This window comes from Carex rostrata, chromosome 21, assembly GCF_964058835.1.
Source record: "Carex rostrata chromosome 21, lpCarRost1.2, whole genome shotgun sequence".
In the NCBI taxonomy this organism is placed as follows: domain Eukaryota; kingdom Viridiplantae; phylum Streptophyta; class Magnoliopsida; order Poales; family Cyperaceae; genus Carex; species Carex rostrata.
Genome location: NC_135938.1, coordinates 4,516,587 through 4,588,675, shown reverse-complemented (window position 1 = coordinate 4,588,675; position 72,089 = coordinate 4,516,587). Strand labels below are relative to the sequence as shown.

Below are 72,089 nucleotides of genomic sequence, written 5' to 3'. Positions count from 1 at the left end.
AGCATAGTCTAAAGAGTAGTAAAACTTGTAAAAGAGAAATTTAACATGCAAAGTATGTTGCGGTTAAAATGGAAATAACTCCAATCACTGATATTAAAACTGTGTTTAACCGTACAAATTATTTTTACGTTAATTAAAATTACATGAATATTATGAAGTAGTTAATCAAATAATCGAATTTGAGTAGAATTAGGGTGTTCTTAAGCTCACCAAAGTGTTTGGTGAGCTTAACTCTAAAATCTATCAAATCGGTTTCAAATGACGAATCCGAACCGTTGGAACCCGCCTACCTTACGAGTGATGAGCCTGCATGTGAAAATTTTAAACATTCGAATTAATTTAGTATAAAGTCAAGCAGTCAAAAAACGTTCAAAAATGAATACACTAAAATTAATTTATTAACCTTCTAATTTTGACCGATTGACTTTATACTAAACTAATTCGAATATTTAAAAATTTCACATGTAGCCGCATCACACGTAAGATATGCGGGTTCCAACGGTTCGGATTCGTCATTTGAAACCGATTTGATAGATTTTGGAGTTAAGCTCACCAAACACTTTGGTGAGCTTAAGAACACCCTAGTTCTACTCATCGAATTTATCTAACTATAGTACACCAAACAACTTATTTGATAATAATAATTTTGAAAAGAAAAAAATTCAATGCAAATATAGGATTTATTTGAATTAGTGAAGAACGCTATGAGCTCTCTCATCATATTGTGCTTACCAGATTTTAAACCTTCTAGGTCATCCTAGAAACTATTGAATTACGAGATAAATAATATATATATAGTTTGAAAATTTTCAAACATTTTTCAAGTCAAAACTATGAAATTACTCGGAAAAGTACGAAATCATTTGCTTCGAATGAGTTGATGACTACATGTAAATTTAGACACAAAATATGTAGAAATTTTGTTCTTTAATTTTCTCGATTTGCTTCTAATTGAGTGACATCATAAAATTTATCAAATAAAACAACAACTTTAGTAGAGTATCGTGAGGGATTAATTTATTAGAATATTTTTATAATAAATAGCAAAGGGAAATTTTTTATTATCATTTTTTTTAATAAATGATTTGTAATATTGGAGAGTAAAATATAAACTGCAAAGTCAATTTTATAGTTGTGAACTTCTGATCCACCGTAAGAGACCTTGATCGATCATTATAATATAATTTAGACTCATGAAACTCGTAGATTATTATAAAGTCAATTTAATAAGATTCAGACTTAGAAAATACGAAAGTGATGGTGTTGCAGTTTTGTTCCATGATAAATAACCCTTGTTATATTTGTCTCCTCCGTCATCCTAATTTTTAAGAAGCCGTAAATGTACAATTTAATATTGATTTTCTCAAATATCATACTTGATTATTACATATATTTTTATTATACATTCTATATATGATCACATAATTGTTAGTAACTAATTAACTTAAAAGCAAAAATATATGAGTTTATTTGTTGAACAATATCGTTCTATATTGATGAAAGAATCATTGGCTTTGGAAAAATTATATAAATAAATTAGCATAACATATTCATCCAATCATTAGAACATTTATATTGTTCCCCAAAATATGTATAGCATAATGATTTCATGACTACAAAATACTTTCACAATGCTTTCATGTAATCATTGCATTACCTCAACTCAAAAGTCATGATCACCTCACAAGATATTTGTTTAAACTTTGAAGTTTATTTTACTTTTTTTTTTTTTTTTTTTTTTGCAGAAATCGGGTTTGAACTCGACAAATATCTCGAACTATTAAGAGTTTGGACAATATATTCCAGAATTAGATAGGGACAAATATACCGAACTATTTAGAGTTTGGACAAAATATTCCAGAATTACAGAGGCTCAAAGAAGATATTTTTTATGGCATTGCAGATCGAGTGCAATACCTGACCGTGTAGAATGTGATCCGAGTCGTTAGGGGTGAAAAAAAATATCGAACCGGATTTAAATAACTAATCGGATTTAAATTCATTAACTGATTAGATACTCAACAAAAAACATTGCTTTAACTTGTACTTTTCAATACTCTGACTTGTAATTTCAAGAAATTTATTTTAATTTTATTTCTAATACAATTTAAATATTAATAGGGGGAGCAAAAAAAATTTCAGAGAGAGCCAAAGTCGATCAGAACATTCCGAATTTCAGTAAAACTCAAAATCTAAAAAGAAAAGCTGCTCCTGGAACACTGTAGATCTGCCCCTGCGAGTCGTCCGTTTTATTCTAACATAAATCACAAAACGATCTCCAGTATTTCAGTTTTCAAATTGATATCAAATTATTTTTAATTCAGTATGAAATGGTGCATTGGTGCAGAAAATAATTTTTACGTAATAAATATGAAATGACGTGCGTGATCGCGGCTGATTTTAGGCCATTTTTTTGGATAACAGCGCTTGAAGGGTAAAGATTTTAACAGAGAAGTTTTGGCTTCATGCAGAGCACAAACCATGTGCAGCCCTGTTTTGATTTTATAGTCAGTGCGCTGCATGGAGCTAAACCTAGTCTGTTAAAATCTTTACCCCGCTTTTAAGATATTGGCAGATATATCTAAATTTAATAATTGATCTGCCAACTCAAAATAATTAGTTCGATCAGGAGGCAAATACAATGAATTCCAACGGTGCATGTTATATATATAAACACGTTACGTAAACTTTAATTAATGCGCGCAGCACATCATGCTATTGACTCGTCCATAAACAATAGCAAGTTATCATTTATCAACGCATAAAATTGGGAAAAAAAATAAAATAAATTGGTTATTGTAATAAAGAGGAAAATAACATGGGGCCCGGTGACAGTAGGAAAATGTGCCTTTTTGTTTGCAATAAATCTATTTTATAAATTATCCATCCAATCCCAACCCGACATCTACATGCTATCACCTTTTCAAGGAAATTGCCATTGAACTCTGCCTAAGGGCCTGTTCGGATATAATCCCGAAAATACTGTTCACGTGGGAAAAAAAAAATCACTCAGACTGAATTTTTTCCCACGTGAACAGTAAATTTCAGTTCAAACTTTTTTTATTCCCGTTCCTATTCCTATTCCCACTGTGCAGCCGAACAGAGCCTAAACAACAATTCCAATTGTGTATGACCACAAGTCAAGTTGACAATGACGCAACGTAACTAAGCTTTGAGATGTCTCGCAATAATTGAAGTTTTCTATGGTTATTTTCCTACTGTTTATGTATTTGGATACTAAGGCTTATGTGTTTAAATTATTTTCTCGAGTGAGGCTATGGTATAATATATATGCATATTAGAGATATCTTTATTTTTAAAGTTTAAATAGTCGATTCAAACTGTTAAACACAATTTTTATATGAAAATATACTTGCATACCAAATTTTATATTTTTTTTAGATAAGTAAAAGATCACTATTGATTGTGGTCGAGAATTTTCAAATCAAGTAATTTTTAATCTATATAAAGAATTGTAAAAGAATTTAAAAAATACAAAATTTTGTTTGTAAGTACATTTTCATATTAAAATGATGTTCGACAGTTCATGTTTATTGTTTTGAATTCTAAAAATATAAATATAAATCTATAACAGACCGTTATACAATATGCATATTACCATAGCATTACTCTATTTTATTTATGTGTAAATAATAAATCTTGAGATTAATAAATTTTTTATATTCATTTTCAAGAGAATAAGAAAGCACCATATACAATTTCTTTAGAGAGATTGGTTTTTACAAACATCTTGAAACGAATTGAATTTGAATTATCTTTTAAAATGGAAAAGGAAATTTATGTACAACAATTTTGCTTCTCGTCTAAGTTTTAGATAAATATTATTCTTCTCTTTTATTGGGAGAGACACGTGGAAATTGGAGAGGTGCAGTGGCGGATGCACAAAAAATATAAATAAAACTTTAAAAAATGTTCTCTTAATTAGACATATCACTAGTTTATTTTAGAAGTTTCCAAACTAAAAGGCTGTAATATACATTGTTTTCCGTAATAATTAATTTGTTTCGAAAAAATAAAATACACCTAAAATTAAATTATGTGTGTAACACTGTAACTAATTGATTTATAAAAAAATATTTTAATTTTCAAGATTCTACATAAATTTAAGAGCTTAAACCTCTATCCAGAAAATTTTCTTAGAGCATCTACATCTCTGGTATTATGAGAGTTTTTAATATAATGTGACAGTTTTTAATTGGGGGGAATTTCTTATTTAGAAATTATGCAGGAAAGTTTCTTATAAAGAAACTGTTTATAAACTTTACGCTGACCAAATAATTGGCTGACATAGCTTAATAGAAACTTTAAAATTAATTTTAGAGTTATGAGAGTTAAAAACTTTAGAGACCTTAAATTATAAAAAGTAATTAACAGTTATTTAGAAACTCATTTGAGTTGCTGGAATGTAGATGCTCTTAATTAATTTTAATTTTGATGGGTGCCATCTTATCATCAAAAATTGCTACAAGCGAAGAGCCATAGAAGATCTCATCTCCATATCATAGCATAGGCAAGGCGTGGAGTTTATGATAATAGTACACTAACAAGTGATCCTTTCCCTCACGGGGTATAGCATGTCTAATTTGGCTATGGAATTTTCCTTTCGGTTTTTGCATCAATACAATACAAGGGTGAGCTTTCTTTGTGTGCAATTCAAGATATGTAAAGAGAATGTTATTGTTATGTATAGGGATAGGTCTGTGATCTATAGGGCCTACATAGTACATAGATAGCTACTACATTAATTCAATATTCTCTGGCTAAATTCTTATTATTTGTCTCTAATCAAATATCAGATCATTTTGGCTACGCAACATAGGTGATGGTGTGCTACTATTATGCACGGGACCACATCGCCTTGTTTTATACCTTTGGGATAATATATGTTTTAAGGGCCTATTCGGCTACCAGGGGGAAACAGGAATGAACTTGAGTTCGGCTCCAATTTAAATGGCTGAAATACTGTACGCATGGGAAAAGAAAAATTCATTTTTCTTTCCCACATGCACAGTAGTAGCCAAACAACCCGTAGTTCAATAAATTATTATTATTATTATTAATGAGCTTTATCACGAACTAACTACAGTTTTGATGGGTTTTGACACGATATATTTTTCTTAATTTTTCAAATTCTCCTAGTAACAAAATCCTTACCTCTTTGTACAAAACAGCGAGGTGAATTACTACAAAGCCTGAATACAGGGGCAGATTCAGAATTTTCATCAGGGGCAAACAAATATCGAATCAGGTTTAAATAGCTAATCAGATTTAAACCCATGAACTAATTTGATACTCGATAAAAAAATAATGCTTTGACTTATATTTTCCAATGCTCTGATTTGTGATTTTTTATGCTTTAACTTATAATTCTAATTATCAATCATAATTCAAGAAATTAATTTTGATTTTAAGTTTTTAACACTAATTTAACCCGAATTACAAATCAAATATTCAGAGGGGGATAAAAAAAATTTCAGAGAGGGGAAAAGTCGATCAGTACCGATAGATCACCACTAAAACTCAAAATCCAGAAGACCTGTTTGAATATATTCACTTATCTACATATTTGAAGAAAAAAAATCTGCAAATATTAATTTTGCTTTGCATCAAATAGAATTATGCACAACCAAAAATTATATTTAACACAGGCTTGAATGATATTTAAAAGAATATGAGTCCCAGCCCACTCATTGATGAGCGAACCAGAGATTCAGAAGTCGACCGTTGACAATATTATCGAGTCTCTATTTATTTTAGCTTTTGAAATATAATTATATTAGATGAGATAACATAAAAGTTGCAGAGTAAAGCTAGCGTGTGACATGCTTACCAAGAAAGTTTGGTGAGCATAACTCCAAAAGTATATCGGATCGACGTCAAATGCCAAATCCAAACCGTTGAAATCCAAGTACTTCATGAGTGATGCATATATATGTAAAATTTTGAAAGTTTCGAGTTTATTTGCTACACGGTCAAGTGGTCAAAGAAATGAACATTTTATTATAAGTTATTTTATATATTCAATTTTTATTATTTCTTTGACCACTTGACCGTGTAGCAAATAAACTCGAAACTTTCAAAATTTTGCATGTATATGCATCACTCATGAAGTACATGGATTTCAACGGTTTGGATTTGACATTTGACGTCGATCCGATATACTTTTGGAGTTATGCTCACCAAACTTTCTTGGTGAGCATGTCACACGCTAGCTTTACTCAAAGTTGCATGTGTTATATGTTAGTTTTCATATATTACAATTTACAACAAATAATTTGATATCGATCCTTATGTAAATTCAAATCGGTTATCAAAATACATCCATATCGATCCTTAATTAATTGGACGATAAGAATTTTTTTTTTTAATATTTATTCTGAAATTTTCTGTCTCGACTTCCTCTATTTCGAATTCTTCTAATCATTTTCTTAAAATTTAAGCAAAGCCCCCAAAAATGATTGCTTAATTTTCTTTGCACCGCTTGAACATTCCTTGAATATATAGGAGACAACAGTGCATTTAATTCTGAAAATTCTAGAAAATTAGCTGGAGCGAGTTTGTTATAAATTTATAGAATAATCATTTTAGTATCCACACCTCCGTCCTCGCACCGTACCCGCATATTTTCCAACTCAGTCAACCTTCTAATTTGACTATCCTAACTAACGACTTTCTAAAATAGACTCTCTCTCTCTCTTCCCCCACCTCCATTAGCGATATATATCGGCTCCCAATCTGATCCGATTGCAGAGAAAATAAAAAATTCTCAGATCGTGTCGACGACCTCTGCAACCCGAATCACCTCTACCTCACTAGCCTCCGTCTGCGCGCCCCCTGCATGCTTCCTCTACTCGCCACCTCTTTTTGGCATTATAGGCATTAATACTTTGTTACATTTATGTTAATACTTGATTGGATATATATCTACATTACTTATAACAGATATTAATACTTTCCATCTGTAATATATAAAATGTTGAACTGATAAATAATTTTCATTTTATTGTTCAATATCAGAATGGATATTGATCTAAATGTGTATTTTTGAGATGATTTATGCATACAAGATAAATAATTTTCATTTTATGATAACTGTATAATTATAAAAAAAAGTGCGGGTACGATTTTTTAAAAATAATTAATTTATCATTTGCATTGTTTACTATATAGATATAAATACTTGTGTTCTTTCGACTACATACTTCAAGATTTGACTATTAATATTAAAAAAAGGTACAGATCTGAAACGGTTGCAGTCCTCACAAGTAATTATGGCAGTTTAGGTGCGGGTACGGCGTCAGAAATTTCAAAAAAAGGTGTGGGTACGATTATTTAAAAATAATTAATTTATCGTTTACATTGTTTACTATATAGATATAAATACTTGTGTTCTTTGGACTACATACTTCAAGATTTAATTATTAATATTAAAAAAAAAGTTACAGATCTAAAACAGTTACAGTTATGACAGTTTAGATGCGGGTACTGTACGGATACTTATATCAGCTTCCAAATTTATAATGCATAAAACGATGACAAAAATTGGCGTCAATCCAAACTTTGTACAGGGTTTCCAACTCATCAAATCTTATCACTTTATGAGTGTGTTGCTGAGTTGGAATAAAAAAAGGTCAATAAAGAGAAAGAAGCAAGGTGAGAGAGAGAAACTTCTCTCTCCTTGAGAGTTACAAGAAGATAACAACGGGAGGTGAATAGGAAGAATCTCTGTAGTTTTTTTTTTAGTATCTTCTTGACTTTGTTATGCTCGTCTTCGTTTAATATCTCTTTTATTGTTTTTTTTTATATTCTCTATTGATGTATAATTGTATAGGTTGGAACAATGATTCAGTTGTGACTGAAAGGAGATATTAGGTGTGTGGTGTGTGGCAAATTGACTAAAAGATGTCTTAAGCGTTTTTTTTATAGTCTTTTCATGTCTTTATTTTTTTAAATCTTTAGAATTTTTTTTTTATAAAAGTCAAAATGCCCAAATACTAGAGTTATTATTAAGTATGATTTATGTTACCTTTTGCTTGCAAACAAACAATTATGAGTTATGACATTTGTTTTCAAAGAAATTAAGAGATTGCAAAAATCAATGAAAAAAAAATGTATTTTGATAAATTTTTAAAAGTCTTGACGTCTATCAACATTAGAGACTAAGTCATAGTGTATGAATGGGTCAATTGACCCCTATTTTTAATTTTTTATTTATTTGGATCTTATTTTTCTATATGATTTATGGTAAAATGTTACGAGTAGTGTAAAATGGTCCTCACTCACAACACAAAAATTTTATATAATAACTCTTATTTAGATTTGATCCTCATAACTTGAAAGTACTCTGAGCCTGATCAAAATAATCAAATTGTGAAAGTTTTTTCCTTTTACGATCAGCATAGAAAATTGATATGGATTAATATTATGATTTTATTTTGAGGTTGGGATCATTCGCAATGGATCAACTATATAAGTTGGCAATTTTAACGGTTATTAAAGATAGTGAAATCACAACAAATAGAGATGTTTGAACCATCTTATGAATAAAATTATTGTAGTTGAAAATAAATATTTATTGAACCTTACAAAGTGAATAAAAATAAATTGCTGATAAATTTATTTACCTCTCTACTCTAGCCCAAAACTACGAAACACCCTTAATAAAAGGCGTACTTATTTCGGCGCAATTAATCCGAATTAAAAAAAAAAAATAGTTATGCCCTTTAAAATCCAAATCCAAAATCAGACATTACCAATTTTAAATACTATTCAATAAGTGGGCCTACTTACTGTTGGGCTTAAATATCGGTTGGTTGGGCCTTCAAATTTTTTAAGTTGCTTACTAAATCCATTGAAAAATCGTGTTATTTGTTCAGCTAAAATAACAGCTGATATAGGTTCAATAACCTTTTTTCTTTTTTTTTTCTTTCGTTTCAAATACTGTCCAAATGCAGATTCAATCATATAGAAGAGTTGTTGTAATTGTACTAATTATTATCTTTCACTATAAGCTCCACGTCTGTATGCTACTGTTGGAATATAGGCAGCCTGTTGTAACCCTTTTTATTTTAATGAAATTCACCTAGCCGCCTCTGCTAGGCCTTCAAAAAAAAAAAAAAAATCATATAGAAGAGGTGATCAGATAAAATTTAGGCTCTATCAGATTGCATTGAATTGGCTATTAGACGAAGGGCAGAAATTGCTCAATATGCCTTATATTTATAAACTCTAATTGACAGATTACATGTTTCATTGCATTGCATCCGTCTTATTGAATCTAGGCAAAGTATTCAAGTGTACAAATTTGGTTAATAAGACTAAATAAAATTAGGTTGAAACAAAAAAGAATAATGTGAGGAGTTGAGTCATCACCAGCTATTGAATCTTTAATAATGACAAGATTTAAGTCGTCGCCACATTTTGTAAATAAGAAAAATGATCAAGATTTAAGTCGTCACCACTTGCTGAATATTTAATATTGACCTTAACTTAGGTTTGTGATTTCTTCTTTTTGTTTCAAAAAAAATGGTTGATAACATATCTTGCCTAATTACTTGAGGTAGCAACCTAGTAAATTAGAAGTGTTTTTTTTTTTTTGATGGAAGTAAATTAGAAGTTAGAAATTAAAATTGTTACCAACTGGATGAATTAAAATTCTTTGCTACCTATAGCTGGGTTTTGTAAAAGAAAATTAAGAAGTCGTCTGTTATCTTTTTCTTCCGGCAGCTGAAGTAACTTATAATAATAAATTTGTAATAAAATAACAAAATAATTTATAAATAAATTTCTGAAAGTGACAAGATGCAAAATTAAATTGCATGCATGATCTAATAGAAAATAGAACCAAGAAATCTTGATAAAGAAATAAAGTCTTTACTCACTAAACTAAAAATTTTAATTGCAGTGAATTTGGCAGATTTGAGATAGCAACAGAAGCGGATGAGAACAATTGCAAGTGCGGTTCCAACTGCAGCTGCACCTCATGCGGATGCAATTAACAAATGATACCTTCATTATATGTATCCAAGATTATTTATCTTCTGTGTGGGTATTGTGCTCTGATGAATTTATGTGTGTTAATTACTTAAATTAAGAGCGTGCCAAAATAAAACAAGGCTAAGATGGATGTATTGAAATGGCGTGTAGTGATGGAGAAAACGATCTTAGCCCAACTGTTTTCCATGTATTGATTGCTACAAGCAAGCTATACTATTAGTTTGTTTGTACATTTATTTGTGTGTCATAATGAATGAATGAATTAATCAATATTTTACTATTATTGTATAATTAAGTTTCATGCCACCTCCAGTTTATTAAAAATTTATTTCTGAATAATACCTCTATATATATTCTCATTTTTATTTCAGCACCTCAACAAATTATTCTATATATGATGAAGTGTATGAATAACGCGCTATTCCTCCCATATTATTTGTGAAACTACTATTACACTAATTTATTTTTTGAATTATGAAAAAAAACATATATCATATCTGAACCACGAACAAACAAGTCCAGTATCTTGTTCGTTATTTTCAAATAATAAAATAATAGATAGAAAACAGAAAGAGGGGTTAGATTTTAACATTTTTTTAAAAATAAAAAATTCGGAATCAACGGTCCGATCCAATATATATATATAATTTTATTCATTCGAAACAAACTGTTTGCACAGTGTATCACTGTGCATGAAAATATCTAACCCTACACTCTGTGCATGAAAATATCTAACCCGTTTACTTGCAACGCTAAGAAAGAGGCTGAAACTTTCAACAACAAAAAAAAGAAAAGTAAAAAAAAAAACAGAGAGGCTGAACCACATGATTACTCAGATATTTTATTTAAGGCACGTATTTAATTGGCATTTAACTTCAGTAGAGAAACAAAATATATCATTAAAGCTTGATGTCAATGTTTCTTAGTATTTTTTTTTTACGCAGTTAGTTTGCTTACTACCGAATTTTGTTATTCTTCAAAATGTTGAATTTTGATTGTTAGTAATGAAACTATAGTTTAGATGAAGAAAAAACAAAGAATGAATGAAATTCTTTTGCCTTTTTTTTTTAAATATGGAAGAAATTTTTGAGTTAATTTGACATAAAATATAAAAGTCCTTGAGAAAAATCATCTCAAATTAACATACTTAGCACAAACAGGAGCAAAATTAGAAAATTTGAATAAATCATCTCAAATTTGAGTCATCACCAGCTATTGAATCTTTAATAATGGCTGCGACTTAATTTAGATTCGTGATTTATGTTTTTGTAAATCAGAAAAATAATCAAGATTTAAGTCGTCACCACTTGTTGAATATTTAATATTTGACCTAGCTTAGGTTTGTGATTTTGAAACAACCTAGTAACTTGCAATAATAAATTTAAGTCATCCCTTTGTTATCTTTTCTTCCTCTTGAAGTAACTTGTAATAATAAATTTGCAATAAAATAACAAAATAATTTATAAATAAATTTCTAAAAGTGATAAGATGCAAATCTAATAGAAAATAGAACCAATAAATCTTCATAAAGAAATAGTCTTCAAAAAATGAAAAGAAGACAATTTTCATTATATCATTCATTTATCTTATATGTATTTTAATTGCTACAATAATTTAATTTTGGTCGTTGGATGAGCAGTTGAGTGCATATATACTCCAACTCATAAAAAGTCGTTTCAGCACCACAAACGAGATAACGACACGTGGACGGTGATGTCCCAGGTACCTCTTCCTTTCTGCCTATAAATACATGCATAATTTCCTAGCTTTTTACACAAACCAAACAATCAAGCAATTTCCTCTTAATTAATTCTAAATCAACCTAATTAAACATGTCTTGCTCTTGTGGAAGCAACTGCTCTTGCGGCAACTGCAAATGCGGGTCTGTTAATTTTATTTTATTTTATTTTAACACTCCACTTTTTCCTTAATTTTCTTGGTAAAAACAAATAAATGAAAAAATTATGATTTAGTTGAGCAAGAAATTAGGAAAATCATGAGTTGTTTTTTTTTGGTTCCCGTGAAATTAAGATAAATTAATTGCATATATGCTTGTCCCTTATATTAATTACATCTGCAAGTGAATAAGGCATTAAGTTAGAATTTGGGTTGATTTGATATGCAGGAAGAGGTCCATGGACTTGGATGAGAAGATCACCACCACAGAAACTATGATCATTGGTTTCGGTCCTGCTCAGAGGTAATCAATATTCTTTTTTTTTTAATCTTTTGTTTTAATTAATTTGAAAAAAATAACCCTTATTTTATCTTATTTTTCTTTGCTCACTAAACTAAATTTTTTAATTGAAGTGAATTTGGAGGATTTGAGATGGCAACAGAAGCGGGCGAGAACAATTGCAAGTGCGGCTCCAACTGCAGCTGCACCTCATGCGGATGCAATTAACAAATGATACCTTCATTATAAGCATCCAAATTCAGATATGATTGAGAGCTTCAATTAATTATCTGTCTTCTGTGTGGGTATTGTGATCTGATGAATTTATGTGTGTTAATTACTTAAATTAAGAGCGTGCCAAAATAAAACAAGGCTAAGATGGATGTATTGAAATGGTGTGTAGTGATGGAGAAAACGATCTTAGCCCAACTGTTTTCCATGTATTGATTGCTACAAGCAAGCTATACTATTAGTTTGTTTGTACATATATTTGTGTGTCATAATGAATGAATGAAGTAATGAATATTTTACTATTATTGTTTAATTAAGTTTCATGCCACCCCCAGTTTATTAAAAATTTATTCCTGAATAATACCTCTATATTCTCATTTTTATTTCAGCACCTCATCAAATTATTCTATATATGATGAAGTGTACGAATAACGCGCTATTCCTCTCATATTATTTGTGAAACTACTATTACACTAATTTATTATTTTAATTATGAAAAAAAAAATATTCTATCTGAACCACGAATTAGTCCTTGGTTGAATTATTTGAAAATGACGAACAAGTTACTGGGCTTGTTTGTCATTCGTTCATAGAAAATAATAAAATGATAGATATGAAAACAGAAAGAGGGGTTAGATTGTAACATTTAAAAAAAATCAAAATCAACAGTCCGATTCAATATATATGTATTACTTTATTCATTCGGCACAAACTGTTTGCACAGGGTGTCACCTGTGCATGAAAATATCAACCCGTTGACTTTCAATGCTAAGAAAGAGGCTTGAACCTTTCAACAAAAAAATAAAAGAAAAGAAAAAAACAGAGAGGTTGAACCACATGATTACTCATATGTTTTATTTAAGGCTTGTATTTAATTAGCATTTAACTGCAGTAGAGAAACAAAATATATCATGAAAGGTTGATTGTCACACCCTCGATGCAGAGGTGCAATGATCCTACCGCGTCTGTTTACCATTCAATATACGTAACACATGACATGGATCTTTTTATGCATTGTCAATAGCATCCATTATATTTTTGCCACATCCCAAATAATTAACAATAATTACCTGACATTTATTGTGGATGATACTAGAGAAATATTATATGCATCATATCAGATAAAATAACCTCAAATCTCATATCTTTAAGTGGCCCTACTGTTAATTATAACCCGGAAGCGTTTCTCTGACTTTGCATAATGAACCTATAACCCATAAGGGAAAACGAGTAAGAAATAATAAATTATTTCTCAGTGCTGATTGCCACTCAGATTATTGGATTCGAAGGAAATCCATATTTAGAATAAAATCACTATCGGAGAAACAATTAGTTTATTTTATAATGACGAATTTAAATGCTCAATAATAGTATCCAATTGGATAACAAATATTTTATAATTAAATCATAACTTTAAAAATCTTATCAGAATAAATGGTTTGGATCAAAATCTTCTAAACCATAAAGTGAGGTAACGTTTGGGACCTAATCTTTAGAACCACTAAGTCTGATAACATTTGGTTTCTTAACTTTACAATTTCTAGTCTGAAAATACTGAAAGATACTATAACATATATCTGTCATGTCATGGCTTATACCATTCTAACTATTCTGACATGTTGTTAACAGAACCAATACAAAAACAATATTACAATACTGTTGTAGGTGGCAGAAAGTTGCACGGCGTCAGGTTAGCTAATGGTGCGGGATTTTATGTGGGTATGAGTTGAAATGCTCCCGGCTGGGTTCAGTACTCTGCTGCTTTGAATGTGGGCAGGTCACCGAACTCAGGGGAAGGCATTCACTCGGGATTTGCTTTCTGCTTTCCTCCTGGTTCACCCCTTGTGACGACCTACGTTCATGATCAGTTGTCGGAGGTTTTATTATTTGCGGTTGCAGGGACGTTTTACTCCCGACGGGCGCAAGCCCCCGCCGTTAATTACATCAAAAAGACTTTTCGAGTCTATCTGAATACCTCATGCATTCCGGGATGTGTGCCTATTTGGATTGAACCGGATAATGGGGCTAAAAGAGGCTCATGTATGGTCTGTTTTGGTCGTATGGTTGGTTCTCATTTGATTTATGGGTGCGTTTTGGTAAATTGTCATGATGTGTGCGTGAAAACATGGATTTTTTTTAATGTGTTTGAAGTGTGAGAAATATTCATGAGAAATATCATTTATGTGTTTTTAATTTGAATGGAGTATTTAAATATTTTTTTTTTATATAAAAAAAATATGCCGAGAGAGGGGTATTTTGGTCATTTCAGGTTATGGCTGAGACCTGAATGTGTTCAAATATTATTTAAAATTATAGAGAATTGAATTTGGGTTCATTTGGGACTGATTTGAGTCGATTTGGACTTAGTATGAAGAAGTTATGGCCAAAAAGGACTTGAAAGGACCTATTTGTGAACTTTTTATATTTCAGGGACTTGTTTGTAAATTTCCAGGGACCTGAGGCTGTGACTTGAGCTTTTGACAGGGTCTGGAATGTAATTTGGGCCTTTAAGGGCTTGTCTGAGAAGGTTTTATGCTGGCAGGGACATTTGTGTAAATTTGTAGGGACTTCTCTGCAAGTTTTGAGTAAACAGAGGGGCTTATATGTAAAAGGACATCTTTTGACCACATGTGGACTTTAAGATAGGTGCAGAGCTTTGTGATTCGGGCTTTTGGGCCTTTGAGATGAGCACTGGGCTATTAATTAATGTGCAGGGCTTAGGATTAGTCCATTTGGGCTTTGAGATTGGTGTCAGATCGTTTTAATTCATTTGAATCACTGACAGAGGGGTCCCATGCTGTCAGGAGCCGTTTGATTTAATGGTTTGAATGTGGGCCTTTAGATCTGGGACATGCTTCAGGATTCGTGCAGATGAGATCTCCGGCTAGGGTTCTTCTCTGACAAACTCGTTCCGGCCGGTATGGGCCACGGCGACGCCGGCCAAGGGCATGGTTGTGATCGCCTCGACGTCAGGAGTTGATTGGTACCATTGTCGGTCACCGGCGGCCATCAGAAGTGGCGGAGCAGGCATCTACAGTACCAATTGGTACTGATTGGTTCTCAGATCGATTTCCATCGATTTCCTTGTGATTTCTCTCAATCAATTGGTTATTTGAGATCGTATGAGGCTATGGAAGGCTTTGGAGGCATCAATTTCACGTTTAAACAGGTCTTGGACATGATTTGAGCTTCATGGTTTCGGTTTCAATACCAAGTTGGTACCAGAAGTTGGTACAGGGGATTTCAAGTTAAATTGAGTATTCAGGGGGGGTTTATTCAGGCCATTTAGGAGTTGTTAAAGCATACCAGGGGCATTGGGTTGGATTGAGATGGATTCTAGATCAACTTGTCATGAAGAACATATTAAACTTATTATTTCAGTTCTTTTTAATCAATTTTCTCATGATTTATGTATATGATGAACTTGTTTTATTTCATAAACTCAAAGATACATGTATTAAGAATGTTTGTTTCAAATTTGGGACTTTTCTGAGTTTATTTACTCAATCAAATGACCTGATCAAGTGCCAGGGGTATATATGGTAATTTTACCATTTTAAATACAGAATTTCCATTTTTTTTTAAAAGATGAACTTTGGAAGCTCATAACTTTCTGTAGGAAAGTCCAAATTATACGAACTTTATATCAATTTTGTGTGTTTTGATGTGTTCTATCTGACTGTGAAGTCTGTTTTCCAATTTGGTCCCTGGTTTAATCAGTATTGACAGATCTGTCAGCATAGGTCAATTTCACTGCTTTTGAGTGCTTATGCTGTACCAGTGGCACTTCTAATGCAATTTAGTGCTGAGGCTGGGTATGTCATGGTACCAGGGATTGGTACAAGCCCTGTCAAGGTCTGGTCTGGTTCAATACAGGTTTTCAAGGGGATTTAGCCACTGTTTTCATACCAGAAAAGTGTAAAATAGAGATCAAAGAATTCAAAGTTCATCAAATCATCATTTTAATACATTTTAAACATGTCAGAACTTGGAAATATGCAGGGAGACCCCAGATTATTTTGAAAATTATGTTTTGAGCATATCCACTTGATTTTATAGAGCAATATCATTAAAACTTCATTAGACAAAGAGTGTAAATGGCACATGGCAGTATAACTGCTGCATATTTACATCTTAGTCCTCAGTTTTTCACTATTTGCACTTAGATCCTCCAAAATAGTGAAAATTAGCCATTTAAAGGGCATAATCTCACCATTTCTTTGGATCTAGTTGCATCTAGACTCTCTCAAGTGGACTTAGGGTTGAGAACTGCAAAGGATGCTTACTTGCTCACTTTAAACAGTCCTTGTGTATTTATCTTTTGATTTAAGTCATTTTTTTCCTTTTATTAATCACTTTTAATCAAAGAAATTAAGGGATTGGATAAGCAAGGATGCAAGCTTGCTCACTACACTTATCTTAGCCCTCAATTAATTTGCAAAAGTGATCAAAGGAGGCAGAAAAGAAAAAGAATGGAAGAAAATAGAGAAAATGTGCTAAAATGTAATTTTTATAAAAGATTTATATCAAAATAGTGGATCTTTGCACTTTTAATGTTTATATACATTGTTTAAATACTTTTGAGAGAGATTATCAGATAAAAAAAAACAGAAAAGAAGCCAAGATGTAACAAAAGAAGGTCAAAGAGCAAGAAACAAACTTTATTAATGGAAATTAATACATGAAATGGCCCCCTAGGGGCCTTACATTGAATCCAAACCCTAATTACCTATGAATTAGGCTTGCTTATCACAGAGGAAGCCTATGGTGTGTGTGTGTACCACTGTATGTGTGTGAATGTGTGTGTAATGTGTCTAGAGCTTGATGTGTGTGTATCTTTCTCTAGCTTTCTCTTTTTTCCTCTCTGTCTCCTTTTTTGAGCTTCATTTGAGGTGCCTTTTTATAGGCTAGGAGCTTGGCTCCAGATTTGGTAGGGCTGAGGTGGTCTCATCTTGGCCCTAGGTGTTTGATCAAACGTCTGTGCTTGATTTATGCTTATTTGAATGCCATCAAGGCAGGGGATCACCCAATTGTGTTTTGACATGTCACTTGAATGTGTTGGATGTATTTGAGCCCCTTGGATTGACCTGTAGGGCAAGGCATGGCATCATAGCCCTTGATTTCATGGCTTCAGGGGTGCAATTTGATTTGCATGACTCCCATTGCACAGAAGGAATATTCCTCTATTTTGGAATGTTCTCAGGTGTCTAGGACACGTGTCCAGGGGACCAGAGTGAGCTGTTGGTGGCTAACAAGCCATGTTGTGTTGGACCCGAGCCCCTTCAAGGCTTAACATGGGCCTTCCTCGATTATTGAGCTTCATAGCACGCAAAGATGACAGAGAGCATCGTTTTAACCTCCTTATGATGTTCCGGAGCCCAATTTACCATTTGGATAGCGAATCAGACCCCCTCTAGCCATGTCACCTCGGAGAGCATGCTCCATTCACATGCTAGCTCAATCGTCCCTTTTCTCATCAAATTGACAAGCCAGACTGAGTCGCCTACTCATATTAAGCTAGCTGGTCAAGTTTCAGGTCTCAATTGGTATAAAACCCAAGTTCACAATTTTATTCTTCTTCCTTTCTCGGCTAAAATCAAAGCTTGTGAGAGAGAGAAATTGTTCAATTCTCGGGTACAGAGAGGAGATCACCAATATCTTTCGATTTGAGGTGAGAGCCATCGATAAACTCCTTTAACTTTCATGAATTTCGGCTTTGAAATTCATCCATGGCGCGAGAGAGGAGAGGGAGACGATGTCAGGGACTCGGGGCCCGCATGTCAGTCTCTCAGCGCACAGCACCCTTTTTGACTTAAACACGCATAGGCTTGGTGTGTTATGAGCCGCGCAAGGAGGCAGTGTTATGGTTCACAGTGCTCCAAGAGCACGTAAAGTGAAGGGGCCAAAGGCGCTGAGTTTAAACTCAGCGCTTCCCTTGTTTGCTCGGCTGGTCTGGGTGTATGATACACTATTGCACTGTCAGTCTGGTGTATGGAGTTCATTTGCCATGCGCTGAGTCTATCTATCCCCAGAGATCAGCGAAATTTCACTTCTTTCACTGGATAACGGGTCCCACTTGTAGGATGGGGGTTTGCGGCTCCCAATTTGCACCCAGGATGCTTAGGGTTATTGCTATGGGTACCCGAGCTGAGGTGGCACCACTCAGAAGCTGCCAAATCAGCATAAACTTTGAAAATTCATAACTCCTTAACCATTTGGAGTTAGAATCTGAATCTTATATCAAAATTCATGGTTTTAAATGTAGAATATTACCATGAATTTTAATATGTCATTTCCCTTTGTCTTGGGAGGGTTTTAAATCATTTGGCGTCTTTCCAAGTGCTTTAAATTATTACCAATTTTCTGTTTATTTAATTGGCAATATTTTAGGGTACAACAAATGTCATTATTGGAAAAAAAAAATAAATGATAAAACAGTTACCACAGTTCATTAGTTTCACAATCACAATTCACATTTATTCATTATCCCCTATCCAACCGGTACTGGATTCAGTTGGGGCCATTCACTATATGCGCATAAGGGTCCTGGAGTTAAGTCTAGTAGCTAGCTAGACTTTACGATATATTAATCCTTATTCTCCACTATATGAAGGTTCAAGGAATACAGTATTCAATATTCAATCAATTCAATCACTGTGATTTCAATCAATCATTTGCAATAAGAATCAACCAATAGATAAACAATATCAACATGACTGCCAACAGACTTACCTGTAATTCAGTTTCAATTGTATTGGGCTATACATATGATGCAACAGTTCAATCAATGCGGTCAATCAAATATTTCAAAATACACGGTGAGTTACGATTTAATTTCTAGTCATGAATCTCAGACTAATCCAATAACCTCGCACCTGATATCTTAGAGCACATGCGAGATCACCATCAGTATGTTCTTCCTGAACCCTCTGTCCCATCAGCCTCTTTCTCAATTATGCCTATATTATAATTTAAGTTTGTTTAGTTCATATAAAATTTGATGCTATACCATGTTTAGTAGTTTCATTTAAATCATCCATATGTTTATGTACTCTTATATTCTATCTCCAATCAATGTTCAAGTACTAAAAATAACTATTGGAATTATTACATCTTTTAATTAATTACTTTCATATAACTTCCATTTCGGTTCAGATTAATATGCAAGTGTCCAACAATCCAATAGTCTAATAAATCAAGATTCAAGTATAAGTCCGATATTTTTATTTTTACCCAATTATTAAAATATTTTAATAAAAAAAACCAAGGTCTGATTAAAATTTTAAAAATGGCCAAAATGCGGAAAAAAATCTACGACCCGGCGTTTTTTTTTTTTTTTTTTTTTTTGCACTATAAAAGGCTGATGATTTTTGTTTAATTAAACGACCTTTCAAATTTTTGTCTGATTAATTTTAAAGTGAAACTAAAATTTCGAGATATAATCAAACTATAAATTTAATGTGTTAAGAATTTGAATCTAAAATATAAATTCTATAAATTAATGGTAATTATTCCGAGTAGTTCGTGAATTTAAAAATTCGTTACAAGTTCTGTTGAACCATTTGGAAAAGAAATTAAAATTTGATTTGTATGAATAAATAAATAATTGAATTATAAACAAGAATATAATTATACGAAGTTATTCGTATGAATAAAATATGAAATTTATAAAACTAGTTCTTTCCGGTACTAGTATTTGACAATTAAAAAGGTATCCAATACTAACTCGGTGTAGCACCATAAATACATCGGGTAGAAAAATAAGCCAACCATGGCTAACGGGTTCAAACCCAATAAGGAAAAAAAAAGGAAAAAGAAGAAGATATTCTAATCAATCAACTCGTTTAACTCAATTCACAATACCATAGTGCTCGCTTTATCATTTATCATGATTTACCAAAGCCCTAATCAGATCAGAGAGTAAACAGAGAAGAGGGAAGAGAATAAACCATAGCCGCACAACACGACTGAGGGAGCAAGAACCCAAATTAATCCATGAGATTGATCAAGGAGCAAGAGATATAATCCCTTCTTTTTTCCTTTTCAATTTCTCTGTTTCTTTCTCTTTTTCTTTTGCGCAAGCAACAGACGAAGGGGAGGAGAAGGTCCTAGAAGGGACTCCATGTATTGGTCAGAGAGAGAACAAAAGGGATAAAGGATGGGAAAATAAAGGCGTGGTCCCACATGTATATCTTCTATTTCAACCTTAGGTTTTCATATTTTACAGATCAATCCCACTAGCTATAAGTCTCCAATAAAATAAAGAGTATGGCTAGTATAACATTAGTGTCATTTCAGCCTATATAACACTAACTCCAAAACCTATTGAATCAATTTCAAACGGTAAATTCAAACCACTCAAACCGATCTACTTCATTAGTTATGCGTTTATATCAAAATTTATAATTTTTTGAATTTATTTAGTATCAAGTCAAGCTGTCAAATGTGTGAGTTTTTAAGTTAATTTTAATACATTCATTGTCCAACATTTTTATCGCTTGATTTGATACTAAAATAACTCGAAAATATAAAAAAAATTGTATGTAAACGCATCACTAATAAAGTAAATCGGTTTGAACAGTTTGGATTAGTCGTTTGAAGTCTATTTAATTGATTTTGAAGTTAGTGTCACATGACACCAATGTTATACTTGTCGGACTCTAAAATAAACCCTCAAGTTTCCAATTTCACATTTAAGTTCAAAATAATTTCAAGAAAATAAAATATGACATTTACCGGGTGTTATATTGATGTTAATGTTTCTTAGTAACTATTTTTTTTTTTACGCAGTTAGTTCGCTTACTGTCGAATTTGGTTATTTTTCAAAATGTTGAATTTTGATTGTTAAATAATGAAACTATAGTTTAGATGAAGAAAAAACAAAGCATGAATCAAAATTCTTTTGCCTGTTATTTTTTTTTAAATATGGAAGAAATTTTCGGTTAATTTGACATAAAATATGAAAGTCTCTAAGAAAAAATCGTCTCAAATTAACATGCTTAACACAAACAGAAGTGAAACTATAAAATTTGAATAAGAAGAACTAAACTATAAAATACATAATATGCGAAAAGGCAAAAAAAAAAAAAAACAATATATAGTCACTTAAAAATTGAACCCAAGACCTAACAAACACTGAATAAAACTCTAACCAGTAGACTACAAGCACATCTTTATCATTTTATGAGAAGGACTAAACTATATAAAAAAATTTAACAAACAAAAAATTAAATTAAATTTCAATATACATAATTATAATTTTAAAATTGTACAGATGATTTAGTCTTAAATCCGCTCTTAAGCACACTTAGTGCAAATCGACTTAGTACAGTACAAAACAGACTAGTAAAATTGATTTGTAACAAACGATTAGAGACATGAAAAAATACAAGTGAAATAATAATCTAACAAAATGGATAGATGAATTAACACGAAGGGAAAAATATTCTTGGAAGGTGGGGAATTCCAATACAAATCTAGTGAGCTGTCGCTTCTAACAATAATAGATTCCTTCTTTGCCCTTTCCAATGGTTGAAAAAAAAAGATCAAGAAGCACCATTGAAAATTTGAAATGCTTAAGTATTTATACCTATTCTAAAAAAAATTATAATTTTCAGGAAGTAAACAAATTGATAAGCTTTCCCTCAAGTATGATAAATATGATAAATTAGTGAAAATACTAATGAACTATACAAGATGTGTTTAAAATCACAAAATATGATAAAAAATTATAATATAATAATGTTGCATATTCATTGCGTATTTAGACGATGAAATGTTATTCACATGATTTTACGCTTGTCAATATTTCTGAAAATAGCAACTATGAACTGATTTTACATGTATTCTTATCCAAAGTTGCATGCTAATATTTATTTGCTACATATATATACCTATACGGTTGTTCCTAATTATAAACTAATGAAAAAAAAGAAGAAGTCACGTGTATCCATCTTATTAAATATAGATCTAAGCAAAGTATTCAAGTATACAAATTTGATCAATAAGACTAAATAAAATTAGGTTGAAACAAAAAAGAATAATGTGAGGAGTTGAGTCATCACCAGCTATTGAATCTTTAATAATGATCAAGATTTAAGTCGTCACCACTTGGTGAATATTTAATATTGACCTAGCTTAGGTTTGTGATTTCTTCTTTTTGTTTCAAAAAAATGGTTGATAATAGATCTTACTTAGGGGTGGCAAAAAAACTCGTAGCTCGTGGATCAATCATGACTCGCTCGCTAACAATTCGTTTGTTAGTGGACCGAGCTATTAACGAATTAGCTCGATCCAAAATTAACAAGTTTGAGCTGGGGCCTAGCTCGCTCGCGAGCTGGCGAGCCAGCTCTGTCCAAGTATGAATTTGTGTGAATTTAGTATTAATGAATTTATTTTGTAAACTATGTTTGTATGAATTTGGAGATTTAGTATTTTAATATAAATGAATTTAGTTATAAACTTAATTTATGGTAGTATAATACATCATCTAATATATTTGGGCTTTTGGCCCGCGAGCTGGCTCAGCTTGCTAGTTACCAAAACAAGTGAGCCACGAGCCACTTTTTCAACTCAGATCCGAATGTTGGCTCGCCTAATGACTCGCTCGTCGCTAAAACGAGCAGGCCACGAGATTGGTATAGCTTGGACTGAGCTGGCTCGTTGCCAGCCCTAATCTTACCTAATTACTTGAGGTAGCAACCTAGTAAATTATAATTTTTTTTTATGGAAGTAAATTAGAAGTTAATTACAAATTAAAATTGTTGCCAACTGGATGAATTAAATTTATCTATAGCTGGGTTTTGTAAAGGGAAATTAAGGAGTCGTCCCTTTGTTATCTTTTCTTCCGCTTGAAGTAACTTGTAATAATAAATTTGCAATAAAATAACAAAATAATTTATAAATAAATTACTAAAAGTGACAAGATGCAAAATTAACTTGCATGCATGATCTAATAGAAAATAGAACCAAGAAATCTTGATAAAGAAATAAAGTCTTCAAAAAATGAAAAGAAGACAAATTCATTATATCATTCATTCATCTTATATGTATTTTAATTGCTACAATAATTTAATTTTTGTCGCTGGATGACAGGATGAGCAATTGAGTGCAGATATAATCCAACTCATACAAAGTCGTGTCAGCACCACAACGAGATAGGACACGTGGACGGTGATGTCCCACATACCTCTTCCTTTCTGCCTATAAATACAAGCATAATTTCCTAGCTCTTTACACAAACCAAACAATTAAGCAATTTCCTCTTAATTAATTCTAAATCAACCTAATTAAATATGTCTTGCTCTTGTGGAAGCAACTGCTCTTGCGGCAACTGCAAATGCGGGTCTGTTTATTTTATTTTATTTTAACATTCCACTTTTTCCTTAATTTTCTTGGTAAAAAAAATAAATGAAAAAAATATGATTTAGTTGAGCAAGAAATTAGGAAAATCATGGCTTGTTTTTTTTTTCTCCCTTGAAATTAAAATTAATTAATTGCATATATGCTTCTCCCTTATATTAATTACATCTGCAAGTGAATAAGCATTTAAGTTAGAATTTGGGTTGATTTGATATGCAGGAAGAGGTCCATTGACTTGGATGAGAAGATCACCACCACAGAAACTATGATCATTGGTTTCGGTCCTGCCAAGAGGTAATCAATATTCATATTTTTCTTTTATCTTTTGTTTTAATTAATTTGAAAAAAATAACCTTTATTTTATCTTATTAATTGAAGTGAATTTGGAGGATTTGAGATGGCAACAGAAGCGGGCGAGAACAATTGCAAGTGCGGTTCCAACTGTAGCTGCACCTCATGTGGATGCAATTAACAAATGATACCTTCATTATATGTATCCAAGATTATTTGTCTTCTGTGTGGGTATTGTGCTCTGATGAATTTATGTGTGTTAATTACTTAAATTAAGAGCGTGCCAAAATAAAACAAGGCTAAGATGGATGTATTGAAATGGCATGTAGTGATGGAGAAAATGATCTTAGCCCAACTGTTTTCCATGTATTGATTGCTCCAAACAAAGCTATACTATTAGTTTGTTTGTACATGTATTTGTGTGTCATAATGAATGAATGAATGAATTAATCAATATTTGACTATTATTGTATAATTAAGTTTCATGCCACTCCCAGTTTATTAAAAATTTATTCCTGAATAATACCTCTATATTCTCATTTTTATTTCAGCACCTCAGCAAATTATTCTATATATGATGAAGTGTACGAATAACGCGCTATTCCTCCCATATTATTTGTGAAACTACTATTACACTAATTTATTATTTGAATTATGAAAAAAAAACATATATTCTATCTGAACCACGAACAAACAAGTCCAGTAACTTGTTCGTTATTTTCGAATAATAAAATAATAGATAGAAAACAGAAAGAGGGGTTAGATTTTAACATTTTTTAAAAAATAAAAAATTCGGAATCAACGGTTCGATCCAATATATATATATATATATATATATATAGGAATATGCTATGCAAAGCATGGCTCCTCTCTGTGCAACGACTCAATATTTGACTTTTCAAAATCCTAACGGTCGATCCGAACCGTTCAACTTGTTCTCCATATTAATATGTGTTTGGAGACCAAATTTTACATTTTTTGGAATTTTTTTACTATCCTTTTAGATTTATTGAAAATCACTGTTTTTAGCACATCTGGACCATAAAAAAAGAGCGATTTTCAATAAATCTAAAAAAAAAAGTAAATAAATTTTAAAAAATATAAAATTTGGTCTCCAAACATATATTAATATAGATAACAAGATGAACGGTTCGAATCGACCGTTAGAATTTTGAAAATTAAATATTGAGCCGTTGCACGGAGGGGAGCTATGCTACGCATAGCATGCAAGCATATTCCTATATATATATATATATAGAGGTTGGCTAAGATCAAAGTTGTAGTTCCTAAGCTTTTGTGCTACCAATTTGTTTTTTAATTTTTAAAGTTCAAAACGTCAATCCGAACCGTTCAAGTTGTTCTCCATATTAAATTGTGCTTGGCGACCAAATTTTACATTTTTCTGAATTTTTTTACTATTTATTAAGCTAGTTTGAAAATCGCTGATCCAACAGTGGCTTCTGATTTTTCTGTTTTGTTAAGCCACCGTTGGATCAGCGATTTTCAAAGTGGATTAATAAATAGTAAAAAAATTCATAAAAATGTAAAATTTGGTCTCCAAGTACAATTTAATATGGAGAACAACTTGAACGGTTCGGATCGACATTTTGAACTTTGAAAATTGAAAAATGAATTGGTAGCACCAAAGCTCAGAAACTACCACTTTGATCTTAGCCAACCTCTATATATATACACTAGTATCATACCCGTGCATTGCAACGGTGACATATTATAAGAAAAATATATATCAATGAAAATAATAATTATCTAAAATTAAGACACATGTTAATAGAAAATTTATATGATTCTGTATTTTTAATAAATCATGAACTCTGTTAACAATTTGATGATTTGATGATTCTTTATTTTTAAGTACTAATGATATCAAATAATATCTCGATTCGAATCTAATATCAAATACCATACAACAATTCAATATCGACATATAATGATATAAAAAAACATAAATAAAAAGTGTTATCATATGTATGTATAGGATATATAGACACACACACATATTATAAGAGAAATATATATTCCCACACACGCTCCAATTTATATTCTTATTTGTTTTCAATTAATATTTTTCTCCTTCTTTGTTTCCAATTTAGAACACACACACACACACATTGATATATTATATATTGGAAATATATTCTAAATTGCCCACAGCAATATGTATAGAAGCAAAGAAAGAGAAATAAGGAAATAAAAAAAAATGATTTTCATTGTGATCTATATAGAAACAAAGAAGAAGTAAGGAAACAAAGAAATAAAAATATGGAATGTGGAGTCTTCTTAATTGAAGAGGAAAAGTATGGAAACAAAGAAATGAGGAAATTGATAAATATATCGCTAAATTTCATATTTGTTCAATTTTAATTGTAACGTATTGTGTGGCAACATATGTGGTGAGTATGTTTTTAACTAAATTTAGACTTCTATACATAAATCAGATGTATTTAATAAAAGAAGATAAATTATGTAATTGGAGGGCTGAGATCAAATCCGAAATTTCATCTTTCAATCGTAGCCATTGGCGGATCGAACACCCAACGTGCTTATTTTATTCATTCGAAACAAACTGTTTGCACAGTGTGTCACTGTGCATAAAAATATCTAACCCTACACCCTGTGCATGAAAATATCTAATCTGTTTACTTGCAATTCTAAGAAAGAGGCATGAACCTTTCAACAACAACAACAAAAAAAACAGAGAGGTTGAACCACATGATTACTCAGATGTTTTATTTAAGGCACGTATTTAATTAGCATTTAACTTCAGTAGAGAAACAAAATATATCATTAAAGCTTGATGTCAATGTTTCTTAGTATTTTTTTTTTGGACAATGATAACAATCCCCGCAGATTTATCCCCGCATTTATCCCCGCAGATACTGCCAAAAAAAACATGGGGGGACCGCTCAATCATTAATGAGCGTTTAAAAAACTGCGGGTATTTAACTTGAAGCATTAAAGTATTTATCTTGAATTTGTCAGGTATTAAGCCCTATGCAATGATCTCTATTTATGAAAGAATAAATCAATCCATTAATTGTCCCCGCACAAAATTTTCTTTTTTTTTGAATCGTCCCCGCACAACTGGGGACCATTAAACATGGGGGGACCGCTCAATCATTAATGAGCGTTTAAAAAACTGTTAGTATTTAACTTGAAGCATCAAAGTATTTAACTTGAATTTATCAGGTATTAAACCCTATGCAATGATCTCTATTTATGAAAGAATAAATCAATCCATTAATTGTTCCCGCACAAAATTTTTTTTTTTTTAAATTGTCCCCGTACAACTGGAGACCATTAAATAAACAATCCTCTCACCCAATGATAAATACTCTGAGACATAATGATAAATACTTTATGTTACATGGGTAAATACTTGACATTATATGGATAAATACTTTATGTTACATGGATAAATACTTCTCAGGCATACTTGCAATTTTCAGTAAAACATAAATGATAAATACTTTATGTTACATGGATAAATATTTTGTATTGCATAGATAAATACTTCTCAGACATAATTGCAACTTACAGTAAAACATCAATGATAAATACTTTCAGACATAATGATAAATATTCTATGTTAAATGGATAAATACTCTATGTTACAAGGGTAAATACTTCTCAGAAATAATGATAAATATTTTTTTGAACATCAATTAACAGATAAACATTTATTAACAGTGATTGTTATTAGATAACAGTATAATTAATGCGCAGATTGTTTTTAAAGCAATAATTAACGCGGGAATTGTTATTAGAGGAATGCATAATTAATGCGGGGATGGGAGTGGGGGTTCTTATAATTAGTGGGGGGATAAAAGGAAACTTTTAGGGAAATTAGTGGGGGGATATATGGCAGTTAAGGAAGAGAGAGAGTGCGGGGAAAATGGGGGGATGGGAGTGAGGGGTTTGTTATAATTATTCTTTTTTTTTTTACTCAGTTAGTTTGCTTACTACCGAATTTTGTTATTCTTCAAAATGTTGAATTTTGATTGTTAATAATGAAACTATAGTTTAGATGAAGAAAAAACAAAGAATGAATGAAATTCTTTTGCCTTTTTTTTAAATATGGAAGAAATTTTCAGTTAATTTGACATAAAATATAAAAGTCCTTGAGAAAAATCATCTCAAATTAACAAGGAGCGAAATTAGAAAATTTGAATAAGAAGGAAAAATCATATAAAAAAATTTAAGTTTTAAACAAACAAAAAATTAAATTAAATTTCAATATAAATAATTAGAATTTTAAAATTGTACAGATGATTTAGTCTTAAATTTGCTCTTAAGCACAATTTGCACAAATCGACTTGGTACAGTACAAAACAGATTAATAATATTGATTTGTAACAGACGGTTAGAGATAAGAAAAAATACAAGTGAAAATAATAATTTAACAAAATGGATAGGAAGGTGGGGAATTCTAATACGAATCTAGTGAGCTGTTGCTTCTTACAATAATAGATTAATTCCTCCTCTGTCCTTTCTAATGGTTGAAAAAAAAAGATCAAGAAGCACCATTGAAAATTTGAAATGATTCAGTATTTCTACCTATCCTAAAAAAAATATTATAATTTTCACGAAGTAAACAACCTGATAAACTTTCCCTCAAGTATGGTAAAAAATATGATAAATAATTGAAAATACTAATGAACTATACAAGATGTATTTAATATCACAAAATATGATAAAAAAAAATATAATATAATAATGTTGCATATTCATTGCGCATTTATACGATGAAATGTTATTCACGTGATTTTACGTTTGTCAATATTTCTGAAAATAGCAACTATGAACTGATTTTATAAGTATTCTTATCCAAAGTTGCATGCTAATGTTTATTTGCTACATATATATACGGTATACCTATACGGTTGTACCTAATTATAAACTAATGGAAAAAAAAGTTACATATATCCGTCTTATTGAATATAGATCTATAAAAAGTATTCAAGTATACAAATTTGGTCAGTAAGACTAAATAAAATTAGGCTGAAACAAAAAAAGAATAATGTGAGGAGTTAACTCATCACCAGCTATTGAATCTTTAATAATGACTACGACTTAATTTAGATTCGTGATTTATGTTTTTGTAAATCAGAAAAATGATCAAGATTTAAGTCGTTACTACTTGTTGAATATTTAATATTTGACCTAGCTTAGGTTTGTGATTTTGAAACAACCTAATAACTTGCAATAATAAATTTAACTATTTAAGTCATCCCTTTGTTATTTGTTATCTTTTCTTCCGCTTGAAGTAACTTGTAATAATAAATTTGCAATAAAATAACAAAATAATTTATAAATAAATTTCTGAAAGTGACAAGATGCAAAATTAACTTGCATGCATGATCTAATAGGAATTAGAACCAAGAAATCTTTATAAAGAAATAAAGTCTTCAAAAAATGAAAAGAAGACAAATTCATTATATCATTCATTCATCTTATATGTATTTTAATTACTACAATAATTTAATTTTGGTCGTTGGATCAGCAGTTGAGTGCATATATACTCCAACTCATAAAAAGTCGTCTCAGCACCACAAACGAGATAGCGACACGTGGACGGTGATGTCCCAGGTACCTCTTCCTTTCTGCCTATAAATACATGCATAATTTCCTAGCTTTTTACACAAACCAAACAATCAAGCAATTTCCTCTTAATTAATTCTAAATCAACCTAATTAAACATGTCTTGCTCTTGTGGAAGCAACTGCTCTTGCGGCAACTGCAAATGCGGGTCTGTTTATTTTATTTTATTTTATTTTAACACTCCACGTTTTCCTTAATTTTCTTGGTAAAAACAAATAAATGAAAAAAATTATGATTTAGTTGAGCAAGAAATTAGGAAAATCATGACTTTTTTTTTCTCCCGTGAAATTAAGATTAATTAATTGCACATATGCTTCTCCCTTATATTAATTACATCTGCAAGTGAATAAGCATTTAAGTTAGCATTTGGGTTGATTTGATATGCAGGAAGAGGTCCATGGACTTGGATGAGAAGATCACCACCACAGAAACTATGATCATTGGTTTCGGTCCTGCCAAGAGGTAATCAATATTCATATTTTTCTTTTATCTTTTGTTTTAATTAATTTGAAAAAAATAACCTTTATTTTATCTTATTAATTGAAGTGAATTTGGAGGATTTGAGATGGCAACAGAAGCGGGCGAGAACAATTGCAAGTGCGGTTCCAACTGTAGCTGCACCTCATGTGGATGCAATTAACAAATGATACCTTCATTATATGTATCCAAGATTATTTGTCTTCTGTGTGGGTATTGTGCTCTGATGAATTTATGTGTGTTAATTACTTAAATTAAGAGCGTGCCAAAATAAAACAAGGCTAAGATGGATGTATTGAAATGGCATGTAGTGATGGAGAAAATGATCTTAGCCCAACTGTTTTCCATGTATTGATTGCTCCAAACAAAGCTATACTATTAGTTTGTTTGTACATGTATTTGTGTGTCATAATGAATGAATGAATTAATCAATATTTGACTATTATTGTATAATTAAGTTTCATGCCACCCCCAGTTTATTAAAAATTTATTCCTGAATAATACCTCTATATTCTCATTTTTATTTCAGCACCTCAGCAAATTATTCTATATATGATGAAGTGTACGAATAACGCGCTATTCCTCCCATATTATTTGTGAAACTACTATTACACTAATTTATTATTTGAATTATGAAAAAAAAAACATATATTCTATCTGAACCACGAACAAACAAGTCCAGTAACTTGTTCGTTATTTTCAAATAATAAAATAATAGATAGAAAACAGAAAGAGGGGTTAGATTTTAACATTTTTTAAAAAATAAAAAATTCGGAATCAACGGTTCGATCCAATATATATATATATATATGAGTACGGCTAACGCGCTTCCTCTAGCATATGGGCCGAAATGCTTCCGGTGGAAAGTTAAAATTTTAAAATCCAAAAAGTCGATCTGAACCGCTCATCTTCTTCTCCATATTAATATCTGCTTGGAGGCCAAATTTTATATTTTTCTGAAATTTTGTTACTATTTATTAAGCCATTTTGAATATCGCTGATCCAACGGTAGCTTCTGATTTTTACTGTTTGGTAAGCCACCGTTGGATCAGCAATTTTCAAAGTGGCTTAATAAATAGTAAAAAATTTCAGAAAAATGTAAAATTTGGTCTCCAAGCAGATATTAATATGGAGAAGAAGATGAACGGTTCAGATCGACTTTTTGGATTTTGAAATTTCAACTTTCCACCGGAAGCATTTCGGCCCATATGCTAGAGGAAGCGCGTTAGCCATACTCATATATATATATATATATATAGGAATATGCTAGCATGTTATGCATAGCATGGCTCCCCTCTGTGCAACGACTCAATATTTGACTTTTCAAAATCCTAACGGTCGATCCGAACCGTTCAACTTGTTCTCCATATTAATATGTGTTTGGAGACCAAATTTTACATTTTTTGGAATTTTTTTACTATCCTTTTAGATTTATTGAAAATCACTGTTTTTAGCAAATCTGGACCATAAAAAAAGAGCGATTTTCAATAAATCTAAAAAAAAAAGTAAATAAATTTTAAAAAATATAAAATTTGGTCTCCAAACATATATTAATATAGATAACAAGATGAACAGTTCGAATCGACCGTTAGGATTTTGAAAATTAAATATTGAGCCGTTGCACGGAGGGGAGCTATGCTACGCATAGCATGCAAGCATATTCCTATATATATATATATATAGAGGTTGGCTAAGATCAAAGTGGTAGTTCCTAAGCTTTTGTGTTACCAATTTATTTTTTAATTTTTAAAGTTCAAAACGTCGATCCGAACCGTTCAAGTTGTTCTCCATATTAAATTGTGCTTGGCGACCAAATTTTACATTTTTATGAATTTTTTTACTATTTATTAAGCCAGTTTGAAAATTGCTGATCCAACAGTGGCTTCTGATTTTACTGTTTTGTTAAGCCACCGTTGGATCAGCGATTTTCAAAGTGGATTAATAAATAGTAAAAAAATTCAGAAAAATGTAAAATTTGGTCTCCAAGCACAATTTAATATGGAGAACAACTTGAACGGTTCGGATCGACATTTTGAACTTTTAAAATTGAAAAACGAATTGGTAGCACCAAAGCTCAGAAACTACCACTTTGATCTTAGCCAGCCTCTATATATATACACTAGTATCATACCCGTGCATTGCAACGGTGACATATTATAAGAAAAATATATATCAATGAAAATAATAATTATCTAAAATTAAGACACATGTTAATAGAAAATTTATATGATTCTGTATTTTTAAAAAATCATGAACTCTGATAACAATTTGATGATGTGATGATTCTTTATTTTTAAGTACCAATGATATCAAATAATAGCTCGATTCGAATCTAATATCAAATACCATACAACAATTCAATATCGACATATAATGATATCAAAAAACATAAATAAAAAGTGTTATCATGTGTATGTATAGGATATACACACACACACACACATATTATAAGAGAAATATATATTCACACACACGCTCCAATTTATATTCTTATTTGTTTTCAATTTATATTTTTCTCCTTCTTTGTTTTCAATTTAGAATACACACACACACACATTGATATATTATATATTGGAAATATATTCTAAATTGCCCACAGCAATATGTATAGAAGCAAAGAAAGAGAAATAAGGAAATAAAAAAAAAATGATTTTCATTGTGATCTATATAGAAACAAAGAAGAAGTAAGGAAACAAAGAAATAAAAAGATAGAATGTGGAGTCTTCTTAATTGAAGAGGAAAAGTATGGAAACAAAGAAATAAGGAAATTGATAAATATATCGCTAAATTTCATATTTGTTCAATTTTAATTGTAACGTATTGTGTGGCAACATATGTGGTGAGTATGTTTTTAACTAAATTTAGACTTATATACATAAATCAGATGTATTTAATAAAAGAAGATAAATTATGTAATTGGAGGGCTGAGATCAAATCCGAAGTTTCATCTTTCAATCGTAGCCGTTGGCGGATCGGACACCCAACGTGCTTATTTTATTCATTCGAAACAAACTGTTTGCACAGTGTGTCACTGTGCATAAAAATATCTAACCCTACACCCTGTGCATGAAAATATCTAATCTGTTTACTTGCAATTCTAAGAAAGAGGCTGAACCTTTCAACAACAAAAAAAAAAAAAAACAGAGAGGCTGAACCACATGATTACTCAGATGTTTTATTTAAGGCACGTATTTAATTGGCATTTAACTTCAGTAGAGAAACAAAATATATCATTAAAGCTTGATGTCAATGTTTCTTAGTAATTTTTTTTTTACGCAGTTAGTTTGCTTACTACCGAATTTTGTTATTCTTCAAAATGTTGAATTTTGATTGTTAATAATGAAACTATAGTTTAGATGAAGAAAAAACAAAGAATGAATGAAATTCTTTTGCCTTTTTTTTTAAATATGGAAGAAATTTTCAGTTAATTTGACATAAAATATAAAAGTCCTTGAGAAAAATCATCTCAAATTAACAAGGAGCGAAATTAGAAAATTTGAATAAGAAGGAAAAATCATATAAAAAAATTTAAGAAAAAAATTTAAGTTTTAAAGAAACAAAAAATTAAATTAAATTTCAATATAAATAATTATAATTTTAAAATTGTACAGATGATTTAGTCTTAAATTTGCTCTTAAGCACAATTTGCACAAATCGACTTGGTACAGTACAAAACAGATTAATAATATTGATTTGTAACAGACGGTTAGAGATAAGAAAAAATACAAGTGAAAATAATAATTTAACAAAATGGATAGGAAGGTGGGGAATTCTAATACAAATCTAGTGAGCTGTTGCTTCTTACAATAATAGATTCCTCCTCTGTCCTTTCTAATGGTTGAAAAAAAAAAGATCAAGAAGCACCATTGAAAATTTGAAATGATTCAGTATTTCTACCTATCCTAAAAAAATATTATAATTTTCACGAAGTAAACAACCTGATAAACTTTCCCTCAAGTATGGTAAAAAATATGATAAATAATTGAAAATACTAATGAACTATACAAGATGTATTTAATATCACAAAATATGATTAAAAAATATAATATAATATAATAATGTTGCATATTCATTGCGCATTTATACGATGAAATGTTATTCACGTGATTTTACGTTTGTCAATATTTCTGAAAATAGCAACTATGAACTGATTTTACAAGTATTCTTATCCAAAGTTGCATGCTAATGTTTATTTGCTACATATATATACGGTATACCTATACGGTTGTACCTAATTATAAACTAATGAAAAAAAAAGTTACATATATCCGTCTTATTGAATATAGATCTATAAAAAGTATTCAAGTATACAAATTTGGTCAGTAAGACTAAATAAAATTAGGCTGAAACAAAAAAAGAATAATGTGAGGAGTTAACTCATCACCAGCTATTGAATCTTTAATAATGACTACGACTTAATTTAGATTCGTGATTTATGTTTTTGTAAATCAGAAAAATGATCAAGATTTAAGTCGTTACTGCTTGTTGAATATTTAATATTTGACCTAGCTTAGGTTTGTGATTTTGAAACAACCTAATAACTTGCAATAATAAATTTAACTATTTAAGTCATCCCTTTGTTATCTTTTCTTCCGCTTGAAGTAACTTGTAATAATAAATTTGCAATAAAATAACAAAATAATTTATAAATAAATTTCTGAAAGTGACAAGATGCAAAATTAACTTGCATGCATGATCTAATAGGAATTAGAACCAAGAAATCTTTATAAAGAAATAAAGTCTTCAAAAAATGAAAAGAAGACAAATTCATTATATCACTCATTCATCTTATGTGTATTTTAATGAGCAGTTGAGTGCAAATATAATCCAACTCATAAAAAATAGTGTCAGAACCACAAACGAGATAGCGACACGTGGACGGTGATGTCCCACCTACCTTCCTTTCTGCCTATAAATACATGCATAATTTCCTAGCTTTTTACACAAACCAAACAATCAAGCAATTTCCTCTTAATTAATTCTAAATCAACCTAATTAAACATGTCTTGCTCTTGTGGAAGCAACTGCTCTTGCGGCAACTGCAAATGCGGGTCTGTTTATTTTATTTTATTTTATTTTAACACTCCACTTTTTCCTTAATTTTCTTGGTAAAAAAATAAATGAAAAAATATGATTTAGTTGAGCAAGAAATTAGGAAAATCATGGCTCTTTTTTTTTTCTCCCGTGAAATTAAGATTAATTAATTGCATATATGCTTCTCCCTTATATTAATTACATCTGCAAGTGAATAAGCATTAAGTTAGAATTTGGGTTGATATGATATGCAGGAAGAGGTCCATGGACTTGGATGAGAAGATCACCACCACAGAACCTATGATCATTGGTTTCGGTCCTGCCAAGAGGTAATCAATATTCATATCTTTTTTTAATCTTTTGTTTTAATTAATTTGAAAAAAAATAACCCTTATTTTATCTTATTTTTCTTTGCTCACTAAACTAAAAATTTTAATTGAAGTGAATCTGGAGGATTTGAGATGGCAACAGAAGCGGGCGAGAACAATTGCAAGTGCGGTTCCAACTGCAGCTGCACCTCATGCGGATGCAATTAACAAATGATACCTTAATTATAAGCATCCAAATTCAGATATGATTGAGAGCTTCAATTAATTATCTGTCTTCTGTGTGGGTATTGTGATCTGATGAATTTATGTGTGTTAATTACTTAAATTAAGAGCGTGCCAAAATAAAACAAGGCTAAGATGAATGTATTGAAATGGCGTGTAGTGATGGAGAAAACGATCTTAGCCCAACTGTTTTGCATGTATTGATTGCTACAAGCAAGCTATACTATTAGTTTGTTTGTACATGTATTTGTGTGTCATAATGAATGAATGAATTAATGAAGTAATGATTTTTTTTACTGTTATTGTATAATTAAGTTTCATGCCACCTCCAGTTTCTTAAAAATTTATTCCTGAATAATACCTCTATATTCTCATTTTTATTTCAGCACCTCATCAAATTATTCTATATATGATGAAGTGTACGAATAACGCGCTATTCCTCTCATATTATTTGTGAAACTACTATTACACTAATTTATTATTTTAATTATGAAAAAAAAAAGATATTCTATCTGATCCATGAATTAGTCTTTGGTTGAATTATTTGAAAATGACGAACAAGTTACTGGGCTTGTTTGTCATTCGTTCATAGAAAATAATAAAATAATAGATATGAAAACAGAAAGAGGGGTTAGATTGTAACATTTAAAAAAAAAATCAAAATCAACAGTCCGATTCAATATATATGTATAACTTTATTCATTCGGCACAAACTATTTGCACAGGGTGTCACCTGTGCATGAAAATATCAACCCGTTGACTTTCAATGCTAAGAAAGAGGCATGAACCTTTCAACAAAAAAATAAAAGAAAAGAAAAAAAAAACAGAGAGGTTGAACCACATGATTACTCATATGTTTTATTTAAGGCTCGTATTTAATTAGCATTTAACTTCAGTAGAGAAACAAAATATATCATGAAAGCTTGACTGTCACACCCTCAATCCGGAGGTGCAACGATCCTACCGTGTCTATTTACCATTCAATATACGTAACACATGACATGGATCTTTTTATGCATTATCAATAACATCCATTATATTTTTGCCACATCCCAAATAATTAACAATAATTACCTGACATTTATTGTGGATGATACTAGAGAAATATTATATGCATCATATCAGATAAAATAACCTCAAATCCCATATCTTTAAGTGGCCCTACTGTTAATTATAACCCGGAAGCGTTTCTCTGACTTTGCATAATGAACCTATAACCCATAAGGGGAAACGAGTAAGAAATAATAAATTATTTCTCAGTGCGGATTGCCACTCAGATTATTGGATTCGAAGGAAATCCATATTCAGAATAAAATCACCGTCCGAGAAACAATCAGTTTATTTTATAATGACGAATTTAAATGCTCAATAATAGTATCCAATTGAATAACAAATATTTTATCATTAAATCATAACTTTAAAAATCTTATCAGAATAAATGATTTGGGTCAAAATCTTCTAAACCATAAAGTCAGGTACCGTTTGGAACCTAATCTTTAGAACCACTAAGTCTGGTAACATTTGGTTTCTTAACTTTACAATTTCTAGTCTGAAAATACTGAAAGATACTATAACATGTATCTGTCATGTCATGGCTTATACCATTCTAACTATTCTGACATATTGTTAACAGAACCAATACAAAAACAATATTACAATACTGTCATTATTGGAAAGAAAATAAATGATAAAACAGTTACCACAGTTCATTAGTTTCCCAATCACAATTCACATTTATTCAATATCCCCTATCCAACCGGTACTGGATTTAGTTGGGGCCATTCACTATATGCGCATAAGGGTTCTGGAGTAAAGTCTAGTAGCTAACTAGACTTTATGATATATTAATCATTGTTCTCCACTATATGAAGGTTCAAGGATTACAGTATTCAATATTCAATCAATTCAATCACTGTGGTTTCAATCAATCATTTGTAATAAGAATCAACCAATCGATAAACAATATCAACATGACTGTCAACAGACTTACCTGTAATTCAGTTTTAATTGTATTGGGCTATGCATATGATGCAATAGTTCAATCAATGCAGTCAATCAAATATTTCAAAATACACGGTGAGTTACGATTTAATTCCTAGTCATGAATCTCAGACTAATCCAATAACCTCGCACCTGATATCTTAGAGCACATGCGAGATCACCATCAGTATGTTCTTCCTGAACCCTCTGTCCCATCAGCCTCTTTCTCAATTATGCCTATATTATAATTTAAGTTTGTTTAGTTCATATAAAATTTGATGCTATACCATGTTTAGTAGTTTCATTTAAATCATCCATATGTTTATGTACTCTTATATTCTATCTCCAATCAATGTTCAAGTACTAAAAATAACTATTGGAATTATTACATCTTTTAATTAATTACTTTCATATAACTTCCATTTCGGTTCAGATTAATATGCAAGTGTCCAACAATCCAATAGTCTAATAAATCAAGATTCAAGTATAAGTCCGACATTTTTATTTTTACCCAATTATTAAAATATTTTAATAAAAAAAACCAAGGTCTAATTAAAATTTTAAAAATGGCCAAAATGCGGAAAAAATCCACGACCCGGTGTTTTTTTTTTTTTTTTTTTTTTTGCACTATAAAAGGCTGCTGATTTTTGTTTAATTAAACGACCTTTCAAATTTTTGTCTGATTAATTTTAAAGTGAAACTAAAATTTCGAGATATAATCAAACTATAAATTTAATGTGTTAAGAATTTGAATCTAAAATATAAATTCTATAAATTAATGGTAATTATTCCGAGTAGTTCGTGAATTTAAAAATTCGTTACAAGTTCTGTTGAACCATTTGGAAAAGAAATTAAAATTTGATTTGTATGAATAAATAAATAATTGAATTATAAACAAGAATATAATTATACGAAGTTATTCGTATAAATAAAATATGAAATTTATAAAACTAGTTCATTCCGGTACTAGTATTTGACAATTAAAAAGGTATCCAATACTAACTCGGTGTAGCACCATAAATACATCGGGTAGAAAAATAAGCCAACCATGGCTAACGGGTTCAAACCCAATAAGAAAAAAAAACGGAAACTCAATTCACAATACCATAGTGCTCGCTTTATCATTTATCATGATTTACCAAAGCCCTAATCAGATCAGAGAGTAAACAGAGAAGAGGGAAGAGAATAAATCATAGCCGCACAACACGACTGAGGGAGCAAGAACCCAAATTAATCCATGGGATTGATCAAGGAGCAAGAGATATAATCCCTTCTTTTTTCCTTTTCAATTTCTCTGTTTCTTTCTGTTTTTCTTTTGCGCAAGCAACAGTGGAAGGGAGGAGAAGGTCCGAGAAGGGACTCCAAGCAGGGAGAGGGAGTTTACGATGGACATCGGACCAAATCCTGTTCGATGGATTGTTGGAACCGTCGGATCTACTTTAGGATTTGTGTGTACGGATTTTAAAGCAGATGCAAAATTACAGACGCGAATCCTAAAGCATATCTGACGATTCCAACAGCCCATCGAACAGAATTTGGTTCAATGCCCATCTGACACCCCCTTACCCCTCCAAGTATTGGTCAAAGAGAGAGAACAAAAGGGATAAAGGATGGGAAAATAAAGGCGTGGTCCCACATGTATATCTTCTATTTTAACCTTAGGTTTTCATATTTTACAAATCAATCCCACTAACCATAAATTTCCAATAAAATAAACCCTCAAGTTTTCAATTTCACGTTTATGTTCAAAATAATTTCAAGAAAATAAAATATGAAATTTACCGGGTGTTATATTGATGTTAATGTTTCTTAGTAACTTTTTTTTTTACGCAGTTAGTTCGCTTACTGCCGAATTTTGTTATTTTTCAAAATGTTGAATTTTGATTGTTAAATAATGAAACTATAGTTTAGATGAAGAAAAAACAAAGCATGAATGAAATTCTTTTGCCTGTTATTTTTTTTTTAATATGGAAGAAATTAAAATATGAAAGTCTCTAAGAAAAAATCGTCTCAAATTAACATGCTTAACACAAACAGAAATGAAACTAAAAAATTTGAATAAGAACTAAACTATAAAATACATAACATGCAAAAAGGCAAAAAAAATATATATATAGTCACTTAAAAATTGAACCCAAGATCTAACAAACACTGAATAAAACTCTGACCACTAAACTACAAGCACACCTTTGTCATTGTATGAGAAAGACTAAACTATATAAAAAAAAATTAACAAACAAAAAATTAAATTAAATTTCAATATACATAATTAGAATTTTAAAATTGTCCAGATGATTTAGTTTTAAATCTGCTCTTAAGAAAAATTAGCACAAATCAACTTAGTACAGTACTAATCAGACTAGTAAAATTGATTTGTAACAGAGGTTAGAGACATGAAAAAATACGAGTAAAAATAATAATCTAACAAAATGGATAGATGAATTAACACGAAGGGAAAAATATTCTTGGAAAGTGGGGAATTCTAATACGAATCTAGTGAGCCGTCGCTTCTAACAATAATAGATTCCTCCACTGTCCTTTCTTTTTTTTTTTTTTGAGAACCATGTAGGAGCTACACAGTATTACAACCAGAGAGGGAAAGGAAACATCTTCCCCTAACTAACCCCCCGTAAGACTCCTAGCAGTTTAGAAGCCATAATAAGCCATCTTGCAGCACCTTCTCCACCAGCTTATCTGGTGGCAGAGACCTTCCCCTGAAAATTTTCTCATTCCTTTGCTTCCAAATTCCCCAGCAAACACACATGAAGTACGAAGCCCATGGTCGTTTAGACATCGTTCTAGTAGCCTTCGTGTGAGCCCATGATGCTTCCCATGTACCGACAACCGATTCCCTCCTGACAAGCTTGACCAGCCCCAACCTTTGGTAGACAAATTGCCATACCTGTGTTGCATAATGACATTCAAAGAGAAGATGACCCACTGTTTCAAGGGGGTTTGAACATAGCGCACAACCAAGGTTGCACTGCATATTCCTTTGAAACATGTTGTCATGGGTCATGATTTTGTTGGTTAGCACAAAGTAAGCAAACATCCTGACTTTGAGTGGAGCTTTACACTTCCATATTTCTGGAAAAGGCCATCTCTCCTTTCCTGCTGTTATAATTGCTTGATAGATCGATTTTGAGGAATAGGTACCATTGTTATTCCATCTCCATCTCCTGGAATCAGGTGTACTTCCCAACTGCAGTTGGTTATCATGCAAGTTCAAATGCACAGCTTCTTGCACCGTGGCTTTGGCATATGGGGGTTTGGGTGGGGGGTCGAGTTGACTTTTGAGTGGCAGGCCTCCACTGTCCTTTCTAATGGTTGAAAAGAAAAAATATCAAGAAGCACAATTGAAAATTTCAAATGATTCAGTATTTATACCTATCCTAAAAAAATAAAATTTTAATTTTCACAAAGTAAACAAACTGATAAACTTTCCCTCAAGTCTGATAAAAAAAATGATAAATAAGTGAAAATACTAATGAACTATACAAGATGTATTTAATATCACAAATATGATAAAAAAATTATAATATAATAATGTTGCATATTCATTGTGTATTTAGACGATGAAATGTTATTCACATGATTTTACGTTTGTCAAAATATCTGAAAATAGCAACTATGAACTCATTTTACATGTATTCTTATCCAAAGTTGCATGCTAATGTTTATTTGCTACATATATATTCCTATACAGTTGTACCTAATTATAAACTAATGAAAAAAAGAAGTTACGCGTATCCATCTTATTAAATATAGATCTAGGCAAAGTATTCAAATATACAAATTTGATCAACAAGACTAAATAAAATTAGGTTGAAACCAGTGTTATCAGAACCGGACCGGACCGGCCGGTCGGACCGGAAAAACCGGAACCGCCCACCTGTCCGGTTTGGTTCGTTTAAAGAATCGTTTATGCTATTGGACCGTTAAAAACCGGTTTAACCGGCCGGTTATATCCAAAAAATCGCTGAACCAGTTGAGAAAAAATCCGGTTCAAAGCATATTCAAATTTGAAGTGAAATAAATTGAAGAAAACAGAACAAATCAGCGAAAGAAAAAAAAGTGAAGAGAGGAAGAAGATTATGACAGTGGGACCCATTACAAGAGTGTAATTAATGTTATACAGGAGAACTCACTTTTCTTTAGCCCAATAGTCTTTTTATTTAATATTTTTTTAATTGGCATCGGGAATAGCTCAAGACAAAAGAACTCTGAAGTAGCCTGTTACTTCATATACACTGTAGCAATATATTGTTGAATGCTTATGCAAAAATAAATAAATTATAAGCAAGTGGTTAACTTTTGTATATTACAAAAAAAAATATTAATTCTTATTTTTTATTGCAAAAAAAAAATGATGCTACTATTTTCTCAGACACTGTTATTTTTTCATGTATGTAACATTATTTATTTGTGTAAAGATGAAATTTACAATTCATCTCTCTCAAAATTTCTATTTGTATGTAAAAATAATTTTCTATTTGTTTTTAATTTTTAAGAAAATTGTCACTTTCATGTTTTATGTAATAAATTGTAAAAAGCTAGCGTACACCAATTAGAAAATATATAAATATTCTCGTTTTAATTATTTAGTTATTTTATTTGCTCAAATTAAGTTATATACATAAAATATTACTTCAACTAATACTTTATTAAAATAAGAAATAATATCTCAATATCAAATATTATAATTATAAAAAACCAACAATTGAACCGGTTGACCCACCGGTCCGACCAATAAACCAGTGAACCGGAGCTTTACCGGGTCAATGTCCGGTCCGGTTCTGATAACATTGGTTGAAACAAAAAAGAATAATGTGAGGAGTTGAGTCATCATCAGCTATTGAATCTTTAATAATGATCAAGATTTAAGTCGTCACCACTTGTTCGATATTTAATATTGACCTAGCTTAGGTTTGTGATTTCTTCTTTTTGTTTCAAAAAAAAAATGGTTGATAATAGATCTTACCTAGAGGTGGCAAAAAAACTCGTAGCTCGTTGATCGATCGTGACTCGCTCGCTGACAATTCATTTGTTAGTGGACCGAGCTATTAACGAACTAGGTCGATCCAAAATTAACAAGTTTGAGTTGGGGCCTAGCTCACTCGCGAGCTGCCGAGCCAGCTCTGTCCAAGTATGAATTTGTGTGAATTTAGTATTAATGAATTTATTTTGTAAACTATGTTTGTATGAATTTGGAGATTTAGTATTTTAATATAAATGAATTTAGTTACAAACTTAATTTATGGTAATATAATACATTATCTAATACATTTGGGCTTTTGGCCCGCGAGCTGGCTCAGCTCGCTCGTTACCAAAACAAGCGAGCAACATTTTCAACTCGGATCCAAATGTTGGCTCGCTCATGACTCGCTCATTGCTAAAACAAGCGGGCCACAAGATTGGTCTAGCTTGAACCGAGCCGGCTCGTTGCCAGCCCTAATCTTACCTAATTACTTGAGGTAGCAACCTAGTAAATTAGAAATTTTTTTTTTTTAATGGAAGTAAATTAGAAGTTAGAAATTAAAATTGTTGCCAACTGGATGAATTAAAATTATTTGCTATCTATAGCTGGATTTTGTAAAGGGAAATTAAGAAGTCGTCCCTTTTATCTTTTCTTCCGCTTGAAGTAACTTGTAATAATAAATTTGCAATAAAATAACAAAATAATTTATAAATAAATTTCTGAAAGTGACAAGATGCAAAATTAACTTGCATGCATGATCTAATAGAAAATAGAACCAAGAAATCTTGATAAAGAAATAAAGTCTTCAAAAAATGAAAAGAAGAAAAATTCATTATATCATTCATTCATCTTATATGTATTTTAATTGCTACAATAATTTAATTTTTGTCGATAGATGACAGGATCAGCAGTTGAGTGCAGATATAATCCAACTCATACAAAGTCGTGTCAGCACCACAACGAGATAGCGACACGTGGACGGTGATGTCCCACCTACCTTCCTTTCTGCCTATAAATACATGCATAATTTCCTAGCTTTTTACACAAACCAAACAATCAAGCAATTTCCTCTTAATTAATTCTAAATCAACCTAATTAAACATGTCTTGCTCTTGTGGAAGCAACTGCTCGTGCGGCAACTGCAAATGCGGGTCTGTTTATTTTATTTTATTTTAACACTCCACTTTTTCCTTAATTTTCTTGGTAAAAACAAATAAATGAAAAAAAATATGATTTAGGTGAGCAAGAAATTAGGAAAATCATGACTTTTTTTTTCTCCCGTGAAATTAAGATTAATTAATTGCATATATGCTTCTCCCTTGTATTAATTACATCTGAAGTGAATAAGCATTTAAGTTAGAATTTGGGTTGATTTGATATGTAGGAAGAGGTCCATGGACTTGGATGAGAAGATCACCACCACAGAAACTATGATCATTGGTTTCGGTCCTGCCAAGAGGTAATCAATATTCATATTTTTTTTTTATCTTTTGTTTTAATTAATTTGAAAAAATAACCCTTATTTTATCTTATTTTTCTTTGCTCACTAAACTAAATTTTTTAATTGAAGTGAATTTGGAGGATTTGAGATGGCAACAGAAGCGGGCGAGAACAATTGCAAGTGCGGGTCCAACTGCAGCTGCACCTCATGCGGATGCAATTAACAAATGATACCTTCATTATAAGCGTCCAAATTCAGATATGATTGAGAGCTTCTATTAATTATCTGTCTTCTGTGTGGGTACTGTGATCTGATGAATTTATGTGTGTTAATTACTTAAATTAAGAGCGTGCCAAAATAAAACAAGGCTAAGATGGATGTATTGAAATGGTGTGTAGTGATGGAGAAAAACGATCTTAGCCCAATTGTTTTCCATGCATTGATTGCTACAAGCAAGCTATACTATTAGTTTGTTTGTACATATATTTGTGTGTCATAATGATTGAATGAATGAAGTAATGAATAGTTTACTATTATTGTTTAATTAAGTTTCATGCCACCCCCAGTTTATTAAATATTTATTCCTGAATAATACCTCTATATATATTCTCATTTTTATTTCAACACCTCATCATATTATTCTATATATGATGAAGTGTACAAATAACGCACTATTCCTCCCATATTATTTGTGAATCTACTATTACACTAATTTATTATTTGAACTATGAAAAAAAAGATATTCTATCTGAACCACGAATTAGTCTTTGATTGAATTATTTGAAAATGATGAACAAATTACTTGGCTTGTTTGTCATTTGTTCATAGAAAATAATAAAATAATAGATACGAAAACAGAAAGAGGGGTTAGTTTGTAACATTTTTTTAAAAGATCGGAATCAACGGTCCAATCCAATATATATATATATATATAGAGAGAGAGAGAGAGATGGACTTGGGTGAGACGCGAAGCACCACGCGTTTGTACTTCACGCCATATTTTCATTTTGAAAGTCCAAACAACCGATCCGAACCGTTAGATGTGATCTCCATATTGAAATGTGCTTGGAGACCAAATTTTACATTTTTTGGAATTTTTTTACTATTTATTAAGCCACTTTGAAAATCTGAAAATCCGGGTGAACAGTAAAAACAGTAAAAATTTCTGGACCACCGGATCAGCGATTTTCAAAGTGGCTTAATAAATAGTAAAAAAAATTCAAAAAATGTAAAATTTGGTCTCCAAGCACATTTCAATATGGAGATCGTGTTGAGCGGTTCGGATCGGTTGTTTGGATTTTCAAAATGGCTAAAATGTACCATGAAGCACCAAACGCGTATACTCCGCGTCTCACCCAAGTCCATCTCTATATATATATATATATTATTTTATTCATTCGGCACAAACTGTTTGCACAGGGTGTCACTGTGCATGAAAATATCAACCCGTTGACTTGCAATGCTAAGAAAGAGACATGAACCTTTCAACAATAAAAGAAAAGAAAAAAAAAACAGAGAGGCTGAACCACATGAGTACTCAGATGTTTTATTTAAGGCTCGTATTTAATTGGCATTTAACTTCAGTAGAGAAACTAAATATATCATGAATGCTTAGTGCCGAACTTTGTTATTCTTCAAAATGTTGAATTTTGATTGTTAATAATGAAACTATAGTTTAGACGAAGAAAAAAACAAAGCATGAATGAAATTCTTTTGCCTGTTATTGTGTTTAAAATATGGAAACAAATTCGGTTAATTAGACATAAAATATGAAAGTCCTTGAGAAAAATCTTCTCAAATTAACATACTCAAAACAAACAGGAGCGAAATAAGAAAATTTGAATAGAAAAGGCTAAATTATAAAATACATAATACGCAAAAAGACAAAAAATATATATATATAGTCACTTGAAAATTGAACCCAAAACCTAACAAACACCGAGTAAAACTCCAACCACTTGGCTACAAGCACGCATTTGTCATTTTACGAGGAAGACTAAATTATATAAAAAAATTAAACTAACAAAAAATTATATTAAATTTCAACATACATAATTATAATTTTAAAATTGTACAGATGATTTAGACTTAAATTCGCTCTTAAGCACAATTTGCACAAATTGACTTAGTATAGTACAAAACATATTAGTAAAATTGATTTGTAACAGACACTTAGAGACATGAAAAAATACAAGTAAAAATAATAATCTAACAAAATGGATAGATGAATTAACACGATTCTTGGAAGGTGGGGAATTATAATACGAATCTAGTGAGCCGTCGCTTTTAACAATAATAGATTCCTCCACTATCCTTTCTAATGGTTGAAAAAAAAGATCAAGAAGCACCATTGAAATAATTCAGTATTTATACCCTGCCATAAATAAAGAATTTATAATTTTCACGAAGTAAACAAACTGATAAACTTTCCCTCAAGTACTAAGTTAAATCTTCTCTCAACGGAGAGTGTTATCTATAACAATTACTAAATTCACAAGTACAGAAATAGAAAGAGTGTCTCATTTCCAACAAATATAGAAAGATCTGATTTATTAAGTCTAATTTAATATTATGGATAGAATTCAATGATTCCTATAATCCTATCTCGTTGATAACGAGCTAGCTCAGCTCACTCGAACAAGCCGCGAGTTAGTCTTGAGTAACAATTTCAGCTCGAAACCTAAAACTCAAAACTCGCTCACTCAGCTTGATCTACAAATAAGCTAATTACGAGTGAGTCCTAACTCGTTCTTTAGCAGCTCCTTGCCACCCTTATTGTGGATCCTCTTTGTCAGTGTATTGATGCTAAGCTTGCCTCCCATCAGAGATTTTTTTTTTTAAATAGAATTCCTTTAAATTATTTTAACGGAACAAGCCTAGTTTGATCGGATTTTCGAAAACTAGCCTCCACCTATCCCTAGGATCGGTGGAGCAATTTTGGAGCAATTTTCACACCTGAAGAGAGCCTGACCACAGAAGATCCCATACTACGCCTACACCGATCCTAGGGATCGGTGGAGGCTTGATTTTCAAATTTTGCACATGGTGCCGTATTCAAAGATATCAATGAATTATATTGATCTTATGCATTCAAAAAGGTATGAAAACCATGCAATGATATACAGTTTTCATCAAACAATGACTCGCTACATACACTGTAATTCAAATTGTCACGCACCCGAAAGGAATTCACGCAAAGTTTGGGAAATAAATATGCTGCGATCCAAAAATCCCTGCAATCTCTGTGATTTCAAATCCATCCGTTCATTTGTTTAGAGATTTGCACATAAAAAATAATTGCTCCTTGAGATTTGTGCATTGTAGAATGTGAAGGGAGGGATTTGGAATCGCAGCAGATTTATTTTCCAAAGTTTGAGATGTTTTTTGAACTCACGCAAACCCAAAAAGTCACGCAAATCAAGCTTCAGGATAGCACAGGGGATAGTATTATTTAATGCAAATTCAAACCTACACCGGTCCTGTGGACCGGTGGAGATGTTTGGTGTGGTTTTGGTGCATGATATCTGTGGCGGGGTAAATATTGACTCCACCGGTCCCTAGGACCGGTGCAGGTGGAATTTTTTTTTCTACACCGATCCTAAGGATCGGTGGAGGCTAGTTTTCGAAAATCCGATCAAACTAGGCTTGTTCCGTTAAAATAATTTAAATGAATTCTATTTAAAAAAAAAATCCCCATCAGATCCTTTTTAATTGGGCTGTTTCTTTTAACTGTACATGATTTCTCTTCTGGCGCGTACTGTCCGGGCTATTGTTGGAATATCGCTTCCTCTCATAAATTAACATAGTTGAATCTAAATATATTAGATAATTTGAACTCTTCGTAAATTGCCAATGAAAACACACTCTTCATGATATTGCATAGTTCATAATTTCATATATGGGGCATCCTTGACGGATTTCTTACGGGCTTGTCTTTAAAGCCACCAACTTTAAAAAAAAAATCCTAAGACGTGAATCCGATCTTGGCCCAATATGAAATATTCATAGAGTGGGCCAACTATTTATTGGGCTTAATTATCAGCCTATCTAGGCCCAATTTCTTTTCTTTTTCTATTTCTTGCACAAACCAGATTCAATTTTTATATCAGCCGGCTCTAGTCTCAATCCTCAGCCATTTTGATTTTCAAGATAAAATTTGTGGCTCAGGTCACTGATAAAATCATACAGTTGAAGTTAATATGTACCTTGTTCTTAGCTAGAGAGGATCTCAACTATTATATTTCCTTTAGCCACCATGAAGTTGCCTATTTTATAAATCATATCTCCAGACATCTAAAACATAATACATTATATAAGCAGTTCAATCTTGAATTATATTTATTAATTTTTTTTTTTTTTTGTAAATTTAGGTTCTTCTAAAATGCAAGTCTGACAAATCCAAAAAAGAAAAAGAAAATCAGAGTTTGAACTAGAATGGTTTTATTATGGACTTTGTAGGTAACCTGTCAATTCCTTGGTTTGAAATTAAGGCATTACTTGTCAAAGAAATCAAACAAATATTTGGGCTGTCTTGTTACAAGCCTTCTCTTTGAAGACAAAGGTTATAAAGCTTTAATTGTAATGTCATCTTCCTGTCTCGCCTTTGGTGACACCACATTTTTATACAAAGCGATCAATTAATTAGTGAAAGGATCCAATGCTTTTATTGACCTCTCTCTAAAGAGAATATCCAGCTCGTTTTCTTGTGCTTGTGCTGACTGTGTTGGTAAAATAACTTAAAATAAACCTGTCTGAAATCTATGACTATTGTTTATTTTTGGAAATTTTATGTGGTCCCATAAGTAGGATCAGGTATTTTGATTGATTTCATTGGTGACCTAATTAGACCTAATTTAGACCAACCAAAATTCCGGTTCATACCGAACCCGTTTCACATGCTAGGTTCAAATTAGGGGTAGATTCAGGTTCAAATCAGGGGTAGATTTAGTATTTTCGTTAGAGGAAGTAGCAAAAAATAAGTAAATCGGATTAAAATAGCTAATCAGGTTCAAACACATTAGCTAATTGAGTACTAGATAAAAAATAATGCTTTAAATTACAATTTTCATTGTTGAGGCTTCTAATTTGCAATGCTCTGACTTCTAATTCTACTTAACAATCCGAATCCAATGAATTAATTCTTATTTTAATCATAAATTTAACCCAAATTAATTACAAATTATAATTTCAGAAGAGAGGGACAAAAAAAATGTCAGAAATAAATAAAATTGATTCAAACTTATGGATCTCCCAAAAATGTCAAAATTCAAAGAGCTCCGTGGCTCCACCGTCCGCCTTTGGTTCAAATTGAAAAATGCCAACATATACCTTTCTTAACTTTTTTGAGAGGGAAAATAATAGAGTGAGTCTATGGTACTATGCATATTACAATTTGTTACTGTGCTACGGTTCTATATTCGAGTTTTCAAATCCTAACGGTCGATCCGAACCGTTCATCTTGTTCTCCATATTAATATGTGTTTGGAGACCAAATTTTACATTTTTTGAAATTTTTTTACTATTTTTTTAGATTTATTGAAAATCACTGTTTTTGGATGGTCCAGAATTTTCAGATCAAGTGATTTTCTAAATATCTAAAAAAATAGTAAAAAAATTTCAAAAAATGTAAAATTTGGTCTCCAAACACATATTAATATGGAGAACAAGATGAACGGTTCGGATCGACCATTAGGATTTGAAAACTCGAATATAGAGCCATAGCACGGTAACAACCCGTGATATGCATAGTACCATAGACTCACTCAAAATAATATATCAAACTTGAGAGGAAATAAGATTTCATATTCACTATTCAGTAACAGCAGAGTTTGGCAACAAGATATGATCCATCAAGTCAAAGGCTCAAAGCCAGTTTTAGTGGTACTAAAAATGTAACCGGTAAGGTAAACAAAGTCCGACCCGATATATGCATGGTCCAATCCATTAATTGGCAGTACAACTTAGTACCTGACTAGTCTGCATTTGGGATTACATTTCTCTCCATGCCAGGTTGTTAAGGATAGGTCATTCAAGAGACATTATTGGGACCTAGAATACAGAGAAATTTTTTGTATGATTTTTCTTCTCACATGGAAAATACAATACATTCAATTATTGACATATTTATATATATTATATAGTACTAGGCATTATATATTTTAGCCCCACCCCCATTGTCTACATGCTTATATCTTTATCTTGTCAATTAAGCACCTGTTACCTAACTGCTCAATTTGCCTTATTTATGTTATTATTATATTATTTTTTTAAAATAAAGGTGGTAAGTTAGAGGATTTTTTTTTATAAACCATAGTTAGAAAAAAAAATTATGAAACCAACATGGTTACTTTTTTTTTTTACAAAAATCATAAGAACCAAAATGTCATTTTAGTCTCTTTTTTTTTTGGACTGAAATGATATTTCGGTCCCCACCGTTTTCACATATTTCGAGAAAACAATACGTTGAAAAATTGTTAAAATACATGGAACCGAATTGTCATTTCGGTCTCAAAAAAAAAAGTTCATTACCGAAATGACATTTCGGTCCTTGTGGTGTTTGTAAAAAAATAAATAATCATGTTGGTTTTATAAAAAAACTTTTTCTAATCATGGTTTATAAAAAAAATTCAAGTTAGAGGTTGCTACAAAGCATAGAATAGCAAAATAAAATAATAAAGGCAATAGGTAAAAGTAAGATCAAACGACTTTTGAGGGTGTATGAGTTGAGAAAGTCTACTAAACATGATTTTTTAAATAAGGTTTTTCTGACATGTAAAAGAATCCAAACAATTAACAATTGCTGGGTTTGTATTAATAAGTCCACCAATTAGCAGCAAATTCAAGCACCAGATCGGAATAAATCGTTAGTTCATTCATGGTTGCGCAGGTCAAACGTGAAACTGTACCAACTCCCTCTGCAACTGGATTTGCAATGCATCTTGAATCTATGTTGTCTTTTGTGTGACGAGTCGGTAGAAGAGTGATTTGACAAAACCGAAGGTAGAGCATTAATTCAGAATCTCAGATTCATATTATTAGAATAAAAAAAATTAAATGTCTAAGCACGAATATTTTAGGATGATTTCCAACTAGTGTTTTAATATTCGGTCTATTCGGCCGAATATTCAGCCGAATATTCGTATTCGGTTGGAAACCGAATAGGAAATGAGTATTCGGTCCAATATTCGGTTTCGAATATTCGGCCGAATATATTTTTTCGCATATTATCTATTCGGCCGAATATTTCCAAATAGAGAATAAGAATCCGAATAAGAACCGAATATGAACCGAATATGAACCGAATAGAGAATAAGAATCCGAATAAGAACCGAATATGAACTGAATATGAACCGAATATGAACCAAATATTTCCGAATAGAGAATAAGAATCCGAATAAGAACCGAATATGAACCGAATATTTCCAAATAGAGAATAAGAATCCGAATAGAGAATAAGAATCCGAATAAGAACCGAATATTGCCGAATATGAATCGAATATTTTCAAATAGAGAATAAGAATCTGAATAAAAACCGAATAAGTTATAATTTCATTTATTTAAGTTTGAACTTATGTTTTATTTATGCTTATTTGTAATGTTTATCTATGTTTATTAGAGTTAATACCTATGATTTTTCATTTGAAAATCCGAATATATAAATTCGAATAAAAATCCGAATATATAAATTCGAATAAAAATCCGAATATTCGACCGTATACTGTATATTCGGTATTCGGTGGCTTTCCGAATACCGAATAAGAACTGAATATTAAAACATTGTTTCCAACGCATTCGCTAAAATGAAAATATCCAAGCAAAAGTTTTTTTTTTTTTCAAAGAGAATTTACAGTGATTCTTTATTTACATATTTTTCTTACCACAAAATTGATATTCTTTATAATTAGAAAGTTTGCGGTCACATTTTGCTAACTCATTGTTTTCTGTTAATTTGTTCTGTACAATACAACACGATTAGAGGTTAAAACAAAAAAAATAATATGTAAAAAATATTTTTAAGATCTGTATATTTATGAGCAACTTTCTCTCTCATTTTGTGGTATTCAATTGTTAGTTGTTTTGAATGACAGGGAAATATGTCTTATTTTTTGTGTTTGGAGGTCTTCTATATAAAATTCTAGAACAAATGGAGGCTTTCCCAAAGGTTTCAAGAGAGAAGAATTCAATAATGGTGGAATTGTATATTTTAAAAAGGGCGGTGAAAGGCAAAACTCAATTAGATTGTTTTGATATAATTGAAAAGTGAAAGTGTTAAGAAAATAAAATAAACTTTAAATTTGATATCGATTGTTTTGAAATAATTACATCACATAGATTCTTTTTTGAAATAAAGACTTCCTTAAATTTTGATATTAATTTCGTTAGATGTCTCTTCTGAATAGAACATGTGCCTTCCTTTTGTAACCAACTGTGCTAGACACGAGGTTGTACAATTCACAGATATAAATAGCAAAAAATAGCAATTTCAATAATTAAAATAATCAACATATTAAACATTCTTCCCAAGGAAATATGGTAAAACAACAAAAATTTACAATAAGAATATTCCTAAATTGTTTGGAGGCTCGAAGGTAAAATTATTCATTTCATAAAACGTTTGACAATATTTGGAGACTTAAGTTTTTATGACATGACATGAATTCCCGAAATTTTTATAAATATTCAAATCAAATAACAAATTACGGAATCTACCATGTTTTGCAATGAAATTCGAAAAATATCCAATCCGGTTATCCAATAACCGGATTTGATACAAACTTCCGGTTAACCACTTCCCGGACTCAAAATGCACAAATCCGGTTAATGGTTAACCGGATTTGTGCATTTTGCCTTTTTTTTTTTTTTTTTTTTGAAAACAGAAATTATTTATTTATTTTTATTTTTTGTATTAAAATATTAGAAATGTTGAATATATTTATTTAAAAATAGATGGAATACAATATAATTTGATTTATTAGAAAGACTGCAAAAAATAACCCGGATCAATATTTTTCAGATCGGATTTTTTGTGGCTGTAAGAAAAATTAATATATTTCTTTATGTGTTATTGGAAAAAAATAAAAATAATTAGATTCTCAGTTATTGATCCCGGTTCAAAAGTCACTTCTAGGTAATCCAGAAAATATTGTGACATTTCTAGTACATTTAATTTATAAAAAGTTGTATCTATTTTGAGAATTCTTTTTGAAAAACAATAATTAAATAAATTAAAGTTTTTGATTTTTTTCAAAAATAGATACAACTTTTTTTAAATTAAATGTACTAGAAGGATTACAATATTTTCTGGATTACCTAGAAGTGACTTTTGAACCGGGATCAATAACTCAGAATCTAATTATTTTTATTTTTTTTCCAATAACACATAAAGAAAAATATTAATTTTTCTTACAGCCGCGAAAAATCCGATCTGAAAAATATTGCTCCGGGTTATTTGTTGCAGTCTTTCTAATAAATCAAATTATATTGTATTCCATCTATTTTCAAAGAAATATATTCAACATTTCTAATATTTTAATACAAAAAAAAATATATATATAATTTCTGTTTTCAAAAAAAAAAAAAAAGGCAAAATGCACAAATCCGGTTAACAATTAACCGGATTTGTGCATTTTGAGTCCGGGAAGTGGTTAACCGGAAGTTTGTATCAAATCCGGTTATTGGATAACCAAATTGGATATTTTTCGAATTTCATTGCAAAACAGGGTAGATTCCGTAATTTGTTATTTGATTTGGATATTTATAAAAATTTCAGCATGAATTCATATTCTTGCTTCTTAATTTAACTTTTTTGGGATTGAAATTGCAACAAAAAATTACACTACTACTCTTAAAACATCCAAATTAAATAAAAAAATAATAAATATTATTAACATAATTTATTTACTGAGCTTGTCGTGTGGTTCATAACACATCTCGTGTTATTTCATAAATTGTTGCATATCCAGATTAAAAACAATAGTGAAGCTACATTAAATCTTCTGAATTTTGAAATTCAGATATAGATCTATGTACAATTGAATTGTTATCTACTTCTGAATTTTGTTTTATCTACTCCTAAACAATTCACAGTCTAAATTAATTAATTCACAACAGTTCACAACACACTAGTCATACTAGTAAAAAAAATTGCCACACTCCTAAAAATCCTGACTCTGCCATAAATTAAAGAATGCCAATGCACGGAAGGCCACAAAAAAGGGGTAACAAAAAATAAAAATACAATTTAAGATAGTGGGGTAGAGAAGCATGTGAAGTTTCATGGGCACGGCAAATATTTTGAGAAGACGTACCCTTTGCTCTAAAATCAAAAATAGAGAGAAGTTAGTACTCCTTTTGACCATACAATGTGATGCATGTCAGATCAGCCTCGTGACATTGCCTCTTCTCATTACCTAGTGATAGTGACCACAAATGCTAAATCAAAAAAAATGTACCACCTTTGCTATCTTGTAATTTCTTGCCAGAATCCATCAATCCATCCATTCATATATGCGATATATATGTGTGTGTAAATGTCTACACTTCAAAAGCTTTGTTGCTATGTCATTGGTCCTTTCTTCTTTTGATTCTTACATTTTGTTTTTGCCTTATTTTATGTCAAACGCGCTGGGCTCCATGGACGATGGTAACTGGATAATTCTCATTAAATGCATCAATTATCATGCAAGTAGGGGTCGCAACACGCTACGTTCTAGCTCAGATTATTAATTTTGAACTGAGCTACAGTTTAGCGAGTTGGACCTAAAGTATATGAGCTAAAATATTAAATTAAAATCGTGACAAGTTAGCTCGAGCTAGCTCGTGAGCTGATGAGCTAGCTTGTTGAGTCTAACTGAATCTTATTTTAAGAAGAAAATGAATTTTATAAATTTGTTGGATCAAGTTGAACTGAACTAAACAGTATAAAATGTACACAAATTCATACAAATTCACAAATTGATGTTTAACTGAGCTGGCGAGCAAAATAGGCCCCAACTTGAACTCGTTAATTCTACACCGAGCTAGTGGCGAACTGGCTCGTTAACAACTCAATTCAGTAATGAATGAGTTAGGTACGAGTCACAATCGAGTTATGAGCTTTTTTACCACCCCTACATGCAAGGTTAGACATTGTACATTGCGTTAATCAAACTAGGCACTGATAGACTCTGATACGAGTGTATCAGGGTTTTTGTTGGAAGAAATGCTGTCAAGCTGCGGAACTAATTATATGGAAATGTATTTAATTTTCTTAGCTTTTGTGCTTTCATTTATTGCTAAATTGATATTGACTACTGTTGGTCACGTAGAACTATAATTTAATTACAACTGTTATTTGTAGTTTGCAAGTTTGAAATCACCAAAGTTATGATTGTGATTCACAGACTTGTGACTCAAAAAAAGTTCATAAATAGCTCTAGCTATTCAAGTTTATTCTGGCATGAGCTGAGGTCAAGCTTTGTTCAGATCGGCTTGTGCTAACTCGACTTGTTCCTCAGCTCGTTGATAATAAGAATATGAAACTCTTTCACTATCTCTCCGTGCTAATCGTGAGCGAGAAGAAGATCAAGCTCGTACATAGCTTCCTATATTCAAATCCTGACATCAGTAGTTCAAACTTTCACAGCACTAAAATTATCTTCTAATGGCCACTAAATTGGTACTAATAATAGAAATTATAATTTTAATTGCAGACCTTCACTTAAATTTTGATGGCATTGTAACTAACATTACATAAAAATGTGTGCTTACTATTTCTAACAAGCATATTAATTTTAATTTATTCAAAAAAGCAAAGTGGTGTCTTATTTTGCTGAACACCACATCTCCTCAGTCGTTGGAGATTAATAATCTAATTAATGCTTTTTAAAATAAATTAAGCACTGGACCACAGCCCTCATTGCCCATGTCACATGGCCCACAAAGGCCCAATAACACGCCAACTTAGCTGTTCCAATTGGATGTAACTAAACAAAAAATTCAATAGCCAATGCCATAATTTTATTAAATACTCTCTGACCACTGACTGACATGCATGCTTTCCCATCTTCCCCACTTCCCCATCTTTAATTTAAAATCAATTTTTAGTACTATGTAAACAATACTATAAATTTATAATAAAAAATAATCGCCAATGCTGATTCACCCACTCGTGCATCTCCGATTTTCTTACCTTATTTTATTATCTCGCAAACTCTCAGCAGTCATCTTCGTACCAAGAAAAGAAATGGAGCATTCTATAATATTTGAAATTTACTGTGAAGTAGTCACAATGTCACATCCATTTTCACCGAAAGATGCAGGGGTCATTCCATACCAAATTAATGATTTTTTTTTATAAACCATAATTAGAAAAAATATTTTTACGAAACCAACTTGATTTATTTTTTTTTATAAAAATTATAAGAAACTAAAATGTCATTTCGGTCCCGAACTTTTTTTTTTTGACCGAAATGGCAATTCGGTACCAAGTATTTTTTTCTCGAAATCTGTGAAAATAGCTGGGACCGAAATGGTTTTTCGGTTCTTATGATTTTTGTAAAAAATAAAAAAAAATCATCATGTTAGTTTCATAAAAATCTTTTTTCCTAATTATGGTTTATAAAATAAAATTCCCAAATTAATACTTCAAGCTGCCAATTAAAAAAAATAATTCAAACTTATTATTTTGCATATTTCGCGTATAGATAAAAGAAAGTTTTTTAATTAATTTATAAATAAAATTTTGCGGAAAGAAAATTAATCATGTTAATTCAAACTCATTTTCTTTCCAGCAAAATGAGTCAAAAGCAAGTTTTTTTCTATTAATTTAGAAATATTTTTTGCTGGAAAGAAAAGAAAACGAGTCAAATAAATTTTCGAAAGCAAGTAACATTGGAAAATTATTACGGTGTAAACATGAGCATATTGCTTGCACTAGATTTTTTCTACGGTACAAACAATGTGTCATAAAGAATTCTTTGCACAGGATGTTTTTCTACGAAGATCGAATCTCCTGCACCTCTGGGGCAGGAAATTCTTGCCCCTAGAGTCACTGTTGATGGATCCGAGGTAGGTCCGAAATCAAATATTTAAATGTTAAAAATGACTCTGGTTCTATCCGACAGTGACTCTAGGGATAGAAATTTCCTACATTTCTAGAGGTAGGTGATCTCATTCGTTTTCTACGGTGCAAACAATATGCCCATGTTTACACATTTTTTTTTTTACATTGTTACCTATTTTTCGAAAACCACCTTCTCTTTCCTTTTAGAGTAGAAAATAATAATTTGTCAAAAAAAAATCCTAAAAGAAATCAGCAAAGTGCTAGGATTATTTTGCTTATTTTCCTATTACCTATTAGCTATTTACTCCAAAACTTCTCTTGTGCATTTATATTCACATATGACGCATATCTGATATATGTGCCATATAATATAATTGCACGAGTTATTGGAGTATAATACTTGTACGATGAGTATTGAAGGCGTATCTCATTATTTTAAATAGTTTAGCTTATACGTATTATCGTATCCATGCAGGGGCGGACCCAGGATTTTCGTCAGGGAGGGGCAAAAAAATATCGAATCGGATTTAAATAGCTTATCGGATTTAAACCCATTAACTAATTGAGTACTCAATAAAAAAATAATGTTTTAACTTATTTTTTCAACATCTTGACTTATAATTTCTGATTCTATAACTTATAATTAATATTACCAATCATAATTCAAAAAAATTATTTTGATTTTAACACTAAATTTAACCCGAATTACAACTCAAACGCTCAAAGGGGGGCAAAAAAATTTCCAGGGAGGGGCAGAGTCGACCGGTACCAATAAATCACCACTAAAACTCGAAATCCAGGGAGGGGCGGCTGACCCCCCCCCTGTGCTACAGTAGATCCGCCCCTGTATCCATGCACTAAATATATCAAAACTTTACTACCTTAATTACTGCTCGTGTATAATAGATTCTTTAACTATTTGTCTTTTCTTAATAAAATAAATAAATATGCATAATATTTTTTTTAATTTCTGAATTTTTATTTGTTAAATAAAAATATACTAGATTTTTCAAAATTAAATATGATATTCAAACACGTGAATATTTAAATAACCATATATTAAGCACGTAGAGAAGAAAATATGTAACGTGACGTAACAAACACGCCGTGATTTGTTCACATGACATGACATGACGTGATCAAAATAATGACGAGCGGCCACGTTACACAAATAGTTTTTTTTGAAAACTTGGTAGTAGCTACCAAAGTTCGTGAGGGGAATCAAACTCTCAACCTTTGGGTATAACAACTCTAGGACATTTTTCTAGCCAATTGTGCTACCTCCCCTTTCTCAAACGTTACACAAATAGTCACACTGCAATTACATGTCATGTGATTACACATGACATGATGTGATGTAAATTAGTCGCGTTAATTTTTTTTATATTTTAATTTAAATTGTTAAAAATTAAGAAGAAAGATATGAAAAATATGAAAAATTCTAAATGTTCTAAAATAATTAAATATTGTTGTAATTTTTTTTTAAGAAAGGTTATTGGGCATGACGTGAAAATACTGTTGAAGAAAGGTTATTGGATATGTTTTTGTTGAAAATATTGAGACGTGACATGACATGTAATTTTCGCTAGAATGCAGTTACATCATGCGACACACAAGTTACGTCACGTGATCAGGGGCGGACCTACATTGGTCCAAGGATGGCAATTGTCCCCCTAGATTTTGGAATTTTAATAGAGAAAAACATGTCTGTATCAATTCCCTCACCCTCCTGAAAATTAAGTTGCCCCTTCCTGAAAAGAAACGGTTATACTTCTCTCTCTCTTGATTACCGGTGATAATAAGCCACAAGCTTCCCTCTTTCTATTGAATTTTGTAGCTTTAAAAATCATTTTCTTTAGGCCAATTTTCGAATGACAAAGGAGGGAGAGAAGTCATACAAAAGTGTTCCACGTATCATTGACCCAATAGAATGCTCCTTGTTATGTTTTAATTTTTGGGTAGGCTTAGTTTATGGTAAGCCTAATGTCTTCTCATGTTTTGGTCTATGTGGTGTGTGTACTCAAAATAAAGTGGTCACATTAAATGAGAAGTTCAAATTAATTCAAATGGTGCCTCTATGACAGCGGGTCCCATTGATCACATGTCTATCAACCACACCCAAGTTGCACCCAAATGTGCGTTAAATCTTGTAAAATTCATATAAAATCAATTGTTTGAAGGTTTTTCGCATTCTTCATATCCAAATCTTATTTTTGTGAATTTCAAAAAATTAGGTTGTAAGACATCGATCTTACTTGTGCATTTTGAGTACTGGACATTTATTTATACATTGTTCTTATGTTCGATTGATCTGGAATTGGATTGCAACACACAATTCTTTTATCTTTGAATGTAATTCTTTAGATGATTTGTTGTTAGTTGATGCTTCTATTCCCTTAAATGATAGATTACTTGTATAATTGTTAAGGAGAGCTATCTTATAGAATGTGTGGTTAGAAAAAAATAGAGTTGTTTTTAATTATGATACTACTTCTATTTCTGCTAAAATCATTAAGGTTTAAGATAATTTCTTTAGCTACTTTTTGGTGTAAATCTAGATCTGAAAATTCATACTTGAAATTAAGTCTAATACTTGCATGTAATGTTAAGAACCTCCCAGATCAGATACTGGAGAAAGAAGAGGAGTCAATCCAGGCTCTTCGAGCTGGTAGCCCCCAGGTCAAATGTCTGGAGACGAGTTGACAGATGAGGATTTATTGGATTACTAGTCTTCTAGGATATGACTGATTTTGAGCTTCTGATTGCTTAGTATTCATTTTGTTAAGAGATTAGTTTTTGATGTGATACTGTTTTTTACTTGTATGCTTTTATGTCTTTTGATGTTGAACTGTTGTAAGACATTTTGTATTTGATTTTGGTACCTATTTTGGGTACCAAATCAAGTATGTTTGATTTCTATGAAATCGGTGGTCATACCACTATTTTTCAAAAAAAAAAGGGTTGTAAGACACTGAATCGACTAATTTTCCGTGACAAATATTATGCATCCGCTCCTGAATATGACGTGACGTTCTGTGACATAATTAGTTATAATTGGTTACGGCTTGATTAATTTTATATCGTGATCTGTATATTGGGTCAGATATATGAAATTCCAATTTCTGAAGTAACTCATTATTTTAGTTTCAATCCGGCCAGTGCGTTCCGCCACAGACCGAATTAGCCCGAATTTCCGATTAAATGGTCCGGATCAAAACTAATAAATGGGTTATTTATGGGATGCAAACTAAGATATATGATGCTCGCATTCATATTACAAATACATAATTTACTATATTTAGAATTAAATAAAAAATATATAAGATAATTGATAATATGTATGAAAAAATTATTTCATTGAAAGAATTGAAAAAAAATATCATTTACTTTAGGCGATTCTATAAGGGCGTGTTCGGATGTCACGGGATTACGGAATGGGAATGGGAATGGGAATAGGAATTCACTTTTGAAAAAGTGGGAACCCACGGGTACGGAATGCACGGGATTAATTATGGGAATATGAGAAAATGAGTGTTCGTTTGTATCATGGGATTAATTGTGGGAAAGTTCTATTTATTTTAAAATATGTATATTTATTTAATTGGTTTAGTTTAATTTAGTTATAAATAATTTTTTATTTAATTATTGTTTTTGAATAGTATAGCGTTCTGTTTTGTATTGATGTTAACCAATGGTAAACATAATTTTTTTTTAAATTATATTAATGAAATTAAATAAAATTGATTAAATAATAATATTAAAAAAATGAACCATTTCTAATAAAAATATTACTAGAATGGTACAAAAAACTTTTACAAAAAATATTTAAAATATGTAATTAAAAACATTTACAAAAAAAACTTTCACAAAAAAAATAAACATTTAAATTATGTAATTACAAAAATTAGAAAACAAACAAACATTTAAAATATGTAATTAAAAACATTTACAAAAAATAAACATTTAAATTATGTAATTACAAAAATTAGAAAAAAAACAAATATTTAAAATATGTAATTAAAAACATTTACAAAAAAATAAACTTTTAAAAACATTTAAAAAAAAAAAATTATAAACAAACAAATATTTAAAAATATGTAATTACAAAAATTAGAAAACAAATAAATATGTAAAATATTTATTAAAAAATAAGAAAACAACAATTAGAAACATTTTAAAAAATTAAATGTTTATAAACAACCAATAATTTAAAATATGTAATTAAAAAAATAGACAAGGCCGGTCCGGACAATTTCATTAGTCCCACAATTGAAATGAATTGGTCCCCTCTCGTCTTATATATACATGAAAATGAATCTGTTAAATGGAAGAGACATGAGAGAGCCACGTGGGTGAGGTGAGGCAGGAAATGAAATAAAAATTGGGTGACGTGGGTCCCAGCAGGAGAGAGAGAGATTGGGAAAAAAAAAATGAAGTTGGAGTTCGCGTTTTTTATCCCAGAATTTTACAAAGAGAAGGGAACGAGTGGGGTGTTCCATTCGGAATTTCCGGGGACTAAAATGGGTCGCCGAACGCCCAGTTAGAAATTTCAACCCATCAATTCCAAACCCACGTAATTCCCAGATGGAATTGTGCAGCCGAACACGCCCTAAAACAAAACAAAAAAGTATTGACTGTAAAAGTTTAAATTCATTTCTACTTTTTTCAATTTCTTAATTTCACCTGAGAGGGAATTCATTTCTACTTTAGGCGATTCATTTCTACTTTTTTTGTTCGGCGGAAATAAAACTTATTTTCTACTTTATTTCTCTATTCCACTCAAGTAACCACAGAAAATCATATTATGCGAGATCAAAATCTAAAGAGAACCCATTTTTACCTTACATTATTTTCAAATAATTTCTATTAATAAAAAACTATGTTCCAAATAGCCTGTTAATAATAATAATTAAAGAAGTTGAGGCACTTGACGAGAGTATAGTTTTTCTTTGTTCTTTTATAGTTTTGGTTGGATGTCATATTGTCATGTATATTTGACAAAACAGCTACATACCAATTTTTTGCTTTCTTTTCCAAGATGAAATGAGGAAATTCTTTTTTTACACTAGCAAAGTGAAGACTTCATAGACCAGCGCCTCCAGTGTAACATTCTATTATACTACAGAGGACGAGAGAACATATTTGGCGAAACAAATCATAAGACATGAGACAAAGCTACTCAAATACAACAAAAAGAGATGCAATTCAATTAATTGGTTGATGCAACCAATCACGTTACTGAGATGTTCGTATCCATTAAAATAATGATTATAACTTTCTGTCCAGATGAGCATCCTAAGTCAGGTTCTATCTGACTGGAGAGGATTGAACTCTGACACTGGACATCTCCATTAGTTAAACAGTGGACGAGAAGAACTAAAGAACCCCTGCCACAGTGCCAGGTCTTGTGCTAGAAAAGGAACAGTACATCTCCAGTTCAACATACCCAGACATCCACACGCAGAGAGCGTGCGCTGCTGAAAGAAACAACAGACCAAACCATGACAACAATTAAATGCTCCCTCTTCCCTTCTCTATCTTCCTCTTCTCACCTCTCTCTCTCTCTCTTTCCCCCTCGTAGAAAAAATAGAAGCAAACTCACATCCCATCCTACTACAACAAAAAAATTCGAAAAAAAAAGTAGACGAATAACAATCTGAATTGACGGCGATGATGACGCCACGGTCGGTGGCGATTGGTTCCAGTCCAGGCAGAGCAGAGAAGCTCCCGGCCCCACCAGGCCTGGCACGGCTCTTCATTCGTAAGAGCAGAAGCCGAGCGGGGGTCCGTGCGAGCCCCATGTTCGGTGTACGTAGCCGAAGTGTGGGGCCCACAGGCCGTACCAATGGAACTGAGGGGGAGGAGCCGTCGTCGCCTAAAGTCACTTGCATCGGCCAAGTACGGATCAAGGCGGGGAAGAAGAACAAGAAAAAGAAGCCACAGCCGAACGCGACGGTGCAATGCCGGTGCCTTCAGAAGGCACTGTTTTGCGGCACGGTTTTCGAGAAGAAGAAGAAGAAGAAGAAGAAGAAGAAGAAAAATGACTTGATGCTGAGGAGGCTCTGGTCGTGCTGGGGCACGGGTAGCTGTCACAAGCGGAGTTTTTGTGGAAAAAGGAAAGAGGCGGTTAAAGAAGGTGATCGCGTTGTGGCATTTGAATTGGGAGGCTTTCGTGAAAATGGGGTTAGATCGGAGGTGAGGCCAAAGGATGAAGAAACCGCTCGATTGTCAAATTTCACCTCAGAGCCGGGTCGGTTTTCAAATTACAGTGAAGAACCAGCTAGAACTTCCAATTACGCACGAAGGTCAATTACTGGCCGGGAGGAATTATCGGTGTCAGATCGAGATGAGGAAGAAGAAGAAGAGGAAGAAAAGGAGGAGAGAGAAGATGAAAAGGTGTATGTGTCGTCAGCAACAACGACACCACCGAAGAATGCTCTTTTTCTCATGAGATGCCGGTCGGCACCGCAACACCACAACCGGTTTGCACCATCTCCAGTGACAACTGTAGATGAAACAATTGAGGTGGTAAGAGTAAAAGACGCAGAGAAGGGGATGGGAGTGATAATGGAGAAGAAAGAAATGGAGGAGGAGAAGAGAGTTGAAAACCAGAGAGGGAGTACTGAAGGAGAGGAAGAGGAAGAGGAGGAAGAGGAGGAAGAAGAAGAAGAGGAGGTGAGATGCTCCTCGGCAAGGCCGCTTTTTCTGACGAGATGCAAATCAGAGCCCGCGATCAAGGGAGAAGAGATGATGGCGCCGGTGGACCCGGAAATGGCATCGACATCATGCTTCTGGGCCCACACTGGTAGTGGCAGTAGGCAGAGGAAGATTGTGCATGGAATTGGGCATGAGCAGAGAACACAATCTCCTCTCCCTTCTCATTGATATTTGGTTTTGCTGTTCTCTTTTAGTTTATTTTCCCTTTTGTGATGTAATTTTTTTTTTCTTTCCTCAAAATACCCTTTTTGTGCAAAAGAAACCATGAGTGCTTTGTTATTGCAAAGATCTTCCTTTTTTTACGTCGTCACTTTTTTCATGATAAATTTTGCTTCAATTATCCATCCGCACAAGGTCAAGCAATTGATAAAATTTTCAAGAGCTCTCTCAATTGATGAAATTTTATTATTGTCACTCGTTTTTATATTTACTAAAAAATACATAACCGATGTGCTCTAGATATCCATATATTTATATCTTTGTACATATTTATATCATTTTCCAATTTCCTCGTGAATTACGAGTAATACTTGTGGTAAGTGACGACTGATAGAAAGTGACTAGTGAAGTCTTTGTACAAATAAAGAAGGGTACATAGTTTTGGTTATTTTTATGTTTGACCTTCTCTTAATAAAAGGTTCTTTCTCTCTCGAGATCTACTTTCAAGGTGGAATCTGAGAAGAGACAATCACTCTAGTGTGGTACTTCGTGTGACCGGACAGCTCAGCGCGATTAAATAAAGTTCTCTTTCTTATGTCATCGTGGGACATTTCCCTAACACGAGATAATAGATGAGATTTTTCAGTCATAGAGAGAGTCACGGCTCATGAGTGGAAAGGATTATCAAATCTCGGTCATTTAATTTGCTTGAACAGAGCGAGACGGGCTATTTGATCTGGCCCATGTGTTTATACTAATTAAGTCACTTTTAATCTTTTTATAATCAATCAGATTTTAATAGCACACAGGGCCTTTTAAACTGTAGGATGGCAGCAGATATGGTTATAACCTGATGTTATCCCTCCACAATCCAGAAAAGCAGCCCTGATCGGACAGTTATTTAATCTGTAGTTGTCGAATGCAAGTTATGAAGAACCACAAAAAAACAAAAACTATGCTCGGAACGGACCATAGATCAAGTCATGTCATTTGCCTACTATTATCTCATGTCTCTGCATCTGCAACAATATCAGAAGTGTCTCAATAACAGTGACAGATCATTTCCATTTTAGCGTGATCAGAGTTCTATAATCAGGAACGAGAAATAATTAATTTCATTTCCCCGATAATGATTTGAACTAAAGTTTGAACCTTCCGATGCTTTCACCTCACCTAGCTACTTTTACTATTTTATGACGTGATCAAGCTCCTTTTTTCTGGTCTATTGAAAAGACTAGATGGGGAGCTTACACGTTAACAAAAACAGTAACAGAATGCTAGGTAATTCATTACATAACGGATCAACAAAGATCAACACAAGTAAAACCAGAAGGGTATGTTTGAATGCATTGAGAATAGTGCTATTCTATTCTAGAGTCCATCCAAACAACATCAAACGCTATTCTGAACAGTTAGAACAGTCTTATTCCGCTAATCCGACAAATACTTGAAATAGCGTGAATAAGCTCTTCAATAGTAGCTATTCTCAGTAGCTATTCCAAAAAGTACATCCAAACAACTTTTTAGCTATTCCGAATAACTTTTGAGTTAACACCATTCTCAAATAGTAGCTATTCTAACTATTCTCAATAATAACTATTCTAGAGTGCATCCAAATGTACCCGATTATGAGAACAATTTACCTCTATGCCAGTGCAAATTGAACTATACTCGTACTCCCTATACGATAGATGATTAATTTACCTCTGTCAAACGAACAAAATAGAAGGCTATAAATCAGTAACATCTTGACTGTGAATTATTAAATCCAGTAGCAGATTGCTCTAACATAAAATAGTTATGTTCCTATCACTTTCGATTGTATGTAATCTACTCTATAAAATAATTCATTTATCCCATCAATTGATAACAGCATAATAACCACCAGAATTTTGACCAAAGAAAAAGAAAGAAAGATAGAAAACAGCTAAATATATATAGCTACTACTCACTAATTTATATTAACACATCAAACCTTCCCCTATAAATCGGCTTACACCTTGGGATGGCCTCCATTGGTCTCCTATAAAACATGTACATGCTGCTTTGCTGCAGGCAAAAAAACCCCGGCCCTAGCCTGCACAATCCGGTCTCAAAAAATCAATCTGTACGACAAAAAACCAGTAAACTTAGGAAGAGACGAGAAAAGAAGCCCCTCACAACAAGTGCTTGCTGAGTGAGTTTTGCTTGTATTCCTCAGATGCAGGTCTCTCAGCACCTATTCATCCTAGTGAGATAGATGAACTGGCCTTCCAGGGGGTTTCTAAACAGTGGAAACCCTTAAAGGCTTCTTTCTAGAAACCATCCGAATCAGAATCTGTATCGATGTTATAAAAATCATTCTGGTGTGGCCCAATATGATGCGACTGAGGGAACCCATAATCAGGTCCTTGCATATCGCTCGAAGGATCTGGCCTGTTATGCCTCTCATCACCATTAGAACTCAGATGTATAGTAGAAGCTGCAAGAAAACAATTACTTGAACTTGTTAATAAAAAAGAACAATCATGTCTCTTGGTGTTGTAGTACATTAGAGTGAGAGAGAGGGGATGGGCAAACCATCATTATTTGATCCACCCAGCATGGATGACTTGGCTGTAGGTTGCTGCTGAGGTTGACGGATGTAAAAATCAGTAGTATCGACATGGCTCCCACCAGCAGCAAGAGAAAGAGACATCCAATCATCAGGGAGAAGCCCATTTCCCATGTTCCTACGCTCACTTGCGTCATCCTGCGAGGTAGTACCAGACGGCTGGGTTGGCAGAAATATCTGAAGAGTAGGGTCATCTCCACCAAAAGCTAAGGGGTTCGCAACCAGACTGCCATGCAAGTCGGGGTTACTACTGTGGCTATTCACAAAATCCTGCGGATCCCCAATAGCATCCCCAATGGCACTCACATCAGTCGTCAAATCATACCCATTGGATGGAGCAAGGCCCAGGGGGTCTGCTGGATCATTATCATTGCTGCCAAAGAACTGGTACCCTAAACTTGACATATGAGACCCAGGCATAGACAAGGTGTTTATGTCAAATTTGTCAAATTCATCAGGGTTGCTGAAAAGTCCAAGGCCAGTAGTTCCTCCATTTGTACCGTAAGCCGGATCTTCAGCATACCTTCCAGAAATACTCGGATGGGGGTTAGAGAAGGGGAAAACACTGGCTTCACCTGATGGACCCGCTTCATAGTTAGGATTGCCATCGTCAGAGTCACTAAGTACAATCACATCCTTGTCATTTGGCCGGGATTGTCCTCTATCCTCTACTAGGTTGTAACCTGGATCAAAGTTGAGAGCGACAGAAGCAAACTCATGGCCATTGTTTAATGACAAATCGAAGTGCACCCCACCATCTTGATTAACACTGGAATCATCTCCATCCCTGAAGCTAGACCCGCTGCTAGTCATCTGTATTGCTCTTGGTATGTTGTTGTCAGGTTTTCCATGAATATGGTTTCCAGCAATTGAGGGTCTCTTGTTTGCAAGGTCATCATGCTTGCTGACTTCCCACATTCCATTGCGGTTTCTCTTGATGCCAATTTTCAAACCTGTATGCCCATCAGATGTAGGTTCTGGCTTAATAAGGTCTGCCTTTTCAACCATGGGTTTCTTGGCTTCTACTTCCTCTCTTACAGCACAAAGAGAGCCATCAGGTGAGTGCCACTTGGTGAGCTCCTTGTGCTCAGTTTCTCCCTTGACACGCCAGCACCCATCAGGCTTCACTTCAACCTCACATACATCTTCACCACATTTGCGCATCTGAAATAAACCAGCATACAAGGAGGCATCAGAAGCATGGTACACAATAGATTATTTTTTTAAATTTATATAAACAACATCAAGATATCATGCAACTGAGATTACCATTGAGGTGATCCGGTTGAAATATGGATCAATAACAATGTTCTCAAGAGAGTAGTTCTTCATGCATGTGGGACATTGCCACTGAAACAGAAAATAGAATAAATACATTACTCGGGAAATCTTAAAGAGAAAAGGCAAGACAGCAAGAATAAAATTGGGAAGCTATATGAGATGATAAACCTTTTTCGATCTCTGGTTGAGTTCGACAAATGCCTCCAGATCAAAACAAGCTATATGAGCACAGGGCTTGAACCTCCCAGAGGTTTTTATTCTGGACCCGCTCATCTGCATATTATGACATACATTATAATTTTATTATAAACAAGCACTGAAGGAAGATGGCAATGAGGATATAAGAGTAATATAAACAAACACTACAAAAGATGGATCAGGATAAAAGAGTAACTACTACGCACAGGACAGCGGAGATTGACAGTGACCAATTCGGCAACTACCTCAAGGTCACTGTCACTATCTGCATTATCCGAGTCTTTGCCACCGCCGACGCACCGCTTAACCCGAGCAAGAGCATCTTCCAAAGGCTCTCCGATAGCCTCCTTAGGAACCATGTCCAGGACCTAAATGTGAAAAACACACACAGTATATATAGCATGTAAATATGAACTCAGACAAGCCAAATTATATGGTAGAGTGTCTGTGCGTGCCGCACACTAGTGAAGTTTGATGTGAAAGTGACATGATCAGCAGAAAATACACAAGTGCAATATGAGAGAGAGAACTAAATTGGTTGGCGCACCATCTTTTAGACTAGAATCCTTTCCTTTTTGTTTTCAACCAAAAAGGTACACAGAAAAGTCAACCATTTTCAGAACAGCATGGTCCGCCTAAATTAAAATATCATTAACAGTTTAACTTTTGATTGGATTTACTTTTTTCAGAGCATTTTCTCCACTTAAAAAAAAAATAAAGTGATGGAGAGGAAAGAAGTGAAAGAAATAGCTGACCTGTTGAAGAGTCCTTTTCCTCGCAATTCTGATGCCAAAACAGAATGTGCGTGTATCACATCTTGTTAAGCATATTTTGTTATGTCCCTCCCTGCTTAATGTGGTGATCTAAGAAAAAAAAAAGACATTTTTTTGGCCTCATAATGCTACCCCGAAAATTTAAACTCAAAATTTGACCGAGTGACAGTATACTTACCACGGGACCATCATCTCTACCATTGATTCCCAGTATCTGTTGGCCAGGTCTGGGAATTACTCTGACGTTAATACCTATTAATTTAAAATATATTTTAAGAACACAAGCATTTACTTCTGAACAGTCCCACAAAAAATGTACAACAGCAAAAGAAGAGAGATGTTTAAATAAATCTCACAAGTACAATATGTACAGTTGGATATCAAGTTTTAAAAATAAAAGGAAAAAAAATAAAAAAAATCAAGAAAATAGCTGGAGAATTTCACTAGCAAAAAGATTAAAAAAGGAATCGCACACACGAGTATTTGATATACCATTAACTTGCAGTTCTGCATGCTGTGGCCAGTGCATTCTGAATTGAACTTTATCATTAATGAGCATACACCACACCTGCAACAGAGCAAAAGAACAGACTAATAAGGACTTTCAAATAGGTGCTCACGTTTATGTCCTTCAATAGAGCAACCAAATCAATAAATGTCAAAAAATTTAAGGAACAGAATTTAACCTGGAGGTCATAATCAGTTCCCTGAAGCAATTCTCTGTCATATCTAGACAATTGAAATGTCTTCTCCACGCTTTGTATTGTGTTGCTTCTGTATTTAACACAACCAACAAAAAAGACGATAATGAAGGAAATAGAATTGAGTACAATATACTGTATTAACTCATTGCAATCAGTTGCAACACTGAATTTCCCACATGGTAATGTAGGCCCTAGATAAAGTATCATGCTTACACAAGGGTAGTGATTGCTATACCTACCAACTATTGTGCATGCTATACTAGTGTAGGACACGAATGAGATAAAAAAACTAGAGTAAGGCTACGGTGCTACGGCTCAATATTCGAGTTTTCAAAATCCTAACGGTTGATCCGAACAGTTCATCTTGTTCTCCATATTAATGTGTTTGGAGACCAAATTTTACATTTTTTGGAAATTTTTTACTATTTTTTTAGATAGGTAGAAAATCACTTGATCTAAAAAATTATGCACCATTCAGATATTTGATTTTCTACCTATCTAAAAAAATAGTAAAAAATTTAAAAAAAATGTAAAATTTGGTCTCCAAACACATATTAATATGGAGAACAAGATGAACGGTTCGGATCGACCATTAGGATTTTGAAAACTCGAATATTGAGCCGTAGCACCGTAGCCCTCTATGCAACCCATAGCACCGTAGCCTTACTCAAAAAACTAACATCAGCAATTGAACATACTTTTGAAAATAAAAATGATTAAAAAAACATCAACATAGTTTGCAAATAAAAAAATTCAAAAAGAGAAATGTGTAGGCATTTACCCGTCATGTGCCAGACCAGAAGATGCGAACTTGTAGGCGGGCAAAGGTTGCGAAGAAGTGACCCAGAATCTGTTTGTTAGCATCATTTTGTTTGGTGAAGAACAGAATCAATATTAAAGGAGACAATACAAAGAGATAATTTTAAGAGGGACAAGGAAACATACGGATCTGCTCTGCTGAGTCTGCATAATTCACAATAAAAGATTTCTGGGTATTCAGGCCGTACCCCTTCCATTGGTTTCTCAGGTATAATTACACAGTCGAGATGTTGCCAAACTTTGCATTTAACATCTTCACACTACAATAGAAAATCACATCAGGACAGTAATTCGTGTTTAATATCTATTACCTCCATTTGCATGCAATATCTATTAGGACAGTAATTCGTGTTTAATAAAATGACTATACCAGAATCATCGAGTTTGTTTCATGGGTGCTGCCACAAAGGCACCGCACTTTCACCATTGGGGCAGGGGGGGCTTCGACCTCCTCTTTTGCTCTGATGAGATGGTTAGTAAAATCTGATGAGCTCTGGCTTCTTGTTCCTAAATCGGGAGCACCATGTACTTGCAATTTTCTATAAAGGAGACAATGAAGATACATGCTTTTATTTCATTATTTTATTCACTTGGGCGAATGGTTGTATAGGTAAAATATGGAGATGTTATACCGATAGGTCTCATCGACTATCTTTGCCACTGCCTCTTTCCCTAAGGCATTTCTCCTTCCCCACCTGTGAGCTCCTACATTGCACTGATTTATATCAGAAAAGTTGCCATGTACTGATTACTATAAAAAGATTAAAAAAATATAGCAATCAGAATATCAGAAGTAAGTTGCATTACCTGGGTCTTCAGAGACCAGCGTTAATATCCTGTCGACAAGGTCCTACAAAACAGTGGATAAATTAAAAGAGAGAAAATAGGACACACTTCTCAACAACTCAAGAGACCCAGCAAATTATATATGAAAAGGTAGGCAAGACTCCTACATTGTGTTTGTTTTAAGAGTTTAAGACTCCTCCCTCTCAGGTGAAGTTTCAAATGTCGGGAAATTGTTATTGAACTAGATTTTCCCTTTTTATTAGGATACAGTAAAAACTTTTACAACTAAGAACCATCAAGTTAAAGCAGCATAACATGAAAATTCTGTTAAAAGAACATTGTATATAATTAGTATTTTGAACAGCACCGTACCATGGTTTTAAGTGTGAGTGAGAGTATCTCTGACATTATATTACACTAAATTATAAAGAGTAACAAGGTTACATCTGGAAAAGAATTCGACTTAAAAGAGCTTTGTTCCTCTGTACCTGTTTTTTCCCTTGCTTAGCTAAATGGAGCTGTGTTAGGACATCTTTAAGCTCCTTTATCCTGAAATATTGCAGTTTTTCCTGCCAAAATAAAAGAATGAAAGCATGTATATTTACTGCATAACACCAAGACATAAGAAGACATAAGAAAAGAAATACATTGGACCAAAACATGGTTTTTCAGGACAATCAAAACTGCTTTTGGGGTGCACGTATGTAGCAGATTAAAACTTGCAAAATATAACCAGCAAAAACTTGGTGTCATATTAACCCCTCATCTTTAATTAAACTTTGTAAACATAAATTAAACCCTATGAAATTTATCAATATATGGTCAGCTAATATATTAAAAAACTGATTATGCTTCATCTAG

At 32.3% G+C, this 72,089-nt stretch overlaps 2 protein-coding genes and 6 long non-coding RNA genes across 8 annotated transcripts in view; 6 read left to right on the top strand and 2 right to left on the bottom strand.

Moving 5' to 3' along the window:
• The first annotated feature begins 11,772 nt into the window (after positions 1 to 11,772).
• On the top strand, positions 11,773 to 12,468 carry LOC144573263 (uncharacterized). The gene is made up of 3 exons (XR_013517921.1): positions 11,773 to 11,899; positions 12,143 to 12,217; positions 12,328 to 12,468. It is a non-coding gene; the product is annotated as an uncharacterized LOC144573263 (long non-coding RNA).
• An 11,172-nt stretch (positions 12,469 to 23,640) lies between these two features.
• On the top strand, positions 23,641 to 24,552 carry LOC144573262 (uncharacterized). The gene is made up of 3 exons (XR_013517920.1): positions 23,641 to 23,768; positions 24,005 to 24,079; positions 24,164 to 24,552. It is a non-coding gene; the product is annotated as an uncharacterized LOC144573262 (long non-coding RNA).
• A 5,164-nt stretch (positions 24,553 to 29,716) lies between these two features.
• LOC144573261 (uncharacterized) lies at positions 29,717 to 30,617 on the top strand. Its single transcript, XR_013517919.1, has 3 exons — positions 29,717 to 29,843; positions 30,083 to 30,157; positions 30,242 to 30,617. It is a non-coding gene; the product is annotated as an uncharacterized LOC144573261 (long non-coding RNA).
• A 4,535-nt stretch (positions 30,618 to 35,152) lies between these two features.
• LOC144573258 (uncharacterized) lies at positions 35,153 to 35,600 on the top strand. The gene is made up of 2 exons (XR_013517917.1): positions 35,153 to 35,223; positions 35,461 to 35,600. It is a non-coding gene; the product is annotated as an uncharacterized LOC144573258 (long non-coding RNA).
• Positions 35,601 to 35,907: 307 nt separating this feature from the next.
• Positions 35,908 to 44,739, bottom strand: LOC144573259 (uncharacterized). The gene is made up of 2 exons (XR_013517918.1): positions 44,688 to 44,739; positions 35,908 to 36,053 (listed from the first exon to the last, which is right to left on the bottom strand). It is a non-coding gene; the product is annotated as an uncharacterized LOC144573259 (long non-coding RNA).
• On the top strand, positions 43,736 to 44,428 carry LOC144573257 (uncharacterized). The gene is made up of 3 exons (XR_013517916.1): positions 43,736 to 43,866; positions 44,100 to 44,174; positions 44,286 to 44,428. It is a non-coding gene; the product is annotated as an uncharacterized LOC144573257 (long non-coding RNA).
• A 17,974-nt stretch (positions 44,740 to 62,713) lies between the features above and the next one.
• On the top strand, positions 62,714 to 64,177 carry LOC144573538 (protamine P1 family protein). Its single transcript, XM_078323323.1, has one exon. It carries the CDS (start codon positions 62,869 to 62,871, stop codon positions 64,081 to 64,083), a length of 1,215 nt encoding a protein of 404 aa, XP_078179449.1. The 5' UTR covers positions 62,714 to 62,868; the 3' UTR covers positions 64,084 to 64,177.
• Positions 64,178 to 65,807: 1,630 nt separating this feature from the next.
• SIZ1 (DNA-binding protein with MIZ/SP-RING zinc finger, PHD-finger and SAP domain-containing protein) overlaps positions 65,808 to 72,089 on the bottom strand; it is a 7,101-nt gene continuing 819 nt past the window's right edge. Inside the window, exons 2-16 of the mRNA XM_078322764.1 lie at positions 71,717 to 71,797; positions 71,250 to 71,292; positions 71,075 to 71,147; positions 70,813 to 70,981; positions 70,569 to 70,702; positions 70,405 to 70,473; positions 69,606 to 69,693; positions 69,412 to 69,487; positions 69,098 to 69,171; positions 68,902 to 69,009; positions 68,353 to 68,514; positions 68,117 to 68,221; positions 67,937 to 68,017; positions 66,634 to 67,831; positions 65,808 to 66,535 (exon numbers count right to left, since the gene is read on the bottom strand). Of these exons, the coding sequence (XP_078178890.1) occupies positions 66,369 to 66,535; positions 66,634 to 67,831; positions 67,937 to 68,017; positions 68,117 to 68,221; positions 68,353 to 68,514; positions 68,902 to 69,009; positions 69,098 to 69,171; positions 69,412 to 69,487; positions 69,606 to 69,693; positions 70,405 to 70,473; positions 70,569 to 70,702; positions 70,813 to 70,981; positions 71,075 to 71,147; positions 71,250 to 71,292; positions 71,717 to 71,797 (2,628 nt within the window). The 3' untranslated portion in view covers positions 65,808 to 66,368. The remainder of the gene's footprint in view (positions 66,536 to 66,633; positions 67,832 to 67,936; positions 68,018 to 68,116; positions 68,222 to 68,352; positions 68,515 to 68,901; positions 69,010 to 69,097; positions 69,172 to 69,411; positions 69,488 to 69,605; positions 69,694 to 70,404; positions 70,474 to 70,568; positions 70,703 to 70,812; positions 70,982 to 71,074; positions 71,148 to 71,249; positions 71,293 to 71,716; positions 71,798 to 72,089) is intronic.

Bases quoted from the DNA above. Each gene is read 5' to 3' on its own strand.
- LOC144573538 (XM_078323323.1), top strand. From the start codon at position 62,869: ATGATGACGCCACGGTCGGTGGCGATTGGTTCCAGTCCAGGCAGAGCA.